The 72089-nt window shown below is 41.4% G+C and overlaps 3 protein-coding genes and 1 long non-coding RNA gene across 5 annotated transcripts; all 4 read left to right on the plus strand.

The window, feature by feature from the left end:
- The first annotated feature begins 426 nt into the window (after window positions 1–426).
- scrn2 (secernin 2) lies at window positions 427–11232 on the plus strand. The gene is made up of 9 exons (XM_062544308.1): window positions 427–520; window positions 1600–1762; window positions 2860–3041; window positions 3671–3870; window positions 6003–6218; window positions 6920–7085; window positions 8676–8856; window positions 9385–9547; window positions 11049–11232. The coding sequence occupies exons 2-8, from the start codon at window positions 1601–1603 to the stop codon at window positions 9535–9537; spliced, it is 1260 nt and encodes a 419-aa protein (XP_062400292.1). The 5' UTR covers window positions 427–520; window position 1600; the 3' UTR covers window positions 9538–9547; window positions 11049–11232.
- Window positions 11233–13201: 1969 nt separating this feature from the next.
- Window positions 13202–25051, plus strand: LOC134090669 (uncharacterized protein DDB_G0284459-like). 2 transcript variants are annotated; one of them, XM_062544271.1, is made up of 4 exons: window positions 13202–14059; window positions 15942–16130; window positions 16602–16790; window positions 21744–25051. In XM_062544271.1, exons 1-4 carry the CDS (start codon window positions 13604–13606, stop codon window positions 23688–23690), a joined length of 2781 nt encoding a protein of 926 aa, XP_062400255.1. In that variant the 5' UTR covers window positions 13202–13603; the 3' UTR covers window positions 23691–25051. The 2 variants fall into 2 exon arrangements, with proteins under 2 accessions (XP_062400255.1, XP_062400257.1); XM_062544273.1 differs by lacking the exon at window positions 15942–16130.
- A 2292-nt stretch (window positions 25052–27343) lies between these two features.
- Window positions 27344–34789, plus strand: LOC134078895 (sialoadhesin-like). Its single transcript, XM_062535065.1, has 14 exons — window positions 27344–27470; window positions 28787–28843; window positions 29092–29388; window positions 29485–29715; window positions 29979–30281; window positions 30373–30597; window positions 30857–31162; window positions 31244–31468; window positions 31682–32026; window positions 32106–32360; window positions 32463–32553; window positions 32881–32959; window positions 33669–33749; window positions 33889–34789. Exons 2-14 carry the CDS (start codon window positions 28798–28800, stop codon window positions 34018–34020), a joined length of 2616 nt encoding a protein of 871 aa, XP_062391049.1. The 5' UTR covers window positions 27344–27470; window positions 28787–28797; the 3' UTR covers window positions 34021–34789.
- A 9094-nt stretch (window positions 34790–43883) lies between these two features.
- On the plus strand, window positions 43884–45063 carry LOC134092135 (uncharacterized). Its single transcript, XR_009940168.1, has 3 exons — window positions 43884–44015; window positions 44357–44379; window positions 45001–45063. It is a non-coding gene; the product is annotated as an uncharacterized LOC134092135 (long non-coding RNA).
- Window positions 45064–72089: the final 27026 nt, after the last annotated feature.

Below are 72089 nucleotides of genomic sequence, written 5' to 3' on the forward strand. Positions count from 1 at the left end.
TGGCAATAGTTTTACATCAACAGGTTGTGCCATAACTGATGATAGAGAAAGAGGAAAAGAAATAGAATAGCCTACATTTAGCTACATTTAATCAGTTTACAGGGGGAAATCACTGCTGTAGGCTATAGCCTACATCTGTAGCCTATGTTGTTGTTGTTGTTGTCGTTGCTACATCAGAAGATTTTTTAAAATAAGAAACTCTTCATCAGAAACATTTTTTTAATAAATTGTTTGAACTATCGAAGTTTATTTCCATTCCTATCGCATGTTATGGCAGTAGCCTATGGCGACTGAGTTTTTCCTTTCCTGCTCTAACCTAGCAACCCAGGCTATATTGAACTGCCACCTTGTTGCCCAGCCTAGGCTACTTGACAGGACGTTACACCTTTTACATTACACGAGATAGCTAAATCAGGGAAGACCAATAGAACACTGGGTTGTCTTTGGGTGCAGTCACGTGACGTCGCCGCTGCAACCTGCTTCCGTACAGGATTGCGGTCCGGTTCTGAGCGAAAGAAAGGTAACAATTTTGCAAAATTAAAATGTTACATACGTATTTGATTGCGCGCGCGTACTACACCATGAAGTGCTGACAGTCAAACTTTACGCATTATCAACACAACATCTTTAATGACTCAATCCGCCTGTCATCTTCCCAAAGAACACATGATAGCAAAAGAGACCGTTATCGTAGGCCGTGTCTTGGCAAGATATGTCAATAAATGCAGAATTAATCCGAAATGCGTGGATAATGTCACAGCCTTTTGAGGGAGATGGTATATTGTACTTAATTCAAGTGAGAATACGTGCTGTCACTGATTATAAGACACGCGAAGTGCTCGTCTTGTGTCATTCGGATTGCAAGAGATTAGGCTACGTCCAACCGATAAGCCTCGTAGTAGTAGAGCATTGTGCAACTGGGGTTAATTCCTATTTTAACACCCATCTTGAAAGTAGCCGCGGAGTTAGCTTGTACAAGTCGTCTTGCGCCGATTCATTTTGCTCAGTTTACCAGGGCTTATTTATCTGCTGAACTACTGAGAGTCTCGGCGGTGTCAAACAGAAACTCTCTTGTGTTGGTAATATACTAGGGAGGGACTAGCAGGTTGCAGTGCACGCAACTTCGTGTCTGCGAAGCTGGGCGTGTAGGCGAGCTGTGCTCGCGCAGAATGCAATTCAGTGTCTCTTTTATTCTTCACCTCATCAATAAAAAGGCTAGGCAGAATACATGATGTAAACAAAACAAACTGGATTGTTTGTGATCAAACTAATTTAGAACATTTAGAAGAAGATTTGAAAATACCTCATGTTTGGAATAATTTCAGGTATAGGCTCTCATTTGTCAGAGAGGATTGCTGTAGCCATTTGGTTATTCCATTTGACTTTTAATTGAAAATGTAAAAGCATACACTGAAACTCTGAGTAAATGGTTGTCTAAGTATCCAAAGTGGTGGCTATTATATGTCACTCTCACCTCAAGTCTGTTATCTTATTTGCAGGTTGCCATGTACAGTAGATCAGTTAGACTGACATTAATGGAAGTTGAGGTTACTATAACACAGATAATATGTTAAATATGTTACTCATTTTGTCTCTCAGGATGGCTGAGCCGCCTCGGTCATGCGACTGTTTCGTATCACTGCCCCCCGGCTCCCAAGATGACCATGTGATATTCGGCAAGAACTCGGACCGTCCCCGGGACGAGGTCCAGGAGGTCGTTTACTATCCTGCTGCCTCCCACCCTCCTGGTGCCTCGGTGGAGGTAACACTCGCTCCCGTGTTCTCCTCAGGACTGTTTCCATTTAGCTGTTGCTCAGTCAGCTTGACTTTTGAAAAGTATAGGCCCCTTTTTTACAGCCACAGCTTTAGATCCAGTTTGCCTTATTGCCAAAATTGCCTTATGTTTTGACATGTCCAGAATCCAGAATAAATGCTCTCTAATCCAAAAAATGCAATGAATATCCACATCTGCACACTAGTTCCCATTTTACTTGTTTATTTAGAGTATCACCAGAAGTAACGTTTCGAGTCTCACACATTATTTTTTCTACTGATCGAACCAGCAACCCTTTGGTTACAAGCCCCAAGCCCTAACCACTAGGCCAGGGCTTACTGAATGCCCTATAGTGTATCAACTATGTTATAATGAATAAATGCACTGATCAATTTAGATTGGTCTGTTGGTTGCTGAGAACTTGAACAGGCCTGCTGGTTCCTTGGAAGAGCAAAGAAATGTTTATTAGCAACAAGTACTGTAGGTAATAAAATATTTCGTCATTGACACATTAATGTGTCTCCGTCTCAGTACACGGGAGTGTGTGCTTTGATGTGACTCTTCAGGTTGCCCACATTCCCACGTATTTGTTTTCCCTGTCCCAGTCTTTCCACTCATCAGTCCAGGTGGCCTCCGCTTGGAATTCCGCCACTGTTAACAGGATGCCCTAAATCCCTCTCTCTCTCCCTTTCTCTCTCTCTCTCTCTCTCTTTGTCTCTCTCTCTCTGACTGTCTATCTATCTCTCTCTCTTTATCTGGCTGTGTCTTTGTCTTTTCCTTTCTCTCTCACTCTCTTACTTGACCTCTATCAATGTCTCTCTCTCCTCTTGTTTGTCTCTCTCTCTGCATGTCAATCTGTCTTTCTCTCTCTCTCTCTCTTTCTGCCTGTGTCTTTTCCCCTCTCTCTCACTCTCTTACTTGACATATATCAATGTCTCTCTTTCCTCTTGTTTTTCTCTCATTCTCTCTGCCTGTCTCTCTGTCTTTCTTTCTCTCTCTCTCATTCTGCCACTCTCCTTTTCTTCTCTCTCTCTCTCTCCCTCTGTTTCACTCTCTCTCTCTCTCTCTCTTCCCCTTCTCTGCAGTGCACATATATCTCCATCCCCCAGGCGGAACACACCCATGCCGTGGTCCTGAGTCGGCCCGCCTGGCTGTGGGGTGCGGAGATGGGGGCCAACGAGCACGGCGTTTGCGTCGGTAACGAGGCCGTGTGGACGAAAGAGCCGGTGGGAGACGGAGAGGCCCTCCTTGGCATGGATCTGGTCCGGTGAGTGGGCTGGGCTGGGGAGGGCCCCTGGGCTGGACACTCGTCTGCGCTTTCATTGGTCGGGGAACTCAAACTCGTCCATGGTGTTAACTAAATATTTAAAAACTGCTGTATTATGCATACTATTTACTATTTTGATATTTACATCCGGGGCTGGACACTCGTCTGTGGTTTCTTGGTCTGCTGTTTGCTAAAAGGGAAGGAAATGGATGATGTTGCCATCCATGAACACGTGCTGTTGGTCTGGCAACTGGATTAGGTTCTGTGTGAAAAGATAACAATCTAAATACGTAGATAATTAACTTTAAACATGTTTTTGGTATTACTAAGCCAAAACAGGTGTATGTCAACATAGTAAATATTATGCATAATACAGCAGTTTTTTAATATGTTGTTACATGAGCAACAAGTTACCATCAAATAATGCATTTTTGACCAAAACTTGGATGTGGACCTCCGATACACCTGCCGTTACAATTCCGTGTCTTGCTGGATAAAAGTGTAAAGTGTCTACTAAATACCAGTCATTAGAATCAACACGGTTATTAAGCACTTCATCTGTGTCCATTCCGGTTATTGACTCTGTGCCCCCTCCCTTTCCCCATCCCTGTCCCCCGGCCCGTGGGCAGACTGGGCCTGGAGCGCGGGTCCAGTGCGAGGGCAGCGCTGGACGTGATCACGGGGCTGCTGGAGCAGCATGGCCAGGGCGGGCCCTGCCGGGAGGAGGCCGTGCCCTTCAGCTACCACAACACCTTCCTGCTGGTGGACCGCTCCGAGGCCTGGGTGCTGGAGACCGCCGGCAAGCTCTGGGCAGCACAGCAGGTCACGGGTGAGCACGGCTGCTCAGATCAACACAGACGCTGTGTGTGTGTGTGTGTGTGGGGGGGGGGGGGGTGTCGGGGAGGGGTGTGTCTGTGGGTGTGTGTTTGTGTGTGTGTGTGTGTGTGTCGGTGTGTGTGTGTGTGTGTTTGTGTGCTTGGGGGGTGGTGTGTGTGTGTGTGTGTGTGTGTGTGTGTGTGTGTCTGTGTGGTGTTGGTGTGGGTGTTTACTTCAGCAACACCGAGGTTATGCTTTCCACATTTGTGTGGTTTGAAAGAATACCTCTATTTTGATACAGCTAAGGACCGCTAAGTAGCTATTTCTATCCCTATAGTTGGGTCCAGTCATTTCAATTTTCCATGACTCCCAGCCAGGGAAACTCCAAAGTCGTATAACAAATCACAAGTGAAAATTGGACGTTTTGTGACGTTTCAATATGGTTGCACGTGTATGCTGATATGACATTCTGGTTTCGATTTAGTCACAAACAAGGTTGTTTTCCTGGGATAAGCCACAGTAATTCCGAAGATACAGTACGGTATACTGGAGGTGTTATGTTGTGCCTGGGAGCACACTCTGGTTGTTTTCCCTTAGGGTAGTTGAGGTAATGGCTGTTGTTGGAAATGAGGTGAAACAGGATCACTTCCTTGCATGTTTTTCACCAGGTTTGTTCGGAAGATGTCCGTGAAATGCAAATAATTGAATAATAAGCGCGCGTAAATGGGGCTCCTCAGACATACTTCTCATTCCTTGGAGTGTTAAGATGGAGACATTGTTTTTTTTTTTTAATTCCTTCCTATATGTTGAGTCAGTGTAAACAAAACTATTAAATATAAAATATACAGTGCATATATATATTTGTTTTTTGCAGTCTGCATTATTATTTTTGCAAAACAAACAAAAAACAATATCCAGCCATTAGGCAAATATTTACATTAATACTAACATTTCCAAACCCACCCCGTTATAGCAGTTGTGAGGGAGGACTGTGATAAGAGAAGAATAAAACAGCATACTACATACAGTATACTGTACTATACTAAAGACTTCAGAGCCTACATTTTTCATATGTCGTATATATAGTATAAATATTCATGTCATATGTATTAACGATTTCCAAAAAACCTTGTCCTGATTTCAAACTGCAAAATGATGTGTAACAGGATGTAGTCGTTAATTTGTGCAGTCTGTGTGTGAATGTTTGTCTGAGTCTAAAAAGATTACTTTGAATGATTCATATCCTTTTGGCAAGTGACATTAGGTGTTTTCCATGTTGTGTTCTCTGGTGTGTATTTTCATTTATTTCTTTATTTATTTTAAGAAATGTACTCCTGTTTTTAGAAAACATACACGAACAACCACAAAAAACAATCCTGCAAACCTCAGAGAGACTGAAAGTATTTGTCTCTAGTGCTTTGAACAAAAAGCAATTTTAGTACAGTGGCTTTTGGATTTCAGCACTTGTGTGCAGACTAACAGATCCAGATACTTCACACAAAGCGCAGTCTTAACCCAGATCAAAGACTCCCGGAGCATGTGTTGCTGCATGTAGTCACACGCCCTGTTTGATGTTTGCTCCTCGCTCCTGTGTTGTAGTCTTCTCCCAAAGGCTCTGCCTTCGTTGTCCATGTGTGGATACTAATGTCTGAAGCACCAAAGTAGCCCATTGGGAGTGCATTGCACATAAAAAAATGCTAATTTAAATTAAAAAAAAAAAAAAAAAAAGGCACACACAACTGGACTTCATCTGTTTGCCATCATGTGCTGGCAGATTGACATTTCTTTCATGTGAAAGCTCAAGGTACTAAAAGACTAAGTTATGGAAAGTGTGTTCACTATGAGTCTGTCCACAAGAGAGACATTAAATGCATTCACTTGCCACTTTGGGCAGTTAGAAAGATAGAAATCCAAAGTGAAATCCAGTTATCCATGTTTGTAGGCTGAGAGTATGGGTACCGTACAGTGACCAATGACCATGGTTTACCAACTCCTCTTTTGTGTTGTGTGTGGAGGTTTGTGTGTGTGTGAATATATTTCTATTTCTGAATGTATGTATTAATGTATGCATTGTGTTTGTGTATGTGAATATATGTGTTAATATATGAATATGTGTGTGTGTGTTGCCTGTATGTCCGAGAGCAGCCGGGGTGAAGAACATCTCCAACCAGCTGACGATAGACACGGACATCTCGCTGGAGCACCCGGACCTGCGCTCGGTGGCCCAGGCCCAGGGCTGGTGGGACGGCCAGGAGCCCTTCAGCTTCAACGTCACCTTCAGCCCCGACAACCCGCCCGCGCGCATGGAGCTGGCCAAGCAGCGCTACCGCGGCGGCACCGAGCTCCTGCGCCAGCACGACGGTGAGCTCCGACTCCGAGGGGACAGGAAAGGTCAAAAGGTCAAAGGCGAGGGAGGATAATGTCAATGAACGGATGTTTTCGATTTCTGTTTCTATTTCTGTTTCTATATGCTATTTCTGTTTCTGTAGACGTTGAATGATGTTTCTGGACTTTGTGTGAGAGTTGGGTAACAGCAAGCATACACAGAATGTGTGAGTCTCTAGCGACAGATAGGTGGTCTTTTGACCAGTCATTCAGAATAGAAAGCCTTTCTGGGTTGTTACTGTATGTAGCCTATGTAAGAACAAGATGGTAAGCGGGCCTCACACAGTGGTCAGGGAATGAAAATCATACACACGTGTTTGTAGGTTGTGTTCAATGGTGTGACTGTGAACTGTGAAAAGTGAAAAGTCTAAAGGGTATTCACACCAAGAACGATAACGATAACTATAACCATAGCAATTAAAGTGTGCATACTGATTGGCTGTTAGCTTTTTATTGTTCTCAAAATCGGTCTGAAAGTGATTCCCAACGATAAAATTCTCCATGTCGTTAATCGTTTTAGTTGTAGTATGTGTGAACGTTGACATTCATATTAACAAGAACGATATTTGTTTTATAGTTATCGTTATAGTTATCGTTCTTGGTGTGAACTCTTTAGGACTTATTTTATCTTCCTCTTCCCCCCTCCTCCTCCTCCTCTTCCTCCATGTGTCGTCCAGGCTCGGTCACGGCGGAGGTGATGATGACCATCCTGAGGGACAAGCCCAGCGGCATCTGCATGGACTCCGGTGGCTTCTGCACCACCGGCAGCATGGTGTCCATTCTGCCCCGCGACCCGGCCTGCCCCTGCGTGCACTTCTTCACTGCCACTCCGGACCCCTCCAGGTAGGCAGGGGGGGTCTTACCACCTTTAACATGCACCTCACGTGTACTCTTAACGTTACTTGATCATTTCCTAGCCACAGAGGCTAATTGGGGCCGGTGTTTACGCCCAGTTGCTGTGGTGCTTTGGTTGAAAAGCGTCAGCCAAATGTAATGTAATGCAATATAATGTGCTAATTGGATGAGAGTTGTAGACTCCCTCTGGATGGGACACCAGTCAATGGCAGGTATCCCCCAACCGAAGCTTGTCCTCATTTTACAGCTGGGTGGACTCAGACAATGCAGATGAATTGTCTTGTCCACGGGCACAACGCACAACATCACGTGACCTTCTGGGGTTCAACGTGTTCGATCCGTTTCCGATGGCCAGCCTAATTATTAGCCCCTCTGACCGCTGAGCTACAGTACACACTTCAATTGGCTAGTGCACGTTAGCAGCAGCCGCACGGGTCCCAGTGCGAGGCATCAGCGCACGAACGCTGCGTTTGCGTCCTCCAAACGTGGCCTCGGGAGCTGATAGGCATCCACGGAGCCTGGGACACGTTAGCTCGGCCATTCAGCTTTATTACCTCCGCTGCTCCTTCATGTGTATTACAACTTTATTGCCCTCCCTATCCACAGGTCTGGTCTGCCCCTCAGGGGAACAGAGGCTTAGCATAATGGCTGGTTATGGGGCAGATTGTTTTTTTTTTGGGTGTTTTGTTTTGTTTTTTTATTGCCCCTCCAGAAATGACAATCTGATAGGCTTTGTAGGCTTCAGAGGGCCATCACCTGGTTGTCTAGGCTGTAATTAGCGACTGGCGGACACTCAAAGGTCGGACTACCGGTCTCTGGTGAGAGGTGAGAGTCAGGTGGCCCCTACAGGAGCTGTGTGTTGCTGCTGCTGCAGCGTAACCCTGGGCTGGGTGTAAAGAAATGGATGAACAAACATGTTTCAAGTTTTCACTGAAAAATGCCTTTTGTCTGTCATTCCAGCTAAACAGTCACGTCATTAAAGTTGTTTGGGGTTTACTCAACAATTTACACAATAAAAATAAATAAGGTTGTGGCAGATAAGTGATTGAAGTTAACTTAAAGAATACTCCGATATTAATCTGGAAATATGGCAGACATGGCAAACTATGTTCTATATGAAAACAGCAAGTCCGTAGGCTTACAGTAGGTCAGCTAGAGAGATGGTGGTCGAGATCACTGAAGAACATTAGGGCCCTGTTTGGGCTCTCCTTGGGGATCAATAAAGTATCTATCTATCTATCTATCTATCTATCTATCTATCTATCTCCAGTATCTATCCATCTATCTATCTATCTATCTATCTATCTACAGTATTTATCTATTTATCTATCTATCTATTTATCTATCTATCTACAGTATCTATCTATCTATCTATCTATCTACAGTATCTATCTATCTACAGTATCTATCTATCTATCTATCTCCAGTATCTATCTATCTATCTATCTACAGTATCTATCTATCTATATCACAAAATCTCACCATTCCACATGTCCTTTGTACTTTATATTTTCGTCATTTTCCCCATAACTCCTGACAGTCCTGACGAGTGCCTCTTCCGACTCCGCCCGCCCACAGGTCCGTGTTTAAGCCTTTCATCTTCTCGGAGCTGATGATCCCGGTCACCAGGGTCGTCTCGCCCCAGTACGGCCCCGACGACCCGGCCAAGAAACAGCCGCGGTTCCAGAGCCGCGTCGACCGGCAGCACGACCTCTACAGAGCTCACCAGGAGGCCCAGGGCACCGTCGAGAAGAACCCGGTGCGTGAGAGCGTCCACGGTGGACGTGGAGAAGCCACACACTGACATCTTTAAATGCCCATTTTTTTAAAATCATAACCTGTAAGATTGCGCCCGACCACTTGAAAGGAACATTCAGAGCGTTAAGTGTTTCAGATGGTTATCTTTGAGACTTAAGAGGTGGTGTTTGAAATCTTGCCAAAGGTAAGTTGGAGGTTGAAGCCATAAAAATGAACCTGGTTTCTTAGTCAGTGTTACTTCTAGTTTGAGTTCATCAGTGTTCCTGCTTTGGCATGCAACATTTCACTGGCAACATGCTCTTGTGCCACCCGTGTGTCAGACTGGCTTTTCAGAACATTCAGTGTTAATGTTTCAAGTGGTCATCTTGGAGACTTAAAAGTGGTGTTTGAAGTCTTGCCAAAGGTTAGGTGGTTGAAGAAGCCATAAAAATGAACCTGGTTTCTTCAATGTTCCTTCTAGTTGGAGTTCATCAGTGTTCACTTGAACCACCTGTGTGTCAGACTCTGGTCTTCCCCTCTGTTTTCGCAGCAAGCTGGAGAAGTCCTCATGGAGACGCTCCGCTACCTGGAGTCTCAGTGTCTGATTGACATCGCCGCCATGCTCCGAGGAGAGATCCCCGGCGAGGAGCTGGGCGATCTCTTCTTCGACTGTGTGGACACAGAGCTGAAGTTTTACCAGTGAGACAGGACAGGTAAGAAGACTCCTTATGTGAGACAGGACAGGTGAAAAGACTCCTTATGTGAGACAGGACAGGTAAGAAGACTCCTTATGTGAGACAGGACAGGTAAAAAAGACATCTTATATGTGGCAGGACAGGTGAAAAGAAACCTCCTTACGTGTGACAGGACAGGTAAAACACACTTCTGTATATGAAGGACAGGACGGGTAGAAAGACACGTCTGTATATGAGAGACAGGACCGGTGAAATCTATACGTCCTTGTGTTATGACATGAGAAGTAAGGCGCTCCTTATGTAACGCCGACAATATAGCTCCTTTTGTGACAGGTAAGAGGCACTTCTTTACATGCTGAAGGAGCAGGTAGAGAAGACACGTGTCTTTGAGTGACAGGAGGCAAGACACACAATCCAGAAGTTGACATTTACATCAGTACAATTTTCTGTAGGTTTGAATGACAGTTGCTTGTGAATTGCTTTGGTGCAGTTCTTGAACAAAAGAAAGAGCATTTCTCAAAACAGTTTGAACAAACTGCACCACACGGTGGATTGCTTGCCAAAGTGCGTACGTCTCAAAAGCAATAGTATTCACTTTATACCCATCATTATATCATAGCCATCAAAATGGCAGCTCCTTGTGCCTTTGTTTAAGGACAACATTCAAAATATTTATTGATATGTCAGTTTACTTGTGATGTTTCCCTACAAAGAAACACCGGACTGTATGTCGGGGATTTTAGGAAGTCAGACAGGATTATTTGTATAGTTCATTGTATACGTTTACTGTAGTCTTACCTACAAACTGTTCAGCAGTTTGTTGCCAGGTCATGCCATTCATTGTCAGATAGAAAAAAAAGATCTGATGGTGTACAGTTGTTCTTTCTAAGAGGGTGTGCCTATAATATACATATATAATAGAGGGCAAACTTATACTTGACAGAACACCTATGGCAACTGGTTCAACATGTTTGGATGTAATGAGGCAAACAATGAACTAATGCTTACAGGTTTTAGGAGGAAGGGTAGGGTATGGAAGGATTCAACAGAGAATCTGTATAGTGCATTGTAACAATAATGTAAAATCCAACAATTGCGCACAATTAATGCATGGATGAGCCCGACAGATAGATGGATACTTTTTTCTGAGGAAATAAAGCCTAAATACTTTTTAAAATTTGGTTGGAAATGTAGGCATTTAGTAGCTTATGACACGTACGGCCTACATGCATACACACATATGCACACATACGCACATAGCCTACTGTACATCCATCCATCCATCCATCCATACATACATACATACATACACACATACATGCATACATACACACATCCATCCATCCATCCATCCATACTGTACATCCATACATACATCCATACATACACAAATACATGCATACATACTGTACATACATACACACACACATACATGATGATAATGGCCATTTAACCAGAATTGGTGAAAAGTTTCAACTGCTCTCTGATGATGCTCTTCTGACCTTTTGACCTGTTCCAGCTCCATGACGAGGACATGAGAACCTGCTGATCCATGAGCCCTGAGGTCCGTGACCCCCTGAACGAGCATTCCTGTCTCCTTCCGTTTCCCCTAGCTCTTAATAGTGTCACGATGCCATGCATTCATTATCGCTGACTGTCCGTAGTCATTTCGATGGGAGCACCTTGTCCATCATGCAAAGGGGTTGGGGGGGGTTGGGGGGTTGGAAGGTTGGGGGGGGGGGGGGGGGGGGAGGAGGGGATGCCAGTTCATCAGTGCACTACATTAGTGAGAGTGTGTTTTGTCATAGTCTGCCAGAGGCGTGTGGATGTAGACCTGTGTGATGCTATTTGTAAAGTCACGCTGCTTGTTGTTGCTGCAAGTGAGGATCGGCTCAGAAGAAAACAAGTACCTTTTGTGAGTCCTGTTGATATGGATAATAAAGTTTAAGGTCTGGCTACCAAAAAAAGGGTTTGTGTGGCCAACATTGTGTGTTTCTTTGTCAGTGAGATGTGAAGACAGATTTCACTTGTGATTACAATTTAGGTCACTGTATTATCATAAATATGCAAAGATCTATTAGTCTGACGGCCTGTCACCAACTAACAATCAAATTAGTGGGGCAGTTTAGCACAAATAAAAGCATTGGTCATAAAAGCATTACCATTTGGTATTAAAATTACAAAAGGGATCTGATCACATTTAGAATGGTAGGCGCCTCAGATTTGGCCCCTGAGGCCCATGGCAGCCATTTTTAAAAACAAATGTGAATGTAAATACAGTATAATTGTAAATCAGGCTTCTGGGCTAAGAATACTTGCATATACAAGGAATTTGGTCTCTGCATTTATCCCATCCATGAATTAGTGAACACACACAGTGAACGCACAGGAAGGTGAAGCACATAGCACACACTAACCCAGAGCAGTGGGCTGCCTTGATACAGCGGCACGGGAGGAGCAGTGTGGGGTTAGGTCGCTCAAGTGCACTTGGTATGGGAGAGCAGTGCTCAACCAGTTCCCAAACCGACATTTTTCCAACTGGTCGGGGATTGAGCTGGCAACTCTTCAGTTACAAGCCTGAAGCCCTAATCAGGCCACAGAAGGGATTGAAAGCAGGAAGTATATCTTGAAGTTCCAGTAAGTGAGAAATGTTCGTGCCTAAATATTAAACCTCAAGCATGCCACTAATAAGGAAATATTATTGTTAATTAGATTAGGTGAACTTCTCACCACGGTGGCATGTAGAAAGGTGTGCTACAAGGAAGGGAGTTCAAACACACAGTATCTGCTGATGTCATTTGTGGTTTATTGATATATCTGACAGGACCTAGAATAGTTGCCTTTCTCGTGCCCTTCGCTCTGTGAGTTTGCACCGTATAGGCCTATGGGCTTCATGACTCTAATGTGATAAGTCAGTGTAGTGACAAGAAGCAAGTGGGAAAGAGAGATGGAATGGGGTGGAATTGGGAAATTACCCAAACCTGGGTCCCTGTTGACTTAAACGTGGAATGGACGCTACAACCAGATGTGCCATAGCGACATCCATAAAAAAACAATTCAACATCAAAGTCAAAAGAACCTGCTTCTTATGACTTTTAAAAAGTTAATTTGATTGATTTATGGTAAAATATGTAAAACAGTTGGTGTCTGTTTTCTATTCACCTAATCATTGTAAAAATAATATTCATGGGTCAAATCAGAGGTGACTATGATTCTAAATCTGATAATCTCACTGATCTCTCGTTCAAATGTGATGCTTTCTTTTTTTTTTTATCTTAAAATGATCAATTGTTATACATTTTAGCTAAACACGTCCACAATCCTGTTGTCTCCCTGGTTGATTGACCTAGGCCTACTGATATCTAGGCGATTTGGCAGCGTCTGTCACAACGTGTTTCTGTAACAATATGAATAAGTTCACATAATAACATCCTAAGACATGGTAGGTCTACTGTTAACATGTACTTATTCGAAACCGCCCACACAGGTGTTCTGGTTCCGGACATGAGGAACGCCCTTTACAGAAGCATACTGCGGCAGGCCTACAGCAAAGCCATCGATATGCCTACTACAGTGCCCGCTAGCTCTTTTGAGACCATATCTTCTTCCACCCACTAGAGGGCAGCGACAACTTCTTCACTATCTGTGCAACTCCATCGCCACCATAGAGACAGGACCACAACAAAACTGGGACAAAATGTCTACATCGAAATGCGTTAAAAGGAAGCATTTGGAATAATGAATTGAATGAATTATCAACTTAGTGGAAAACGGTAGGCTAACGTAAGCATGTGTTACATCTGTAATCGGAATATCAAACTTGACTTGTCAAATTTTCGAGCTGGATAGTCTTCCAGCAGACAGGCCTGTTGATGTGAAGGAGAGAAATGGACCAAAACCAGGTAGACCTACGAATCTGGCGAATGTTTAATATCTACATGTCCTTAATTTCACAATGAGAGCTACCCTAGAGATGGAGAGTTATTGTATGTAAAGACGTAGGCTACTCAGTCCCTTCCCTTTCCAATTTCAAGCGTCACACCGTTACAAGTGCATCCTCTCGGGTCACTAGACATGTCAGGTTGGTCCATGGAGTCTATGGAATATGACTGGACTACTGCACGAGGGCAGACTTGCAAGGATAAAGATGCACTTTCTCGCATCCAACCACACATTTCACCGCCCGCGGCCATGGCTTGGGACAGTAGGGCTACTTACAGTTGCGATGCAGAAGACTTGGAGCTTTCGAGAAAGAGGAGAGAGTTGCACTTAATTGAAGAGCAGATTGCTCGCAAAAAGGCCTCAATCGCGTTTAAAAAGAACGAACTGCAACGAACGACGTTGCACAGGGAAAATGACAATGAAGTAGACGAGGAGGGAGAATGGAACAGACCAATGGAGACGGACACGCAACATGGAAAACCTTCAATACTCACCAGCAATAACTGGACTCAGAGGCCACCCCAGCTCACAGAAAGACAACTTAGCATTCTGAGTGAGCTGACACAGCCACATGTGTCCGCCTTTGAAGTGAGTAGGGCTAAGCCTGTTCTGCCATCACATATAATCCACACAACCCTCATGAAATATTAAGGCCTTTTCAATTTAACCCCCTTTCAATACGAGATTAGATCCAGAGGAGCTCAATGAATTCAAGCGTGGTACAGTCCTAGGATGCACAAAGTCCTGGCTGGGTGTGGATTGTGTTTACTTTTCTGATCCCAGGGCTCCCTCAAAAAGAGATGTAAGATCTCAGTGAGACTCACCTGGTAAAGTAAAGAATAGGCTACACATAGGCCTATAAAAGAATGGTCCTGACCTCAACCCCATCAAACATCTTTGGGATTAATTAACGGAGATTGTGGGGCAGGCCCCATCATCCTTCAGTCAGTGCCTGACTTCACAATCACAATCACAAACTCTGGTTGAATGAGCAAAATGTCCCAGACACTCCCAAATCTGGAATCTTAAATACCCCTAGTGTAATCCATGTCTCATTTGAGTGAAAGAAAGATACAAAAATAAATCATTGCGTTACTCTAAAGATACATGAATAGAAACACAAACAAAGGGAAGAAAATGGTGTGTACGATACTTCATTGCATCCTAAGTGTGATGAGATTGGAAACACTGTTTCAGAATAATTTGATTGAAACATTGTAAATATTTATATTAATGCTTTATAAATGCATCCAGGCATCAGAGAAACCTAGTGCTTCATTTTTAATAGCCTTCCTTCATGACTATGCTTGGCATGGTTATTCAATAGCTTATGTTGCTTATCACCAGCATCCTAATGTATTTCAGATACTCATAGATCTAAAGTTTTATAATATACACTATATCCATTTGTATTATAATGTACCTTTTTTAAAGTTAGATTAGATTAGATTAGATTGTAATTAGATTAGAAGTACAAAGACGACAAAATGCAATTTGCGTCTAACCAGAAGTAAAGTGCAAAAAGCAGGAAAGAGCAATGTGATGCACAAGGAATAGACAGGTGGTGCATAGACAGGACAATACATGCTGTGTAGACAGTAGTGCACAGTTGGTTTACAGAAGTTTAACATTAAATATAAATATGTGCAGTGTATTAGCAGTTACCCAAATAAGAGCAGAATAAATATGGCTATGTAATATGAACAAAGTATGAACAACATGTACAGATAGGTGCAATTTAGTTGCAGTAACATTACAATAGTAGTAAAAATAATATAGATATTCTTATAATATATTCTATTAATACATGGCATAACAGAATTAGTTTGGATATTCAGTATGAACCATATTGACAGATACACTATATTGCCACAAGTGTTAACTCATCTACCTTGACTCACATATGAGCTTCGGTCACACATCCCATTCTTAATCCATAGCATAGGGTTTAATATGACGTCGGTCCACCCTTTGCCGCTATAACAGCCTCAACTCTTCTGGGAAGGCTTTCCACAACGTTTAGGAGTGTGTTTATGGGGATTTTTTGACCATTCTTTCAGAAGCTCATTTGTGAGGTCACACTGATGTTGGAAAAGGCGACTGGCTCTCAATCTCTGCTCTAATTCATCCCAAAGGTGTTCTATTGGGTTGAGGTCAGGACTCTATGCAGGCCAGTCAAGTTCATCCACAATAAACTCTGTCATCCACGTATTTATTGACCTTGCTTTGTGCACTGGTTCACAGTCATATTGGAACAGAAAGGGGCCATGCCCGAACTGGGCTTGGAACTCTGAATATTGCAGCATTAGCCGAGAGAATTCCATGCACCCAACTTTGTATTTAGGGATGGCCCATTCCTGCACAGTAGCCTATAAAATAAAAAAGAGTTTTGATGTATTCACTCATTCCTCACACCTAAACTTAATGTAAGGTTGAAACCATTACATGTTTTAAAAGCTTCTGTCTTTAGCCCTCAGATCCATCTCCATTTATGAAAAGTTTTTTGGAGAAGAGAAATGCCGACATCTTACAGAGAGATTCGAAAGATATACGGACACCTCAATTAGACTCCAATGCAACCCTCACTTCAAAACACAAAGTTGAAGATTTGAGACCTCACCATCTCTCAGAGTACACGCTGCCATCATCGAATTACAAGGTTGGTCTTGGAGATTGAATGTGAATATTAATTAGCTGTGGTTATTGATTGGTCACTGTGGGAAGTCTCCAACTAATAGCGCAAGGAAGAAAACATTTTTTTTTTTCTATCATAATAGCCTTCCTTTATGACTAGTTTACTGTATATATGCTTAAAGTCGTATATTCTAGTTTCAAAAAAGTTATATGATGCTGTGGTTTATTTTAATGACCCACCTTAATGACTATGCTAGACATGATTGTTCAATAGCTAATGGTGCTTAGACCATGAGTCCATTTCTTAAGGCAGTTAAAGGGAAACTATCCAGAGGGGGTGAATGTTTTTCACACCTGTTTTAAGTAAAACAGCCTACTGTATACAATGAAAATGAGTTTTGATGCAGTCACTTCATACCTTGTGCAAAGTGACTGATAAAACTATGGTAATGTAGAAAATATTAAAAACCTGCATGTTTCATTTTTGTGTCTATAGCCCTCAGATCCAGCTCCATTTATGAAAAGTTTTTTGGAGAAGAGAAATGCTGAAATCTTACAGAGAGATTTGAAAGAAAAACGGACACCTCAATTAGACTTCAATGCAACCCTCACCTCAGAACACAAAGTTGAAGATTTGAGACCTCATCATCGCTCACAGCACACACTGCCATCACCGGGTTACAAGGTTGGTCTTGAACACTGAATATGAATATTAATTAGGCGTGGTTATTGATTGGTCACTGTGGGAAGTCTCCAACCAATAGCGCAAGGATGAAAATGTCTTTCCTGTTAAAACTGAAGAGGAAACAGTATAGACCAGCGGTTTTCAAATGGTGAGGTGGGTCTCCCCTGGGGGCCACCAAAGAGCTTCAATGTAGGTGTGACACAGGGGAAAAAATAACAGTTTGCTTGCACTGCTCACCTGTGTGTTATCGTGCATGTTTTTCTTGTGTGTTTAAAAATAGGGGTGCAACGGATCATCATTGATCCGTGATCCGTTCGGATCAGTATCTTCGGTTCGGCACACACATGATCCGCGGATTGATTTATAATAATTATTAATAATAATGTCCGTGTGTTCTTTTGAAGTAACGTGCGTGTCCACAAGGCATGCTTCTAGTCCCTCCCTGCTCTGCTCTATGGAAGCATATGAGTTCCATAATTCAAATGAGAATGCATTCTGCAATATGCAATTCTAAAAGACATTACATTAGGCAATTGCTAATTCATTATGCAATTTAATATTACAATTTGCAATACTTTCTTTCAAACTGCATTTTAATATACAAAGTGACAATGCAATCATCAAATCAATTTGATTTATTTTGGTTAAAAATTTGAATAAACATGGATTGAATTGCATTCCATTTTGCCATGGTACTTTAGTCTCAAAATTCAAATGGCAATTCATTTTGCATTTCAATTTTCAATATTCAGTTTCATCTTTTAATTGTCAATTACTTTTGCAATGTAATGTTCAAAATGCAATGTAGAATTGAATTATTTTTTATTTTTTTAATTTATTTGATTTTTTTTTAAAAATGTTTTTTAAAAAAATATTGAAAACATTTTGAATATTTTTTGGCAAAAAGTTTTGCCCGGTTTGCAGAAATAGCGCCCCCGTTATTGCATAGCACTTTGTCACGCTCTTTGTGTCTCAAAATTCAAATGGCAATGGCAAACGCGATTCCAAAACACTTTGCAATCTGTCAGTCTCCCATCACCCATGGCGGGAACTACGTCACGTCCGTGTTTATCTCGCATTGGTCAGTCTTCTCTTTAAGGCGGGTCTTGGGCAGGGCGGCTGACGGCCTCCAGGTAGAGAAGATAACGTAAAAGAGAAATTGTCGCTGACACAGTAGCCTACTGTTGGAGGTGATGGGCAAGAACAGTCGCTCAGCTACTGAGGGAGGCAGGCGTGTGTGTGTGCGCGTGCGGAGACCTTGATCCGACCGTACGCCACCCCCTCCAGGAGCGTGTATCAGGGTGAAGCGTGAAAAATAGCACACAGGTAGCCAGGGGAGCTGATCGAGGGAGCTGGCAGCCCAGGGCCCTGGAGCTCATATCTGGGTGCAGCGTTTGCTCCTCTCAGCCCGGAGGACTGCTCCAGATTAACGACCATAGACAGTAAGATAGGCTACTGACAGGGCTAACACAGGGCTACTAACAGGGCAGGGCTGTTAATGACAGGGCAACATCGTTTCATTCACACTCAGGCACTCCTGGTCTGACCACGACCGTCCAGCTGCAGCCTGCACTGTCAGAAAGGAAGCGTAGCCACGTCCTGAGATATCGATGGCTTTGCCCCAAACGAGGAACGAACATCGTTCTTTTCACAAATACACCATATTTGTAAGCAAATAAAGTGGTTTACTTAAGATTACTCAGCGTTTTATCAACGTTTGGTCCGCGAAAATATTCTCGCTGCACCGGTAGGGAACCCGCCGTCATGTCATCCGGCACAAGCTTCCTTGGTACACTGCTGTCATAAGCATTACGGTTCCCCATTGACTCCCATTGATTCTGACAGTCAGAATCAATGGGAGTCAATGGGGAACCGTAATGCTTATGACAGCAGTGTACCAAGGAAGCTTGTGCCGGATGACATGACGGCGGTGGTAGAGAATCGGTTGCGAGACTCGGTGAGACGTGATCATCCCACTGGATTGTTGTTTGTACAAACATTCAACATCCAAAACTATAACTGAAAAACGTCAACATTGACGAATGTAATACATTTGTGCTACGTTATAAAAATAAAACGTAGACACCTATTAAAAGATGCACTTGCTAATTTGTGCTACATTCTTATCAACGATCAGTGAAAAACTACTTCCTCGTTTGGGGCAAAGCCATCGATATCTCAGCAAGTGACTACGCTTGCTTTCCGGTTCTGACCAAACGTTGATAAAACGCTGAGTAATCTTAAGTAAACCACTTTATTTGCTTACAAATATGGTGTATTTGTGAAAAGAACGATGTACGTTCCTCGTTTGGGGCAAAGCCATCGATATCTCAGGACGTGGCTACGCTTCCTTTCTGACAGTGCAGGCTGCAGCTGGACGGTCGTGGTCAGACCAGGAGTGCCTGAGTGTGAATGAAACGATGTTGCCCTGTCATTAACAGCCCTGCCCTGTTAGTAGCCCTGTGTTAGCCCTGTCAGTAGCCTATCTTACTGTCTATGGTCGTTAATCTGGAGCAGTCCTCCGGGCTGAGAGGAGCAAACGCTGCACCCAGATATGAGCTCCAGGGCCCTGGGCTGCCAGCTCCCTCGATCAGCTCCCCTGGCTACCTGTGTGCTATTTTTCACGCTTCACCCTGATACACGCTCCTGGAGGGGGTGGCGTACGGTCGGATCAAGGTCTCCGCACGCGCACACACACACGCCTGCCTCCCTCAGTAGCTGAGCGACTGTTCTTGCCCATCACCTCCAACAGTAGGCTACTGTGTCAGCGACAATTTCTCTTTTACGTTATCTTCTCTACCTGGAGGCCGTCAGCCGCCCTGCCCAAGACCCGCCTTAAAGAGAAGACTGACCAATGCGAGATAAACACGGACGTGACGTAGTTCCCGCCATGGGTGATGGGAGACTGACAGATTGCAAAGTGTTTTGGAATCGCGTTTGCCATTGCCATTTGAATTTTGAGACACAAAGAGCGTGACAAAGTGCTATGCAATAACGGGGGCGCTATTTCTGCAAACCGGGCAAAACTTTTTGCCAAAAAATATTCAAAATGTTTTCAATATTTTTTTAAAAAACATTTTTAAAAAAAAATCAAATAAATTAAAAAATTAAAAAATAATTCAATTCTACATTGCATTTTGAACATTACATTGCAAAAGTAATTGACAATTAAAAGATGAAACTGAATATTGAAAATTGAAATGCAAAATGAATTGCCATTTGAATTTTGAGACTAAAGTACCATGGCAAAATGGAATGCAATTCAATCCATGTTTATTCAAATTTTTAACCAAAATAAATCAAATTGATTTGATGATTGCATTGTCACTTTGTATATTAAAATGCAGTTTGAAAGAAAGTATTGCAAATTGTAATATTAAATTGCATAATGAATTAGCAATTGCCTAATGTAATGTCTTTTAGAATTGCATATTGCAGAATGCATTCTCATTTGAATTATGGAACTCATATGCTTCCATACTGCTCCCCTAGCCTGCCTGCGCGTCTTTTCTGCTCTCTCACACGTTATTAGCGGTCATGCCATAACCAGCAATACATGGCTGCTAGTTTAAGTGCTGATGTGGCTGCATAGCAGCAACACAATAATAGCCTAATATCAAGTTTGTTTGTGCACACTTACATCTCAAGTTTTTGCGCACCTACCTATGCTATGATATTTAGGTAATTTAGCCTTAGCCTACTGTTGGGTTCAATGTCAGCAATAAGCTACGCAACATTGGCTAACTTGCACATCTGGAGATAGCTTGTGCTCACTAAAATCATAAAGGAGCATTGCAAGACACTCATCTCTTTTATGATCCCAGAAAAATTTTCTTCGACTTGTTAGTTTTATTAACATGTATTTTATCTAATGAAATATCCTTGTCATCATGCACTATATCCAACTTATTTTCTCAAGAATAAAACCGTGAGACTGAAGCCTAATTACCCTCACGTATTTCTTAAAGCGACAGGGACTCAATTACACACACCTCCTATGCGCACTCCTCCACACCACATTAAAGATAGCTAAATCAGTAGGCCTACACAAATGACTAAACATTTGTAGCCACTAGTAATTATGCAGATTGTGTGTGGAGGGTCAAGCAGAATCTTGGATGGCCACTGGTATGAATGATCACACAATATTCAATATAAGGTGATTAAACACCAAATCAACTAAAATTGTAAAAAAGCATCGAAAAAGTCATTCTTGACTTAGTATCGGTATCGAAACAATAATTTTGGTATCGTGACAACACTAGCCTACTTTAAACACATGCTGAAAGTGCTTGAGCCACGTTACAACGCCAAAGACAAAACTATGTTTATTTGTCTTGTCTTGTCTTTTTTTTTTTTTTGCTGATCCGAAAAATGATCCGATCCGTGACTCTTGATCCGAGGAACGATCCGAACCGTGACTTTTTCGATCCGTTGCACCCCTATTTAAAAAGCATACGCATGTATCACCATTAAAGTTCAGATTTTTTGTGGGCTGGGCCCGATGATGCTGCACAGCCAGCCACAGTGTATTATTTGGAAAGAGGTGCTAGCTGTTGATAGCTGTAAGCTTAGGCCTCACATTGACACCAAGCACACGTGTTTGACAGAAAGTTGAACGGAATTGCTACCACAGAAGAAAGTAACTGAACGTTTTGACATTGTTAATGGTAAGGCAACTGAAACATTGGGTTACCCCATCGCATTGGGTTACCCCACAACATCAGTGAAATCTTTTGCATGGAACATACAGCAGCAGTAATGATAGTAGCCTAATGTTAATTAGTGGTGTGGTCTTGGTCCTGGTGGTGGTGGGGTACAGCTGTCCTTATGGTCTCTCATTCTCGCATTCTCAATTTGAAAACCCCTGGTATAGACTCAACAAGAATGCCAATTTTAAAGAGTGCTTTCACATACACCAAGTGTAATGTCTTCATGTTTCTTACTTACTAGATTCCAACTACACCGCCAGATCCCTTCCGCGTCGATCACTCTCCAGGAACAAGCAACAGCGCTCAATCCTCAAAGGGCTTCAGTCGCTTCCTCAGCATCCTTAATCAAGGGGTAGATTTAGGAAGGCTCTCTGACATCGTAAATGCGGATCAGGCTGGAGCTGTGGATAACAAACCAACAGCTTCGGTTCGTGGTGAAACGCGAAGGAGTTTGGATTTGGACCACAATGACTCGAGAGACAAGCACAGAGAATCCCGAGCCGAGGAGCGAGGCCCAGGATGCAACAGAGGGGACTCCGGCGTTGATGATAGTCACTTGAAAGACAAGGACAAACAGTCTAGACGCAACCTGGGAGACTCTGAAGAGAAGGATGGGAGATCAACAGGCAGGAGAAGTGACTCGAGAGACAGCCACAGGCACTCAGGTGACAGAAAAATCCCAACGGATTGGAGAGAAACAGACAGGGTCTGGGACTCAAGAGACAGAGACAGGAGTTGGGATTCCAGAGAGGAAGACAGGGGCTGGGACTCAAGAGAGAGAGACAGGAGTTGGGATTCCAGAGAGAAAGACAGGGATGCTAGGCACAGGAGGTTGGACTCGAGAGATGGTTACTGGGATCCACAGGACAGAGACAACAAACCTAAGAAAGGGGATTGGGACAGGGAATGGGGAGGCAGGGATCGGGAGTCCAGAGACCACAGACGGGATTCCCAGAGTCCGAGCAGAAGATATTCAAGAGACGGCAGCAGGAGGAGCAAGAGCAGATCGCCCAGCCCCATCCCGTCCTCATCGGAATACAAGACGAGGACCGAGAAGAGGGAACAGTTCTCCAGGATCCAGAGCCTCCTTCAGACCGTGGGGCTGGAGTTGGGAATCGACGACGTGGACCGACTGAGCAGTAGGACCCAGGAGCGGCTCTATGGGGTGAAGCACCCGAGAAATGGGGCGCAGGTGGAGCACAGGCAGCAGCGGCAGAAGAACAGGGACGATTCCCCAGATTCTCCCCGCAGGCGACTTGACTCCCAGGAGAACAAAGTGACGCCTGGTGACGCCGAACGCCCTCGGAGAGTTTCCGGATCCGGCCGTACTCATTCAACAGAGGGCTCCGCAGAAGGCAACCCTGCCGGGCCTGCTGGCCAGAGTATACCTGTGTCCACATTGTCACAGCCTCCACCGGCACACTATTCAAGCTATACAGTGATGCATCATAACTCTTGTGAAGGCCAATACCTCAGTGCCTCTGTCCAGAGCTGGACCCCTGTTGGATGGAGTGGAGTGCCTCCTTCTTATGTTCCTCCACCACAACTACCACAAACTCCCATTCATGTTCCTCCACCACCACTACCACAACCCCAAGTTTATTTACCTCCACCACCACCACCACAACCCCAAATGTATTTATCTCCACCACCTACGCTACCGCAACCCCAAATTCATGTGCCTCCACCAACACTTGCACAACCTCCCACTCATTTACCTCACCTCCAATCACTCCCAAACCTTCCCCAGCTCCCTTCATCTTACTCCCACCCTCCACCATTCCCGCCGCCCACGCAGGGGATGACTACATCACAGGCAGAAAGGAACCGGAAGACGGAGAATGAGAAGCAGCGTTGCCTCACGACCTTGACGCAAACAAAGCGCTATCATAACAGGCAACATAACCGAAGGGAAGCGAGGAGAAGGGCCAAAAAAAGAAAAGCATTAGCAGCAGCAACAGCAGCTGCTGCCGCCGAACGGGCCAAGACGGTGCCTAAGTTCGTCGTGACACCTCCAGCGGCCGAGACGCCGGAGACCCCCGTGGCTCCAATGCCTGCCGTGACGATGGCTAAACCGGCCAAACCAGTGATCGTGCTTCGGCTGAAGAGCGGAGACGTGGTGGGAGCCAGCAAATGTGCAGCGAGTACCAAGACAGGACCCACAAACCCCACCGACCCGATTGAATGATGATGATAGTAAACATACACACGATAGAAAATATTTACCTTGACAAACTGAACGAGAAACTGTAAGAGCAGCCTCGATCTGGACTTATTAGAGAACCCCCTTGCCATCATCTGGTTTATGTTGTATCTTTGATCTGTTTTCAGAAATAACTTTTGATTATACTGTACATGTTCGTTCATAGCAGTAGTTTATCCATTAATATTAGTTTGGATGGTCCTAATGCTTTGAAGAGACAAAGCTAAAAGTGATCTGTAAAACAACAACAGTTTTTCTTTCTCTTACTTTACTATTAAACCATTTACATTTGCCTAATGCTGATTATCAGTTTTATACACTGTCTCCGTAGCAGCAGGGTACAGGTTTTGTTTACTTTTGCTTAGCAACATGTGATTTTTTTTTTTTTTTTTTTTTCAGTGTCAGTCCTAGTGTAGCGTCCTCACTTGTGCACCCTTGAGCATGTACTTCACACCAGGCTATCACCTCAACACATGGCCTTGATTTGAATGTTGGACAAAGTGGTTTAGTCTAATGAAAACTAATTTAATTACTGGACATACATAATTTAGCTAAGTTAGCACCCTGGTAAGACCTTAACATTGAGGAGTCTAAATTAACACCCTGGTAAGACCTTAACATTGAAGAGTCTAAATTAACACCCTGGTAAGACCTTAACACTGAGGAGTCTAAGAGTCTAAATTAACACCCTGGTAAGACCGTAACGCTGAGGAGTCTAAATGAACACCACGGGTAAGGAGTCCGCTCAATGCTTCCACATGCCACAGAACAGATGTATTTCATGCACAAGAATCTGTGACTGACTTTGCTGTTTGTCTGACTGAAATTAGGACACATTAGGACGCCAATCAAAATTAGTCTGCCGATTGGTCATTTTTAATCAATATTTTGTTTATATGAGTCCCATATACCGGTGCTTCCTGCTTGACCGTCTGAAATATTATTCACTGATATTATGTATGCCCAGACACGAACGGTCTGCTAAATTATACCTCCGAAGCCCTAATTATAAAAAATGATACCTCCAAGTGGCTCCAAGCAGTTTCCACAACTTCACATTGTTATCACAATAATAACTTGGACTGCTGTGTGTGTGTGTGTGTGTGACACATTTCGTAATACAAAATTCTGATGTCAGCTTAAAGGAGATGTTATTGTCAAAGTGTGTGTGGCACAATTGTTGTATAGCACAGAGTATAATTTAGTATAGGAGCGTTTTCAATTTGCAAAGTGTGCTGTATTTTCAGTTTACAAAGAGCCAAAGAAAACCCTTGTGAAGACAAAGAATAAAAAAGAAAAGATGGGTGTGCAGATACTGTATCCCATTTACTTTACCAGACCTACAACCTAATGGGTGATTATTGCAGTATATTGGTTATGCAGAACTTTGTGTATATCTCTCTGTAGTGGAGCTGGAGCAGTTTTCTTTTAGTATTATTTTACTTCTTTTGTCAGAAATGCAACCATCTTATGGTACATATAAATTTCATGTATTATCAACTCATAACTAAAGCATATGTGGGAGTTGGGGGTAAAAATAAAAGGAGTAAAGTTAGATCTGTCACATCAAAACCGCTCAGTGATAAGGTTTTCATGAGACTTTTCATGTTTCATGTTTGTTTGGGAACAGTTTGTTCACATTTGTTTGACTTAAAACTGAGCCGACACAATCATGAAAAAGGATGATAACACTGCACACACACACACACACACGCACACAGAGAAATGAACATCACATGAGGTTTTACTAATATCATAGTTTGTCAAGATAAAGTGATGCTGAGTTGAGGAGAGTGCATCATCTTACATCTTGAAAGATGATCAGGACCTCATGTCCACAAACGTTTGTGTTTAGGTAGCCTAGTGTATTTCATAATGTGTTAAGAATGAATGAATACATTTCAGTAGGACTATGATTATTTGATGTTGATCAATGATAATAGGTTTGAGATAGTAGTGAGATGTTTATTAGAAACGATTGGTCAGTGTTAGACGATTGAATATTCCATTAGGAAGACCTAAGATGAAATCTCTCCTCCTATGGGGCAGCACTGCTATGTCTTTTTTGATCCACTAGGTGGCAGAGAGGGCTTACTGAGCCAAGATCTGCTGCAGAGACAGGACCTGGGAAAGGACTGGACTCCGCCTCCACCAGAGAAAATTGATAAGGGAGCAATTTTACAGCAACAGGGATGGACAGTATTTCTGAATTTATTTATTATTTATTTTTAAATTATGTATTTTAAAATATGTAATTCAAATTCAAAATAGTGTTTTGTAATTTGTATTTTATTGGGTGGAAGAAAATGCCTTCATATTTTGAATCAAAATACTTTATAGGTGTATACATTTCTAGTTTAAAAATATTACCAAATATTGTTGGTAAAATCATAGACTACCCCATTTAGAGCTTACACAGTTATTAAAAAAAAAACATGAATCTACCTAATCAGCAGCTTCACACAATGCAATATCATTATGCATTTAATTTTCTCTGTATGTCAGTGTACCATTTTGAAGTCTATAGAAATGTACTGGGTTGCTTCAAGCCCACATTCTGTGGCTCTCAGGGGCCGACGGTTTGTTTGCACCACTTGGCAAGATGTGACTTTTTGAGTACATCACTGACACAGTAAAGGCTATGAGACGCTACAGACAGGTCAGCACTGATCTGTTGACTGTTTGTATGTTTATGGCATGTCTGCTAAGCTCTCAAACTCTGCTCACTTCATCAACAGTCAGTGTAGTGATGAAGGAATAGATTAAATAGACAGAGGTGGAAGGGTTAGATTTCATGCTCTTTTTACAGAGTATTTTTTAAAAATATATATTTTCGAAATAGCTTCAGATGTTTCCGTTATAAACCCCAAGAACACTTTGTAAGGCTGACTGATGTGGCATCACTGATTGGTGTGCCAAGATGTCAGTCATCTTTTGAGGAGGTGAACCCCAAATCCTGATTGGACTGTTTCCTATAAGAAATAAGAGGACCTTTGACCCCTTTGCCAGGGCAAAGGATGGGGCGCAACAATACTAGTCTCGGATTGGCTAATATGTTCTGCAGAATATCCATTCAGTCTGCTCAGTGTTGCATTGGCTTAGTCAGACTGACTTTTCCTCTTAAAGCATCTTCAAACATTCCGACAGTTTCTCTGAATTAATTTTCTGAAACACCACTGCAGTAATTTACCATAAGTTATTGTTCACAGTTGCTTTGGTTTTATTTTGTTTTATTTTATTTTATTTTATTTCACTGCTAACAAGGTAAACTAAACCAGGAGATCAAAATTCATGTCAGTAGATAAAATCATGAATAATCTTAGAGTTTGTCCTTTTCTTTATTTTCTCTGTTTGGTATAAAACCACCTCTGATGGTCAGGTGTCCTGCCCAGTACCGGTAGTCAGTCTCACCTCATAGATCAAGAGGTCATCCTCCGTGACCTCAAGTGCACCATTCTCTTACCTGATAGATGCTGATGCTGATGATGATGAATTGGAGAAAGTGAGACAAGGCCATTAGGCCATATGAACATACACCAAGTATATACTGTACAGCTACAAGTTTAGAAGACCATGACCTGAGGAGGTAATTTTGAGGCTGAAGAACAGTCGTCAGCAAGGGCCACCTTCACTTTTCCGCCAGTAATCTACAAAAACATTTGTGGAATAAAAGAGAAGCATTTCATCTGCACTTCCTTTTCCACAATCACACACTCTGATCAGTCACTCGACAAACTTGCCCTTGAGTGAGTCTCTTGTGTGACGGTAAGTAAGTCATGCATTTTAGTTCTTTCCTTTTTAACTTACTGTATGTTTTTTTTTCTAAACATCAATTTCTTAAGAATGATTGTGCTAGTATCCACAAACTCGTATAACCAGGAGTGCTGCTTGGGTGTAGAAAATCAAAAAGTATACCTCCGGTGCTCATCAGTTTGGATATCCAAAAATGTATATTCTGGTAGTGAGTCTGAGGCACTCGAAAAGGTTTTTTTTTTTTTTTTTCATAAAAAGCCTTTATTAGATTTGGCTATCCATTAAAAATGCCAAATGTTTCGGCCACAAATGGCCTTCCTCAGGGCAAGTTTTAAACTTGCCCACCTCAAAAAAATACCTTTTTAAGTGCCTCAGACTCACTATCAGATTATATGATTGTGCTAGTATGTTTGTCTCTGTATTCTTTTGTTAAGTTTCAGCTTCCTGTTGCTTTTGTGAGATGTGTCTGCTCGGCCTGTCTGTACATTCAACTTTTAAGGAGTTGCTGATGTCAGATGGTTGCAGAATATGTTTTGAGTGAACGTAAAATCAGAATGCTCCTTGTGGCTGATACAGCAATCTCTCTTTATTCTAGTAAAGAGCAGTCGCAAAATAGAACTGAGTGCAGTCACAAAGTATGCAGAACTGAGTGCTGTATCTTAGATCAAGTCCTATAGACACCTCCTATGCTCAGTAAATGAACTGGGCTTATATAATTCAAACAACATTCTGTTCTGTATTCTTTATGTTTGTCTGAACCGTTGCCTAGCTCTCAATGGGTTTTCCCCATTCCCATAATGCAATTGGTGGTTATTACTCACACCTCAGTTTGCTTCCTGAAGGCATAATATTAGCTTTTAGAAGATTATGGGCTGTGTATTTTGGTGGTTACAACATACTTATTTTTGTAATGCTCTAATCGAGGGCTGAGAACCAAAGGGGGCGTAAGTGACATTTCACCAACTTTACAGGAGAGCCAAAACAAATCTAACTGCTTCTATATGTTCACAGTTAAAGACCTTTGGTTTTTGTTCAATAACTAAATATTTATATATTTAACTTCAATAATTTTGTCAGCTAAGACAGCTCATCAAGAGCTTTCAGGTGATATATAACTCAATTTTGACCAAAATGTCACATACGCCCCTTTGGTTCTGTTGGTATGAATATATATGGTCTCTACTGCTCTCTCCAATGTACATTTATCCGGGTAACTTTTCTCATCTTTAAACGTGATATATTTACTTAAAAACATCAACAAGAAAGTTGTCCACTTGCCATGAACTTTGCATGTCACATTCATTCATCCAAGTGTCTTATTATTGCAGGGAAGGTGATAATGTACACGTGCATGTTGGTGGTATTATTTCTCCTAAGTCTACCAGGTAAAGTGGAAAACAACCCCACTCACTATGCAAGAGATGATGTATTGTCCGCTGATCATTATTGGAGAACAGGTCACAACAGGACGAAGATTTAGTTTGTATTTTTTTCGATAATGACTGGTGGACAACACATTATGGCACTTATTATGGCTTATTACCTCACACAGTTGTATTAACATACTGTAAATACAGCACAGAACACAACCTTGTCACCGAGTAATTATGTACAATGTTTTTGACTGTTTCAGCTGTGCAGGGTGGAGGGACTGTGACGTACTCCACCAATAGAGTCTGCGGTCTTAAAGGAGCAGCAGTGGTCCTGCCCTGCACATATGAATATTCCTGGATTGGTGGATATAGGAGAGGAGAGTGGTATGAAGAGAAGAGTGGGACAGTCATAGTGCATAACCCTCCTAATTATGACTGCAGTCTGAGAATAGATAAACTGTCAAATTATCACTTTGGTGTTTATCAGTTTCGGTGTAAAGGATACCTACACAGCAGCTGGATAACAGGCAGATCTGGTGTTGAACTTTCAATCACAGGTATGAACCACTGAGTAAAAATCACAAGGCAGTTTTGACTCATTAGTTTATTTTGTAAAGGAATAAATCGTAATGACTTCCATCCTGTCCTCTCAGACCTGCAGGTGAAGGAGGAGGCTGTTGTGGGGAATCAGAATCAGATTAAAGTGACCTGCAGCACCTCCTGCAGTTTGGACTCTAAATATAAGTATATCTGGTACAAGAATGAACAGACTCTAAAAGACAAAACCACAGTCTCCATAGTACTGGACTCTACCAGACCCTCTGAAAAGGGAAACTACTCCTGTGCTGTGAGAGGTCATGAGGCTCACAGCTCCCCTGCAGTATGTGAGTATGAACACATTTCTTAAATCAGCAGATCAATTAATTCCTGAAATCATTAGAAGAGTGAACATATTTACATCTGTATTTCTGTTCAAAAACACTTTTTAGGCTACATGACTTTACAACAAATTGTTACGTTCAATGTTAATGTAGAAACTTCAAAACTCAAGAGATGTTTTAATGCACTTATGCACTGCACTACAAGAGCTACGGTGCATTGATGGTGAACTCCAGAGAACTTAAAGCACATTTTCTAAAATTTTTAGGTGCTCCAAGAAAACAGTGTTGGAGTGTGACGTACTCCACCGATAGAGTCTGCGGTCTTAAGAGGGCATCTGTGACCCTGCCCTGCACATATTACTATTCTGGGATTGGTGGATATAGGAGTGGAGAGTGGTATGAAGAGAAGAGTGGGAGAGTCATAGGATATTACCTTACAAATTATAACTGCAGTCTGAAAATAGATAAACTGTCAGATGATCACTCTGGTGTTTATCAGTTTCGGTTTTACACAACCTTGCACCGCAGCTGGATAACAGGCAGACCTGGTGTTGTACTTTCAATCACAGGTAATGTACCACTGAGTAAAAATCATGAGGAGACTCATTAGTTTATTTTGTAAGGGGATACATCTTAATGACCTCCATCCTGTCCTCTCAGACCTGCAGGTGAAGGAGGAGGCTGTTGTAGGGAATCAGAATCAGATTAAAGTGACCTGCAGCACCTCCTGCAGCTTGGGCTCTCAGTATGTCTGGTACAAGAATGGACAGACTCTACGAGGCAAAACCACAGTCTCCATAGTACTGGACTCTACCAGACCCTCTGAAAAGGGAAACTACTCCTGTGCTGTGAGAGGTCATGAGGCTCACAGCTCCCCTGCAGTATGTGAGTATGAACACATTTCTTAAATCAGCAGATCATTTAATTCCTGAAATCATTAGAAGAGTGAACATATTTACATCTGTATTTCTGTTCAAAAACACTTTTTAGGCTACATTTACAACAAATTTTTACGTTCAATGTTAATGTAGAAACTTCAAAACTCAAGCGATGTTTTAATGCATTTATGCACTGCACTACAAGAGCTACGGTGCATTGATGGTGAACTCCAGAGAACTTGAAGCACATTTTCCAACATTTTTAGGTGCTCCAAGAAAACAGTGTTGGAGTGTGAGCTACTCCTCTACACGAGTCTGTGGTGTTAAAGGGGCATCAGTGGTCCTGCCCTGCAGATATGAGTATCCATGGAAAGATGCATATCAGAGAGGAGAGTGGTATGAAGAGCAGAGAGGGAGAGTCAGAGAACACAGCAACTCTAAATATCCTGACTGCAGCCTGAACATAGACAACCTCTCAGATAATCTCACTGGTGTTTACCAGTTTCACTTCAACACAACCCTACACAGCAGCTGGATAACTGGCAATTCTGCTGCTATTCTCTCAGTCACAGGTAGTGATTAACAAATTATTTTTTTATGTCATAAAATAATGATATTCAGAGTTGACTCACTAACAATATCTTACCTCTCAGACCTGCAGGTGATGGAGGAGGCTGTTGTAGGGAATCAGAATCTGATTAAAGTGACCTGCATTACCTCCTGCAGCTTGGGCTCTCAGTATGTCTGGTACAAGAATGGACAGACTCTACGAAGCAAAACCACAGTCTCCATACTACTGGACTCAACCAGACCCTCTGAGGAGGGAAGTTACTCCTGTGCTGTGAAAGGTCATGAGGGTCACCGCTCCGATGCAGTGTGTGAGTGCAGATTCCGGTTAAAAAATTCCAGTTCTTTATTTTAACACACTAAATGTCCTTCACATTCACATCGCTGTAATGTCTTTAATACTAATGTATCTTAAGAACACTCAAAGGCAATTCATGGTGTTTATCTATCGGATCTGAAGAAGCCATTTCGGAATCTACACAACACTTTTATTGCTTACACTTTTCCAACTTGTCTGCATGCAGGTGCTCCAGCACAACAGTGTTGGGGTGTGACCTACTCATCTAACAGCATCTGTGTATTGGAGGGTTCATCTGTCGATATTTCCTGCACTTACAAATACCCCAGAGATCAAGACATCACCACAACATTTTGGTTTAACAATAGAAACACTAGCCATCACCTTGAGGACATACGCTTGGATAAAGACTATCAAAACCACACTGAGTATCTCAGGAATGAAAGGAATAGTTGCACTCTGAGACTGAAAGGTATCAGAGAGAGTCACTCTGGAGAATACGGCTTCAGGTGTTCAACAGAACAGGGAGAGAGTTACTCTGGGTTACCTGGAGTCAACATCACTGTTACAGGTAACTTGTGATTTCATTATTTCGATACTGTAATGTGTCTCCACTCAGAACTGTCTGTATAATACTGTACATCCTCCAGCTCTGCAGGTGTTCATACCTCCTGAAGCAGTGATGGAGGGAGAGAGGGTGACCCTCACCTGTAATACTACCTGTACTCTGACCAACACCACCTTCATCTGGTACCAGAATGGACAGCCTGTGATCTATAAACACACAATCAGAGACAACAAGCTGCATCTAAACCCAGTCAGCAGTGAGGATGCAGGCAATTACTCCTGTGCTGTTAGAGGACACCAGAGTCTCTCCTCAACTGCTGTCTTTCTCAATGTTAGATGTAAGTTACTACAGCTGATCATTAATCATTAATACAGAATGTTGGCTGTTCCTGTTCGGACACAGTTCATTATCCTTCCTATAAGTCTTCCCTCTTCCCCAGACCCAGAACCTGTTACTATGATGCTGCTGGCTAGTCTCACCATATTCATCAGTCTTTTTCTGTTGCTGATACTTGGAATTATGTGCTTGAGGTGATTATGTGAAATATCCTTCCTCTAGTTTTGTGCAAAAACAAAACAAAACAAAACATGACAAAAAACATGTGTGCTCTTGTCTGACTGAAAGGTTTATTATCTTTATAAATCTTCAACTTAAGGCATTGTTTTTCAAGTGAATGCAGTACAGTAATTACTTATGATTTAACTCGTACAATCAACTCACAGTTGATTATTTGTAATACATTTAGCCTATTGTTTTAGTCAAAAGTCTAATTTTACAAAAAAAATGTTGCGTTCATATACTGTAAGTGAAAACCGTCAAAGTTATGATTCCCATGAATAACAATGTTGATGTGACAGGAGAACTGGTCATTTCCATGGCTGTGTCATCAAGAATCATCGTAGCCGTAACCATGGTCCTCATGCTGGTGTGTCTCAGGTGAATGAGTACTATTTGTTTGCGTACCGTTTTGTAGTGGAGGTGAATGTGTATCAGGACATAGAATAAATGTATGTTTTGTACAGTCTTCTTTGTACTGTACATCTTTAGAAGTTAAGTCAACACAAAGTAACTTTAAAGTAACAACTGAAATAACTCATTTTGGCTCTGCACTGACCAAAAATATGGAGAATCGAGTGTCTGGCGTTAGTGAGGTGCGTCCAGAGCGCCTGTAGCGTAACGGTTGTCATGGGTAGAAGCAAGACCCTTTTTGTTGACTGAAGACAAATCGGATTAATCTGCAGCACTAAATTGGTACCCAGTGTGGTGAAAAGGGGAATTCCTTGTGTTGTTTTAATATCAAACGTGTACTTCAGTATGTTGTTGCTCTCGGTTACAGCATGACCCTTTTCATCGGCTTTAGAGGAGTTGGATTCTCCTGTAGCGCTAAACTGGTATACTGAAAACTGGGCTACTTAGTGCCTTGTGCTGCATGAATTCTGTGTGGATTGTTCGTGGTGGCTATAAAGTTAAATAGTTGTTTTGTTGTTTTTCTTATCTCCAGGATGTATACAATGTTTGTAATAGACAAATGAATGACAAATGATATTACTTTACTACATTACTACATTACTACATTACCGTGAATTATCAAAGCTATAGTTGTAGGTACTGTAGTACCAAAACCGCTTCTCATAATACTTTACAGACGGTCCATTCTGATACCCATGATGACACGTACACAGCTCTCAACCCCAGGACCATGTCCTCTGAGTATGACACACTGCAGGTAAACATTAGACATGAAAAGTCTAGTCAAACACAACCAGTGTGTGTGTGTGTGTGTGTGTGTGTGTGTGTGCGCGTGCACACATGTGTGTGTATCTTCCTATAGAATAATTAATACTTCATGTCTTCTGTGTTAACAGAATGTGAGGACTGTGAGTGACACATATGAGTCTCTCCAGAGAAGAGCTCAGGACTCAGGAGTGTATGAGAATCTGCAGAGAAGAGAGACGCCCCCTACAGAGATGGAGTTAGAGGATCTCAGTAAGAAATGACACCAACCATGATTGTCCATCTCTTACTTGCTGGTATTGCCTGACTTTGTCCAGACTAGAGATGTCATTAATATGTCCCTTTTCCCCACCCTCCACTAATGTAACTTGAAGACAACCATAGCTAATTTACAAATGTTCTAATCATCTCCACAGTTGCTGTTTTCCTATGCTGTAACATGGTAGATTTACTACGGTATCAGGATAATGCTATAGTTAGCTTGTGCAATGTATGTCTGTGACTTATGATGAATACTGTAAGTGTGAATGAGATCAGGACTGTTAAGGCATGCTAGCTGCATCAACATCAAAAGGCCATGAGGTAGAACTGAGCTCAACCTACTCTAGTATTCTGGGATCTCTGTAATTGTATTGAAACTGTAGAGGTGTTTTCAGTGAATATCTTCAGGGAATATTTTATTCAGAGTGGCCATGGCTATAGTTGCAGCCTCACTTCCTCTGTAGGTGTGGAAATTGCTCTGTTGGTTTCAAACAACTCATTTAGATGCAGTCCCATGAGGGGTTGTAATGCGGCCGCTCACTCCCTGTCTTATGGTGTTTCTCTTTGTCCTCTACATCATCCTCTACTCGTCATTCTAAAACAAACAATTCCAGTGTCAGAATGGCTGGATTCTGTTTGAAGTCTTTGTAAAACACTCCACATACACATTCATATAAACCGTTACAAAGTTACAACTGAATTGCTGAATTGCTGATTCGGTTTTTTTTTTCGGATTTGAGTTACATTGTGTTAAAATTTGTTTGTATGTTGAAGAATAAAAGCTGTGTGCAGAATTTGTATCAGCAATTTGTCTTTTATTGAGGGTGAAGAGGCATGTAGAGAGTAGACTGAACCTCATCTGTGAGTGTATCTAGTCCTCCTGTAATAATGATTTCCCTATAGTGAGTACTGCCATCTACAGTATGGTGATGGAAGGTACGACATACATGACAGTTGGAACAGCTGGAATTGAGAAAGTAGGATTAATGTTTGAGGCATTTATAGCTCCAACAACATTGCTGAGTTAAATCAACACATGGACACTGATCAGCGGTTCATAATCTGGCCTCAGCAACTCATTTCTTTGTGGACCAGCAACTTGTGTGTGCATGTGGCTACATGCTAAGAGTCTAAGACATGATTTTATCTTTTAAAACAGGAGCTGCAGCCATGTTACTTTATCATGTGAAAGGTTAAACTTATAAACTTAGAGTAGACTTATATTATTGCAATATTACCCACAATATGAATATGGACTCTGCCCTGGGAGGAAGTCTGCCCATTTATTGTCAAGGAGGAAATCTGCAGCTGCCATCTTTCATAATAAATATAAGTTTATGTAGAAAGACGATTGATAATATACATACTTGACAGTCACTCCCTGTCTTACGGTGTTTCTCTTTGCCCTCTACATCCTCTTCTACTTGTCATTCTAAAACTAGTTCCAGTGTCAGATTTGCTGAATTGTGTTCACAGTCTTTCTAAAACACCTCACAATTCACACTGACTGCATTACATCCATGTGCCTATCCTGACCCAATACTTTTGGCAATATAGTGTATGAGCATATACAGTAAGTGCCTCTCCAGAGAACAGCTCAGGACTCAGAGTATGAGAATCTGCAGAGAAGAGAGACGCCCCCTACAGACATAAAGCTCAAGGATCTCAGGATGAAATAACTTGTGAAGGGATGTCATCATCAACATGTCAGCAGTAAATATCTATGGACTACTGAGCAGTAGAAGCCATTGTGCAATAGACACTGAATGTAGGACAAAGTTGTATTCTCTGCAGAGAAGGTTCGTCTGAACAGAAGTGTTTGCGGTCAGAGAAATGTTTGTCTGTCTGTCAGCTCTTTACTTCAACTCTTTCGCTGACTAGAAATAACCGCAGTTGTGACCAGCTTCACGGGTATATTTGGTTAACAAGAAGACTAAGCAAAGGCATATATAGAAAAGTTTCCGTTATAAGCCCCAAGAACACTTTGGAAGGCTGACTGATGTGGCATCACTGATTTACTTTTCTGAAACATGACGGCAGTAATTTACCATAAGTTCTTGTTCACAGTTGCTTTGGTTTTATTTTATTTTATTTTATTTTACTGGTAACAAGGTTAGTTGAGTAAACTAGACCAGGAGACCAAAAATCATGTCAGTAGATAAAATCATGAAGTAGGATAATCTAAGAGTTTACCCTTTTCTTTAATTACTCTGTTCGGTATAAAGCCACCTCTGATGGTCAGGTGTCCTGCCCAGTACCGGTAGTCAGCCTCACCTCACAGGTCAAGAGGTCATCCTCCGTGACCTCAAGTGTGCAATTCTCTTACCTGACAGATGCTGATGCTGATGATGATGAATTGGAGAAAGTGAGATAAGGCCAATTGCCATAAGAACATACACCCCAAGTATATACAGTACTGTACAGCTACAAGTATAGAAGACCATGACCTGAGGAAGTCATTTTGTGGCTGAAGAACAGTCGTCAGCAAGGGCCACCTTCACTTTTCCGCCAATAAACTACAAAAAAATGTGTGGAATAAAAGAGAAGCATTTCATCTGCACTTCCTTTTCCACAATCACACACTGATCAGTCACTCGACAAACTTGCCCTTGAGTGAGTCTCTTGTGTGACGGTAACTTAAGTAAGTCATGCATTTTAGTCCTTTCCTTTTTAACTTACAGTATGTTTTCTTTTCTAAACATCAATTTCTTAAGAATGATTGTGCTAGTATGTTTGTCTCTGTATTCTTTTGTAAAGTTTTAGCTACCTGTTGCTTTTGTGAGATGTGTCTGCTCGGCCTGTCTGTACATTCAACTTTTAAGGAGTCGCTGATGTCAGATGGTTGCAGAATATGTTTTGAGTGGACGTAAAATCAGAATGCTCCTTGTGGCTGATACAGCAATTTCTCTTTATTCTAGTAAAGAGCAGTCGCAAAGTATGTAGAATTGAGTGCAGTCGCAACATAGAACTGAGTGCTGTATCTTAGATCAAGTCCTACTGTATATAGACACCTCCTATGCTCAATAAATGAACTGGGCTTATACAGTAATTCAAACAACATTCTGTTCTGTATTCTTAATGTTTCTCTGAACTCTTGCCTAGCTCTCAATGTTTTTTCCCCATTCCCATAATGCAATTGGTGGTTATAACTCACACCTCAGTTTGCTTCCTGATGGCATAAGATTAGCTTTTAGAAGATTATGGGCTGTGTATTTTGGTGGTTACAACATACTTATCTTTTTAATGTTCTAATCGAGGGCTGAGAACCAAAGGGGCGTAAGTGACATTTCACCAACTTTACAGGAGAGCCAAAACAAATCTAACTGCTTCTATATGTTCACAGTTAAAGACCTTTGGTTTTTGTTCAATAACTATATATTTATATAGGCCTATATTTTACTTCTATAATTTTGTCAGCTAAGAGAGCTCATCAAGAGCTTTCAGGTGATATATATAACTCAATTTTGACTAAAATGTCACTTACGGCCCTTTGGTTCTCAGCCCTCGTAATATTTCTTATGTTGGTATGGATATATTGTACTAACTAATATGGTCTCTACTGCTCTCTCCAATGTACATTTATCCAGGTATCTTTTCTCATCTTTAAAAGTAATATTTACTTAAAAACATCAACAAGAATTCTTCAAGTTGTCTACTTGCCATGAACTTTGCATGTCACATTCATTCACCCGAGTGTCTTATTATTGCAGGGAAGGTCATAATGTACATGTGCATGTTGGTGGTATCATTTCTCCTAAGTCTGCCAGGTAAAGTGAAAAACAACCACTCACTATGCAAGAGATATTGTATTGTCCGCTGATCATTATTGGAGAACAGGTCACAACAGGACGAAGATTTAGTTTGTATTTTTTCGATAATGACTGGTGGACAACACATTATGGCACTTATTATGGCTTATTACCTCACACAGTTGCATAAATACAGCACAGAACACAACCTTGTCACCGAGTAATGTATTTGTTTTTGACTGTTTCAGCTGTGCAGGGTGGAGGGAGTGTGACGTATTCCACTGATAGAGTCTGCGGTCTTAAAGGGACATCTGTGACCCTGCCCTGTAGATATGACTATTCTGTGATTGGTGGATATAATAGAGGAGAGTGGTATGAAGAGAGGAGTGTGAGAGTCATAGTGCATAACCCTCCTAATTATGACTGCAGTCTGAGAATAGATAAACTGTCAGATGATCACTCTGGTGTTTATCAGTTTCGGTTTAACACATTCCTACACCGCAGCTGGATAACAAGAAAACCTGGTGTTGTACTTTCAATCACAGGTAATGTTCAACTGAGCAAAAATCATGAGGAAGATTTGACTCATTAGTTTATTCTGTGAGGGGATACATCATAATGACCTCCATCCTGTCCTCTCAGACCTGCAGGTGAAGGAGGAGGCTGCTGTGGGGAATCAGAATCAGACTAAAGTGACCTGCAGCACCTCCTGTAGTTTGGGCTATCAATCTCAGTATGTCTGGTACAAGAATGGACAGACTCTCCCAGACAAAACCACAGTCTCCATACTACTGGACTCTACCAGACCCTCTGAAAAGGGAAACTACTCCTGTGCTGTGAGAGGTCATGAGGCTCACAGCTCCCCTGCAGTATGTGAGTATGAACACATTTCTTAAATCAGCAGATCAATTCATTCCTGAAATCATTAGAAGAGTGAACATGTTTACATCTGTATTTCTGTTCAAAAACACTTTTTAGGCTACATGACTTTACACCAAATTGTTACGTTTAATGTTAAACTTAAATCAAGAGATGTTTTAATGCACTTATGCACTGCACTACAAGAGTGCATTGATGGTGAACTCCAGAGAACTTGAAGCACTTTTTCCAACATTTTTAGGTGCTCCAAGAAAACAGTGTTGGAGTGTGAGCTACTCCTCTAGACAAGTGTGTGGTGTTAAAGGGGCATCAGTGGTCCTGCCCTGCAGATATGAGTATCCATGGAAAGATGCATATCAGAGAGGAGAGTGGTATGAAGAGCAGAGAGGGAGAGTCGAAGAACACAGCAACTCTAAATATCCTGACTGCAGCCTGAACATAGACAACCTCTCAGATAATCTCACTGGTGTTTACCAGTTTCACTTCAACACAACCCTACACAGCAACTGGATAACTGGCAATTCTGCTGCTATTCTCTCAGTCACAGGTAGTGATTAACAAATTATTTTTTTTATGTCATAAAATAATGATATTCAGAGTTGACTCACTAACAATGTCTAACCTCTCAGACCTGCAGGTGAAGGAGGAGGCTGTTGTAGGGAATCAGAATCAGACTAAAGTGACCTGCAGCACCTCCTGCAGCCTGGGCTCTCAGTATGTCTGGTACAAGAGTGGACAGACTCTAGAAGACAAAACCACAGCCTCCATACTACTGGACTCAACCAGACCCTCTGAGGAGGGAAGCTACTCCTGTGCTGTGAAAGGTCATGAGGGTCACCGCTCCCATGCAGTGTGTAAGTGCAGATTCCGGTTCAAAAATTCCAGTTCTTTATTTTAGCACACTAAATGTCCTTCACATTCACATCGCTGTAATGTGTTAATACTAATGTACCTTAAGAACACTCCAAGGCAATTCATGGTGTTTATCTATCGGATCTGAAGAAGCCATTTAGGAATCAACACAACACTTTTATTGCTTACACTACTTATTTTTTTAAAAGAAATCTACTAGGCTTTCAAATGTCACAGCCATACTGATAAATATGGCATTTGATACTGAGATTTCAAACCTGACTGCAGGTGCTCCAGCTGAACAGTGTTGGGGCGTGACCTACTCATCTAACAGCATCTGTGTATTGGAGGGTTCATCTGTGGATATTTCCTGCACTTACAAATATCCCAGAGATCAAACCATCAACACAACATTCTGGTTTAACAAACAAAAAGACAACCATCACAACAAAGACCTACGTTTGGGTACAGACTATCAAAACCACACAGAGTATCTCGGGGATGAAAGGAATAGTTGCACTCTGAGACTGAAAGACATCAGAGAGAGTCACTCTGGAGAATACGGCTTCAAGTGTTTAACAGAACAGGGAGAGAGTTACTCTGGGTTACCTGGAGTCAACATCACTGTTACAGGTAACTTGGGATTTTATTATTTCCGTACTGAAATGTGTCTGCACTCAGAACTGTCTGTATAATACTGTATACATCCTCCAGCTCTGCAGGTGTCCAAACCTCCTGAAGCAGTGATGGAGGGAGAGAGGGTGACCCTCACCTGTAATACTACCTGTACTCTGACCAACACCACCTTCATCTGGTACAAGAATGGACAGCCTGCGATCTATAAACACACGACCATAGACAACAAGCTGCATCTGAACCCAGTCAGCAGTGAGGATGCAGGCAATTACTCCTGTGCTATTAGAGGACATGAGAGTCTCTCCTCAACTGCTGTCTTTCTCAATGTGAGATGTAAGTTGCTACTGTGGATTATAAATGTGAACAGAACAACATCTACTCATCGTGACTGAAATGTCAGGATGTGTCATATTTGCTCTAGTAAATAGACTTTGCACTTCTGTTTTAACAGACTCACCAATTAAAGTTTTGCTGCTGATCAGCCCTGGTGAAGCAGAAGAGGGCAGTTCAGTGACTCTGACCTGCAGCAGTGATGCCAACCCACCTGTGCACACCTACACCTGGTACATGAAGAGTGGAGCTGAATCTGTTGTTAGGGGCACAGGGGAGAGCATCAGCTTCAATGTGACCTCTGATACCAGTGGACTTTACTACTGTGAGGCACAGAATGAACTTGGCTCTCAGAACTCTGGTGATGCTGCTATTCCTTCTAAAGGTCAGTGAGGTTTAATGGACATACAGACTAACATAATTTGGCAGCTCATGTTCAGTCAGTTTATTATTTTGCATGCTATTAGCCTATTGTAAGTCTTTCATGTTTCCTATCAAAAGGCCCAGGAGCTGTTGCCATGGTGTTGCTGGCTAGTATCACCATACCCATCATTCTTGCTCTGCTGCTGATACTTGGGATTGTGCACTTGAGGTGAATATGTGACATGTTGTGCAAAGCAGACATGCCATCTAATGAGTCGTGCATATTATTTCAAGGAAACACAGAAAAAAATGTAAATGTAAAGCAGCACGTATAGGACAAAAAGTCTGCACTCTGTATTCTGAATGATTGACTTCATTAAATGTGTAATATATATATTATATTGATTATTTATTCAGCTGTTGTCCAAAGTGACATATATCAACTACATTACATAGTCCCCTGATCAATTGGAACAGTGGAAGACAGGAATTGAACCCAAAACCTTCAGGCTAATGCACAGCACGCTAGCCCAGTAACACCTTAACCATTACCCTACCACCACCCTAAGTATTGTACTAAGACCCAACATATAAAACTACAGACATATAGCAAACAATACTGTATATACAGTAAATAATCAACTTGTTAATGAAGAAAAATGGGATCTCTAATGTCATCTAATCTAATCTCAAGTGAATACATTATGCTTCTATATAATTTAACAACTCTGTACCATCAGCTTTAAATGCATATTTTGTCTTATCAATAAAACAGGAAGAAGAATGCTAAAATCACAGCAGATGGAAGGTCCACAGATGCTAATTTGCAGGTGAGGAACTTGGCACTCAAAGTTGTTTAGTCTGCTGTGCATATGAAGCTTAAATGAAACATCTGGCAACGTCCAATCAGCATCCAAGTCTTAAATGTCTCCAGCAGCTCATCCATCCAATCAGCATCCACATCTATGATGAGGCGTACATGTCACCATTGAGTCTTTCTACTGTACCTTCACTTCTGCATCACTCATAATAACATGATGTTTTATCTTTCCTTATCAGAGTGACTCAGGTCTCCTGAATGTTACAGTAAGAGCCACGACCTCTGACCTCACACAAATAGAGACCACACATGATCAAGACGATGTTCAGTATGCCAGCGTTCAGTTCAAAAGTCAGGAGGTGCCTCTATACTCCACGGTCCAGATGCCTCAAACCTCTGCACAGGATGACGTTACCTATGCTTCAGTCCAGTTCCACAGAGGGAGTGCTGCCACCAGGTGGGCATTTCTTCTCATTACAACTCATCTTGTAACCTCTACATCAAGTGATTAAGTACTCAAGCTTAGGAGAACTACACAATTTTATTGTTTATCAGAAGCATTTAACGTTTTCTAACCAGCATCCACAATCTAGAGACATTCTTAGCCATTCTTAGCCATTCCCAACACCAACCTGTATCCAGCATTATCAACCATTTCTGACACAAACCTGTATCCAGCATTCTCAGTCATTCCTAACACCAAACTGTATCCAGCATTCACAGTCTTTCCTAACAACCTGTGTTCAGCATCTGAGCATATTTACTGATACTTTGCACCAGTTGTGCAGCACTGATGCATGGTGTTGACGCAATTAAGTGTTTTTTAATGGTCTTTAAATGCTGAGGGAACAGCTTGGCAGAAATTCAGTCACTGCTCACGTGTCATGTTGAAGATGTGTTGTTGCTTTTAGTCCCATCCCATTTCTTCTGAAAGTGGTTTATGCTGTTGTGTGTTTGCAGAGAGAATGATGACAGTGTGATCTACAGTACAGTCCACAAACAGTGACCGACCAGCAAACCTGAAATACCCTCACGTCATTTCAGCTGTCCACAGGAAACATGAGGGCAAATATTTAGTCCAAGCAAGAAATAATACACAAATATTTACATTTCCGTTGGCTAGTCCAAGCAAGAAATATTTAATCAGTATGTGCGAAAAAGTAAAATATTTCCAAACATTTCCATTTTTTATTGTGTTGTGATGTCTATAATATTGTATTGAACTTGGGGATATTTGTCAATGAATGAGTGAATATGTAATGGTTGGTGTAGTACCTTTGTTGACCATAGATGGCCTCATACACATGTAGCACTCTCTGATACCAACCCGATCTCACAACCAATGCGTATGAAATCGTACGCAACTCGAGACCGAAAATGCGTATGAATTTATACGCAAATCCAGTGAGTCACACATGCGCAGTAGCTTATATATCAGCTAGAGCGAGGGCAACACGGCCGCATGCTGGCCGCACGGCCACCTGTCAAACTCATTTTTTAATTCAGAAATAAGTTTCGTTAAAAATAAATAACTAGTGGTGTAGCCTAATATAGACGAATTAATTAAATTTCTGTTTGATAGCAATTCTTTAAACGTGATAATTGGCTAATCTGTTGGTGATGATGCCGAAGGTTTACGTTTGTAATACATTTTTAGAAATCAGCGTTTTTTTTAAGTTTTGACCCATGTTTTAGTTTCTTTTAAAAATTGAGTGCCACTAATAAAGCCAGCATTTGTGTATTTAGAGGGCGATCAAGATAACGATTTTAAATAGCCTTCATAATTAAATATTCCTTCGTGGCGAATGTCAAGTTAATTAATCTTAGACATTTCGACACGTTGACGTTTCCTGATGTCATTACTTTGCGACACTGTCAGCTTGCTGCTTGCTGGTAGGCCTACTGCCCATGTTGATAAAATAAACCTCTCTCTGCCTGTTGTAAGTAGACGCGAAAATATGTATTTTGTTGTTTGTTTACTTTCATGCTTTTCTAATTACTTGGTTATTTATTCGTCCCTGCTCATTTGCCGTAGCTTGTTGAGTTAGTCTTTTGAACATGAGCTCAATTATCATTATGCTAGCCTTACAGAAGGCACTCGTTAGGGTGATGTTGTGGTCAGCGGCAGCCCTGGTAAATTGGTGCAAAAGCATGTATTTTTGCATGATCAATTAAAATCATGCCCTCTCTCAGCCGCTAATTCCAACTGTTGCAAGTGGAAGAAATCAAGGACATTACGTCTACTACTAGCCTACGTGCAAAGACAACAGCTGGCAGCAGTGTGACCGGGAAAATGCGATGAGCTGTCATGTGACACACGCAAACACAAGAAAGCGGAAACGCATGATGGAGCGAGAGCCACAGTGGGGTAAGTCATTCGTCTTTTTATCTATCCCGACTGCAGCACTTTACACATCCCACATCTCTTCGTGCACAACACTCGACATCTTACACACACACACACACACCTGACTGCCCTCCTTACCCCACCTTAACCTAACTCCCCCACTTCACTGCATCATAGATCATCAAGACCTCCCCAACCCACAACAGTTTATCCTTGTCTCACCTATACAATATATGTCAATGAATAGTTGTGATAAAATGAAAAAGGAAAGAAAAGTGGCCTGATGTGTTGTATAGGGATGGCTCTGCAATGTTTTCTATATTTATTTAGTTTTTTCTTTTCATTTCATCATGTTTTCACAGGTCCTTGGTCCATTTCCCGTGAGGTAAATTCAGTCTCTGCATTTAACCCAATTTAACCGAATTAGTGAACACACACAGCACACAGTGAACACACAGTGAGGTGAATCACACACTAACCCAGAGCAGTGAGCTGCCTGCCCAACCAGCCACGCTCGGGGAGCAGTGAGGGGTTAGGTGCCTTGCTCAAGGGCAAGGGACTGGTCGGGGATCGAACCGGCAACACACACCGGTTCGATCCCCGACCAGTCCCTTTTACATTGCTTTTACTGTGGTTTTGCTATGGTAGATATGGTTGTTGCTGCTCTGCTAAATATAGAAACCAACTGTACAAGCTTGAAGCCCTAACCAGTATGCTACGGCTGCCCCTTTTGTCCTTTTGCCCTCCCGGGCCGTTGGAGAGGAAACGGGCTGGCTGCTGATTGGCCTGCACCAAGGGCCCGGTGTAGGCCAACCTTTTAAATCCATGGAGCTGCAGTTGTTCGCTCTCTCCCCTGATGCCGGCCTAAGTCTATTAGTTGTTGGAATTCGTTGTGTTATTCTTTATCCTTAGTAGATCTATAACGTTTTTGTTATATTTGATTATTGTAAATAAATTATTCATGTTCTATTGTGAACCTCTCGTGTGTCTCCCATCTTTGTCACAGGTGTGTTTTCCTGAAGAGGCTGAAACATGCTGGCCTTGACACCTCAGTCCTTGCTTCCATTAAAGGAATACGCCACCCAAAAATGAAATTAAGCTAGTCTCGGTCACCCCCAGAGTTAGAACAGTGAAAAAAACCCGGTTAAAATCCGTCCGGGCATTCTCCTGCTTTGGGAGCAGCGATGTTAGCTTTAGCTTAGAACAGTTGCTGTAGATGAAGGGTGTCAGTGAGCACGTCCTCCAAAAAAGTGACCGAGACGTCTACATGTTTTTCTAAATATATTTTGGGAGCCGTGTGTTCAAAACGAGTACAAATCATAATGCAAAATCGAACGAGACTATTACCTGGGCAGATCTTTACTTGGAACTATTTTCAGCCTCATCGCCGACGAAGCACCGCTAGCTAGGCGCAAAGTTCTCACGTAGCAGTCTTGTAAACTCCCAACTAGATTCGACTGGAACTTCACAAGTGGTGCTACGTGAGAACTTTGTGCCTAGCTAGCGGTGCTTCGTCGGCGATGAGGCTGAAAATAGTTCCAAGTAAAGATCTGCCCAGGTAATAGTCTCGTTCGATTTTGCATTATGATTTGTACTCGTTTTGAACACACGGCTCCCAAGATATATTTAGAAAAAAATTTAGACGTCTCGGTCACTTTTTTGGAGGACGTGCTCACTGACACCCTTCATCTACAGCAGCGCTTTCTGGAAAGAAATATGCATCCATGTCCATTGTCCTCTGCTTGCTTTTATTCCTTCTGCTTGCAGTAATGTAGTAGGCAATGTGTGGCAAATGTAGTAGGTTTACTTTGGTAATAGAACATAGTAGGCTACCTTATGACGGAAATACCTACAGTACATCATAGTAATTTAGGCCTATACGTTATGGTACAGTATGGCGTTTCCAATATGACCCAGGGTTAGATACTGCCCATGTAGCCTACGGCGGACTACATTATAAGCGAGATACTGTATGTCATGTAGACCGAACGTTTATGGATAGGCTATGTTTTTACTGTATAGCGAATAGTATAAGTAGTTCACCGGTCATTCTTCATTCATTCTGCGCGTCGGGATTCAAGCAATATCGATGTCAGCGACTGTTTACTTTCAAGAATGTCCAGTGACCTTTAGGCCTACCTTTATATATTTTTATATTTTAGCCTGCATTATCCTAATTGTTATTATCCACGTATTGCCATCTGGTCTTGGGCACTGCCATCAGACACAGGCTATGCAATCAGACGCATGCAGATCTAGTAACCCATGCAGATCAAGTACCCACACTATAACTCATTGCAACTCGGCCGCAATTATGAAGATGCAAAACTCTGCTTTTCAGAGGATAGATTATGTCTATTTACCTTTATATATTTCTTTATATAAAGTGGGTAACCCATGAATTCTGTGATCACGGTAATGCGCCTGTGCGTGCGTTTGATAAAGGCAACAATGCCTTTTTACCGTGAGAATGGAATGTTAACACCAAATTCTTGAATTTCCCCTTGGGGATCAATAAAATATCTATCTATCTATCTATCTATCTATCTATAGATTATGTCTATTTGCGATGTAAAGATGCTGAAAAATACCTGTCCATATATAGCCTACATTATAGCCTAATATTATCTTTCTGTTGTGGAGCTTGGAATATCATGAACGCAAGTCATATTTCCCTCTTCTAAACAAGCGTAAATGGACACTTTATGGTTAAACAATGTTAAAAGTTGAAATAGGTGAATACGTCTTTGGAGAGGTTGATAAACTCTATTTTTGAAATGCCTGGGGTGAATAAACTGCGTTTACTTACTTTTAGCCTCCACTTTTAGCCTCCACTACAATATTATAGGATTTTTTCACTTTCCTTTTCCAACCTTTAAAAATTAGTTAAAACTTCAATTTCTATACTTACTACTTACAACTTCTGCTGATATTGATCATGCATATGGTAGAGAACTACATGAGATCGTTGGTCTTCTTGGAATTTTGAGAATTCATCGCATTTGGACCTCAGATTACTTGCAGTACCCTGGCACTACCACAAGGAAATGGTCGTACGTCAGGTTGGAACCTGACGTGGAGATAAGCACTTTTCCACGTCAAAGACGGTCTTTATAAATATGAGCGTTGGCATGGATTTGAGCGTACGCACGGTCTTAGATCAAATCTGTGCGTAAGAAAGTTTTATAAATGAGGCCCCTGGACTATGGGCCATCCACCTCCTCTGCACAGGTCATGCCACTGACCACAGGAAAGATTTAGTGCTACATGTGATGTTTTATATCTAGATGATGTGTCCCTTTTTTTTTTTTTTTTTAACAATTTGTTAATCTGTGATATGTGCAGTGTTATGGTGTAATAATGGTGTTTTTTGTTTGGGGTTGTGCATATAAATGTTGAAGTGAATTGACTTGCCTTGCCTTGATTAAAATGGATGCTGTGTGAAACCTGCATTAACTTATTCTTCCTTAATGGCTGTAAAGGGTTTGGGCCCTTTGTGTAAACTGTCTGATTTCACCCAATATGCCTGGCAGAGAGAAAAGACTGTGTGTGCTGTACATAGACGACCAACACTGCAAAACCTGCTTGTCTAAATCTAACCACCTTTTTAAATCTTATATCAAGATGAAAAAAAAAGTTGGTATTGTTTTCCATACAAAGAGACTTACAGTACCTAGTGCTACATCCACACTAGAGGAGAGAGAACAGTTCACATCCACACTAGGGGAGAGACAGAACAGTTCACATCCACACTAGGGGAGAGAGAACAGTTCACATCCACACTAGGGGAGAGAGAACAGTTCATTGCTACATCCACACTAGAGGAGAGAACAGTTCACTGCTACATCCACACAAGGGGAGAGGGAACAGTTCACTGCTACATCCATACTAGAAGAGAGAACAGTTCATTGCTACATCCACACTAGAGGAGAGAGAACAGTTCACTGCTACATCCACACTAGAGGAGAGAACAGTTCACTGCTACATCCACACTAGGGGAGAGGGAACAGCTCACATCCACACTAGAGGAGAGAGAACAGTTCACTGCTACATCCATACTAGAAGAGAGAACAGTTCACTGCTACATCCACACTAGGGGAGAGGGAACAGTTCACTGCTACATCCACACTAGAGGAGAGGGAACAGTTCACATCTACACTAGAGGAGAGGGAACAGTTCACATCCACACTAGGGGAGAGGGAACAGTTTACTGCTACGTACATCCACACTAAGTTCTGTTTCAGTCCGAAACATTAGTGGCTCATCTACACTACTCTGGTGTATATTCGTCTACCAGTGGTTTCATGATCATTGTTCACTGTACAAAAAAGTTAATGTGGATGGAGATCACATTTAAAACGTAACATTCTACAACAAAAACAGAATAGTGTGAATGGAGGCTTGACCAAGATACTTGTCCATAACACCAGATGTGTTGGACACTTTCTCTCTTCCTTCATTACAATGTGTTTTACCCCAGTGCAGGGGCAGATGGCCATCGGGCATACTGGGCAAACTACAGTAGGTCGTCACACCTTTTGAAGGATAGAATAGGCTATAGGCCTATAAGTCAAAGGGCTGTTCTGTAACTAATTTTTTGCTGTTGCTGATTTCCCACTTCTGTTGTATTTTCTCTGCGTATAGCTCCCCCTACAGCTTTGGGGTGCATATTTCACAACCATCCCTTTGGTCTTTCTTCTGGCTCTGCATTTCTTGTTTCTTGTTTGTCCTCATTCGTTCTTGCTTCTCACAGGACTTCCTGATTCAGACACTGTTGTGATGCTATAATGTAGATCTGGCAAGACTACTAGGATATGGTAGCAATTTGCACCATAACAGGTAATTTAACCATCACAATGATTCTAAACTGTTTTAGTAAGTTGAATATGTTGCATGTTGTTGTTTATGTTGTTTAACTCCTTTGGACTGATCATTGGCCAAGGACAGTCAGTAGGCCACTAGTTAATTTTCCATACTGACAGTGGACTGATTCAATTACAGCTCGTCAGTTTCCACCCCTCCCATTTAGGCTCAAGTCATATTTAAGCCATGAGATCATGTGCTCCATAGCTACCTCTGATCAGTCAGAGTGATAGCCAGTGAGGCCTACATTTGTCCACTTTCAGTGCTCCACGATACTTAGCTGAACAAAGGATAATGCAAGGATTTTGCATTTAATTAGGTGTGCCTGAATGATTTGAGGGCAGCTTTGGCCAAATATGCCAGGGACGATTTTAACCCCAGTCCGTCCTTGCCTCAGGGGTGAGGTTATCCAGTTTACTTGTCAGGAGCCATTTCGATATTGACAAGAAACAAGTCTGCTGCCTCTGTGCTTTAGCACCCTTCATGCACATTGAGTAAACATATTTTTAGCGTGAAGTGTGAAGAAAAAGAAGAAGAGACATAAAAACACATCTTGGTTCAGTAGAAACAGGAACCTGACACCTGACAACGATTAAGACATCAGGAATGATTCGCATGGTTGAACCCAGATTAACCTATCATTTAGGCCTAATGTCTTTTCAGCTATATCATTCTGTATCGTCAATATTGTTATTATACATCCTTTTGTTTATTTTTTATAGTCATGGCCACATGGTTTGTTTGTAGGATAGCTATATTTCCCCCTCTGCTGAAGAAAGTGTGCTATTTCTTATTAACTGTGGAAAAAAGTAACTATAAAGCACATGAATTTGTTTAGGCTACAAGCTAGCGAAACGGTTAGCATACAGTAAGTTCAGCAGAACATGTTTCAGGGTAAGAAACACGATTTGAAATGAGTTTCCTGTTTCTCACTTCTCTGTCCTCTCACCTCTGACGGTAAAGTCCCAATGATACGGTTGGTTTCCGGCCTGGGGTGGGGACACTAGGGGTGAATGGGGAAAGTCACAATTTTCACTGGAACAGATCATTTAATAATCCAAATGATTTCCAAACGGTTTTATTAAGTTGACATATAAGTTCACCTTTAAAGCCACTTCACTCCATTTCAATATCCATTTTTTTCTCTCTTATTCTCTATTGTGTTTTTTTTGTATCATGCGAAAATTGCGAAATAGTTATATTTTGTCTCTCTGATGTTGTGGTTATGTGTCCTGCCGCAAGTCAGCCTCACGTCATAGGTCACCTCAAAGGCCTCTTACCTGACAGACACTGACGCTGATAAACTTGAAAACATGAGACAAGACCATTGGCACATATACACTTCAAACAGTTGCCCTGAGCTGTTTGTAGCAGAATAATGGTCATATGATAGCAACAATCATCTTCACTTGACTGCGCAAAAACCATCCGTGGGAAAAGAGAAGCATTTCATCTGCAGTTCCTTTCACAGTTCCTTTCAACATTCACTCTGATCACTTGTCATTGATGCCCTTGAGTGAGTCTCTGATGGTAGGTGCTTATTTGTTCATCCAGGTTCATGAACATTTTGTATGTAAGTTCATTTGTTTGAACTAACTCTTATGATTGCATGTATGTGTCTGCATATTTGTAAAATCTTCCTGTTTTAAGGAGGACATTTCAGTCGCTGATGTCAGATTGACATTTCTTATGATTATAAGAAGTTGTGAATATCTTTCTCCACTGCAGAAAAAAAGGAATGCTCCATTTGATTGATACAGCAATGTCTGTTTATTTTAGTAAATAGCAGTCACAAAGTATGGAGAACTGAGTGCTGTAGGTCTGGGAAACATCTCATGCTATTTACGATGTTGGTGTAAATGAGTTGGGCTTATAATTCTAAGGTCTGGCCACATTGTTTTCTGTATTCTGTACGATTCTCTGACCCCTTTCCTGAGAGTTCTCAATGGCCTCCCATTCCCATAATGCAATTGGTAGGTAACTGAGCGAGTTTGCTTCTGAGATAGGTATCTGAATGGCAGGGTGTGGATTACAATTTGGAAAATGACAGGGGCCATATGCTTTGGTGGTAACAAAAGTTACTTTATCTTGTTTCTAATGTTTTCAGTAGGGATATTGTATAGCCTTCGTTATAATATAATATATTATGGCACTGTAATGGCTCTATAGTAAGAAAACGTATTTCCTAAGCAATAAATCGTTCAGGGTTCAGGGTTCCATGATTGAATTCAAGTGTGCTTTTATAGTAGACTATGCCTTGCTTTGATTATGTGATCGGCTTCAGGTTCACCATATCAGTAAAAGATTAGATATTGTGTGCTCTTTCTGTGTCCTAATCATGTCCTAATCTCTACACTCTCCAATGTACATTATCAGGGTTTCTTTTCTCATCTTGAGATATGATTTACTTTAAAGCATCAGCAAGAATTCTTCAAGTTGTCTGCTTGCCATGAACTTCGCATGTCACATTAACATTCAAGTGTCTTATTATTGCAGGGAAGGTGATAATGTGCATGTGGATGCTGGTGGTATTATTTCTCCTATGTCTGCCAGGTAAACAACCCCACTGACTAAGCAAGGGCTGATGTGTTGCTTATTGGAAAACAGGTCCCAACAGGGCAATGATTTATTATTTTTGTACGGTATAATGACTGGTGGCCAATACGTTATGCTACTTATTATAGTGCATGAAAATGCACTATACTGTTCTTCCTAGGCTTCTTCTTCTTATTATTATTCCGCTTACCAAATTCATTTTTTCTATTCAGCTTGAACCGTTTAACTTAGAAACTTCATTCAAACGTCGCAACGTAGGTCTTAAATAGGGGCATGCTGCTATGTATTTTTCAACTTTGTAACTTTTATACTTTTTAAACTATAAATTAAAAACTATTAAAAATTTCCCCATAGACTTAACATTGGCCTCTATGACATCACAGTCGGATCGTTAAGCAATTAGAATCTTATGCCAGGTGGCCAGCCCCACCTGCAGCAGCTCTCTCTCTCTCTCTCAGGCTTTAAGCATTCAATCTCTCTGTGAAGACTACGGGTGCGTTCGTAAATTCAATCTGACACTCTGAAAAATAGAATAACGCTCTGAAGTTCGAAAAAGACGAGCATTCTAACTCCCAGTGAATTTACGAACGATTATTTGTGTTTATGTTTACAATATGGACGCCACTACGGCACTTTTGAAACAGGGTTTATGTATTATTCAAAACTCAATTCCACTGATGCAAGAGCTTTCTTGACAGTGATGATGAAGAACAATGTGAGAGCAGTTATTTAAACCGTCTACATAATCTTGATGAGCAACGGTCCGTGTAACGCTTTGCAGTGCTTTGTTCTATTTGCAGATTTCACATGAAAATAATGAAAACATGCTTTAAAATGTCAATTATTAATTTTTCAGACTACTCGGTAAATTGATGACTGTTGCGTGTTTTATTTTTTTGCATTGAGTACACTTGGGATTTTCTCCTCAGAAGTTCGAAAGTCAAACATTGACTCATATTCTAACTTTGTGTTTTTGCGCTTGGGGTTGGACTGAACCATGAACGCTGGGGGTTAACGGAGAGTTGCGTTGTGGCCCAGAGGTTTCACTTCACCCGATGTCTGCTTGGGTTAAGAATGGGATGGTATTAATGGGCTAAGCCTACGACTTGTCAACTTGTTGTTTAACAGCTTCTGTAGGCATGTTGGTGGAGAGGTTTTTGTTCATGGGTAGGGTTGCTCACATTTATTCAAACCGTCAACAACAACCGTGAAGAAATGCTATCGTAGGCGTCACCGACTCCGCACCATAGACCCCCCCCAACACACACACACACACACACACACACACACACACACACACACACACACAGACCATGTGATGCATGTCATGCATGTGACAAGTTACTGTAGGCTATCTGAAGGTCTGTGAAGTCTAACCATCGAGGGCGCAGGTGAGGGAATGAGGAGTTGAGCGGTCCTCGATCGCCTCCAGTCGGTCTGGTAGATAGGCCTACGTCTCGAGCTCACTTGGCATGAATTTGACTTGATAACTCGATCTGTATCACTCATAGCCTATCTCTACAACTGGCCAGAGGCGCCACCCGTAGGCCCGACATCCCTTGGCGCGTTTGGTTCTGTCCGACCACGATGCAGAAATCGAAAATTGGAAAATGGACTAAATTTTAGTTTTGTTTCAAATTCAATATTTACCGTTTCAAAAACCACACTCGGAAGTTAAAAATAGCATCAATTGTCCATTTGCTGAGTAGTCTGACAAATGGATAATGAAAGTTTTGAACCCATTTTTCATTTTTTCATGTGAATTCTGCAAATAGAACAAAGCACTGCAAAGCGTTACACGGACCAGCAACGCTTGTAATGTCAACTTGGAAACGTTCTTCTAGCACTAGCACTAAAATGCTAACCTGTTAACGTTACGTAGGTAACTAGATTCGTTACTAGCTGACTGATGTGACGTCACACTCTGCTACTCTGTCCTTTCAGCTGGAGTGCCCAGAGTACGCTCTGGGCGCTCCGAGAGTGTGACGCTCTGAATAAACGAACGATAATTCCATCCACACTCTGAATTTACGAACGGTTAAAAAAGTTTCAGAGTGTGCTCGGAGCGCTCGGAGTGCAATTTACGAACGCACCCTACATATCCTGTTAACTGTTTCCTCTTTATTTCCACAACTGTTTCAAAATAAAAGTCCTCACTGCAATAATACACTATTAAATCATTTAACCATTGAAACTACTCAACTATTTAAATGTTCAACCATTCCAACTGTCAGTTATCATCAACTATGCCTCCAGTCAACTACATGAGACCTCCATGTACCTAGCAACCAACATAGCAAACATTTAAATTAAGCATTTATGACCGTTTCCATAGCAACCAACATGATTTTACTACAGTAACTTCTTTATTCCCAATAGTGGCAGCCATGGATACCCTATCAACAAATGTTTCAAAATAGAAGTCCTCAGTAGCAAGTTAGCTAGTTAGCATGGTTAGCATTGTTAGCATTTTTAGCATAGCTGCTAGAAATGATTAGCTAAGTTAGCTAATCAACCTAGTTAGCATTGTTAACATAGTTAGCATTGTTATCATAGTTAGCATTGTTAGCATAACTGTTAGAAATGATTAGCTAAGTTAGCTAATCAACCTGGTTTGCATAGTTAGCATTGTTAGCATAGTTAGCATTTTTACCATAACTGTTAGAAATCATTAGCTAAGTAAACCAATCGACCTGGTTATCATTGTTAACATAGTTAGATAACATTTTATCATACCTTTTAGAAATCATTAGTTAAGTTACAACTGGAATGTTTAAGCTTTAAACTGTCTACCTTCACACATCAACTGTCTTTAAACTATGCAACCACCATGTTTACCCTAGCTACACCTTAGTAACCATATCTACATTATCTATCTATATATTTTTGCATTCTCATGCACTGGTAATTAGAGATGCACCGATATGGAATTTTAGGGCCGATAACGATAACCGATATTTATCGGCTTGTTGTGGCCGATACCGATACGATAACCGATATTACTGTTGGAGAAAAAATATGCAAAAATAAATTCAAAATTCAAAAATAAAATAAATTCAAAATTCAAAAACGAAAATGAACATTTAATGCATAATTCAATTGCAGTAATTGTATACCACCAATGACTGACATAACTGATAATAGTCCTCAGTGGTAGGCTACAGCAGTCAACAGCAGCAATAGCCTGGGCCTATGCGTGTCTCCTTTAAGTGAACATGACGTCATTGAGGTGCGAGTGAGTGAGTGGCAAGGGACAGTGCATGAATCGCTCTCATATGGAGTAAACACTCAACGCAGATATATGGCTAGAAGCTGTGAAAAATCTAGCGACCAAATCAGAGTTTCGTGGGAAACTTATGTATAGTTTTAGCAGCGGTTAATTAAATAAAGCTGCAACTCCCGGACTGTATCTTGTTGTAGGCTAATTGATTCCCAATGTGCCACCTCCAGCCGAACCGCAAAAAAAGACGGCCAAATTAGCGGAGTGCTGTCCAGTGAAAGTACCTTCTGTTGCGCACAACATGCAGTGCTGCAGCGGTAATATTACAAAAACCAACCGAACGAACTGCAAATATAACACTTAGAACTATATCTACGGATTTGTTCCACCAAAAACTTTGTTTGTCTTCTCCCCGACTAGCGCGGCAGTAGGCTACGTGCAGACATAACACACCAGCAAAACAATTCACTTCTGAGTAGGCTGAGCTTCGCTCTCTGCTTAGGTTAAAATGAAGATCGTTCAGGAGAGGATTTTGGGCTGCATCTAAACGCAGATCTTGTTAGAATGGTGAAATACATCCACACAGCAGGCATTATTTTCAGGAAGAAGTAGCCAACCAAGCTCAAGTAGCATGCAGCCAGACGGGCCTTATGTAGTTGGGAAATTAGGGCTTTAAAAAATATCGGCGCAAATTATCGGCCGAAATTCTGTTATCGGACCGATAATAATATTTTAAAAATGTCACTTATCGGCCAATAATATATCGGCCGCCGATATATCGTGCATCTCTACTGGTAATTCCTTGGAATTGCATTTCTAGTTACAAGGCTTATTACAAACTATAAGGGTTTTGAAGAGCTCAGAAGACATTTCAAATCTCACACAGTCGTATAACAAAAATACAGCACAAACGCACAACATAGTAGCTCAACACTGAGCAAGAGCAACTTCATATCATGAAATCATTTAGTTTTATACCAACCCTATCACAGACTAATGTGTTGGACTGAATGATGTTTTGTGTTGGTTTTGACTGTTTCAGCTGTGCAGGGTGGAGGGAGTGTGACGTACACCACCAATAGAGTCTGTGGTCTTAAAGGGGCATCAGTGGTCCTGCCCTGCAAATAGGCTATTCCTGGATTGGGCACTATCTTGGAGGAGAGTGGTATGAAGAGAGGAGTGGGAGAGTCAAAAAATGTAACCCTGCTGATAATGACTGCAGTCTGAAAATAGACAAACTGTCAGATAGTGACTCTGGTGTTTATCAGTTTCGATATTACACTACCCTACACTGGAGCTGGATAACAGGCAGTCCTGGTGTTGAACTTTCAATCACAGGTAATATACAACCGAGTAAAAATTATCAGGAAGATTTGACACAGTTTATTTTGTAAGTGAATAAATCTTAATGACCTCCATCCTGTCCTCTCAGACCTGCAGGTGAAGGAAGATGCTGTTGTAGGGAATCAGAATCAGACTAAAGTGACCTGCAGTACCTCCTGCAGTTTGGGCTCTAAATATAAGTATATCTGGTACAAGAATGGACAGACTCTAAACGAAACCACAGCCTCCATACTACTGGACCCAACCAGACCCTCTGAAAAGGGAAACTACTCCTGTGCTGTGAAAGATCATGAGGCTCACCGCTCCCCTACAGTATGTGAGTACGAATACATTTAGTCAGCCTAAATCAGCAGATAAATTAATTTCTTAACTAATTAGCAGAATAAACATCTTTACATTTGTATTTCAGTTCATCGACACAACTCAAACAATTCTGAAGCTCAACATTGCCATAAATCTGTTCTATTTTATGTGATCTGATAATTATCTTAGTATATCTATATTTGGCCTATGGAACTACTTTCGATGTTGTTCTGTAAACATGAATCTGCATATTATTTCAGCCTTGCATTATAATGTAGCAAGATTTACACCGATAACCATTTACACAGATAACTCTGTGCATATATTAAGTATTTTTCATATTTTTTGGGGGGAATGATATCTCTCAGACCTGCAGGTGAAGGAGGGGGCAGTTGTGGGGAATCAGAATCAGCCGAAAGTGACCAGCAGCACATTGTCTTTTAATGAGGGACCAAACCAAACGGACCAGAGAGGTATACACCCCTAACTTCAGCAGAAACTGTATATATACTGTATATACTGTATACAGTATATATCCTACAACAGTTGAGAACCCTTTTGCAATTATGTAAGCACATTTAAGCACAATGATTTAAGTTAAGTTACCTCTGACGAGTGGACTTAACTACTGTGAGGTACTGAATGAGCTCCAGTGAAGTTGCTGTTCCCTCTAAATGAATAGACATACAAACCAACTGTTTCAATCTGAAAGTAACACCATTTGGCCGTTCCTGTTCAGACACAGTTCATTATTCTCTGTGATGTCGTTAAGTCTTCCCTTTCCCCCAGGCCCAGTTGTTGCTATGGTGCTGCTGGCTAGTATCACCACATTCATCAGTCTTTCTCTGTTGCTGATACTTGGAGTTGTGCGCTTGAGGTGATTGTGAAATGTCCTTCCTCTGGTTTTGTGCAAGAACAGAAAAGCAGAAAAACATTAAAAAAAAACAAACATGTGTGGTCTTCTCTGAGCGGAGGGTTTTACCATCTTTATAAATCTAACATTTTTATAATCAACTTGAAAAGGCATTATTTGTTAAGTGAATGCATTGGTTATTTACTTATTACTATAAGTGAACAGACGCTATTAGGACACTCATACTGTAAGTGTAAACTGTCCTAAATACCACAAAAACAAAAGAACTCATAATTGACTTCCGAAAACATAGTTACTTTCATACTGTCAAGAGCCAAGAACATCATCAAGGATGATACTCATCCTGGCCACCACTTGTTTCAACTGGTAGGCGTTATAGGTCCATACAATCCAGTACCACAAGATTTAAAAATAGCTTCTTCCCAAATGCAATAGTCTCCCTAAACAAACTAAACCCAGCCACCTACTGTAGTGTCACTTCTTGCACTTTAATACTCTTTCATTGTGTTTTATATGTCTTAGTGTGTTTTATATGTCTTGTATTGATTATTTATTGTATGTGTGCACCCAGTGGAGTAGCGCTCCTAATCTCGTTGTATTCCAAAGTACAATGACAATAAAGGCATTCAATTCAATTCAATTCAATTAAACACAGTTGATTATTTGTAATGCATGTATTGTTTTAGTCAAACGTTTTACAAATGTGGCTCAAAACTTGCATGCATATCTTGTGTATTTTTGCCTATTGACCTGTATGTGGAAATTGACATAAAAATGATTTAGACAATATTATTCACTTGCCAGGAGAACTGGCCGTGGCTGTGTAATGAGGAATCATCATGGCCGTGATTGTAGCTCTCATGCTGATGCATCTCAGGTGAATGAGTAACATTTGTTGAATTTTAAGGCATACAGTAATTTACCGCATATAAGCCGCATTGTGTATAAGCCGCAGCACAGTGTTTTATGCCAGTTAAAAGAAACAAAACCATATTAATACTATATTAACTGCCCCCCTGTATTAACCTCTTAGTGGAAGAAATTTTGCAAAATCAATGTATAAGCCGTGGCTATTACCGTGGAAATTATGGTACAGTTTTACAGTGGTGGAGGTGAATGTGTATCAAGACAAACAATACCTTTATGTGTTACAGTCTTCTTTGTACTGCACATCTATGATTTAAGGCAGCTCAACGTTAGAGTCCATTAAGGGCTTCCAGCTCATTTTGGTGCTACACTGACTTATAATACGGAGAGTGTCTGACATTAGTGAGGCGTGTCCAGAACGCCTGACATCTTAGAATGTTGTCATGGGAGCTGGACCCCACGACTCCATCGCCACTCAATCAGTATTATCGTTTAGCAGACTTGTTTCTGATACTGTTTTTAACTTTTTGTTTAATTAAAAACCTCTGGATTATACTCATTGTCCTCAGTCTGTTAATCATTTACAGGTGGTCCATTCTGATGTCCATGATGACACATACACGACTCTAAATCCAAGGACCACACCCCTTGAGTATGACACACTGCAGGTAAACATTCGACATTCAAAGATCATACAATCACAAGTAAACTGTGCGTGTATGTGTGTGTGTGTGTGTGCGCGCGCGCAAGGATTACGGCTTCATGTCTTCTGTTTTAACAGAATGTGAAGAGTGTGAGTGACACGTACATACCTCTCCAGAGAAGAGCTCAGGACTCAGGAGTGTATGAGACTCTGCAGAGAAGAGAGACGTCCCACACAGAGATGGAGCTCAAGGATCTCAGGATGAACTGACACCAAACGTGACTGTCCATCTCTTACTTGCTGGTTTTACCGGAATGTCCCTTTTCCCCATCCTTCACAAATTTCAATACAATAAATGGTTAAAAATCTTTCCAGCCTGAATGAGTAGTATTATAGGGTAAAATGAATACAAGACAAAGTTGTATTCTCTGCAGAGAAGGTTCATCTGAACACAAGAGGTGTTTTCCATAACTCAGGTTTTTCAGTTTGTTTCGCTGATCAATGACTGCTGTCTGACGTCTGAAAAAAAAAGAGTAGTTACTGGGATTGACCATAAATTCATGGGTACATTTGATTAACAAGAAGACTAATCAAAACAACAGGCCATTAGGTTATATGAGGATAGAAAAGGTTCCATTATAAACCCCAAGAACAATTTGTAAGGCTGACTGATGTCACGTCCAGGGCTGCTGCTATAAAATGAGACGGAAAATAGTCTGGGTCCCTTCAAACTGTTAGATGGTCCGGTAGAAATCGATAAATTCAGACTTCAAATATATAATTTGCTGGTCGTAGCATATTACAATACAGGCTATACACAACTACACTGGTATTCAACAATTTTAAGCATGTGTATTGAGAGTTTGATCTTGTTAAAATGAAGAACTCTGCGCATCAATCCAAAATTGTCTGCTGTTTCAGGTGCTTCTCAGTAGGACTTTCAGGAGAATCAAGTAGGAAGGAGACTGGAGCACACTGATATCACTTGCAGTCTTTTATTGGTGCAAACAAACTGACGTTTCAACACTACTGTGTCTTCTTCAGAGTCAGTTTGATCTTGTCAGTCTTCACATACACAACATCAATAGAGTAAATAATGTAAAGGTGACACCTGCTAAAGTCACCTCAACATAACATTTACTAAGGGAAGACAAATTAAAGCTGAAACCCCTTGACAGGAGTGGACATGAAACTAGCTGTCAGAGCTATGTGACACATGCACTGACTATGTGACGGTATGCGCAATACAACCGTCATAGAACCACAACCTTCCTATTTGTGTGTGTGCCCAAGACACTGTATGTCTCGTCACTATTCCTCTAACTGACTACATGAATACATGCAGAGACTGTGACCACAAATTGAAATGAAAGTAGAAACCACAGCCTTCCTATTTGTGTGAATTAGGCTGGACTGGACTAGTCCACTGAACTCTTCCCACACTGTACAGAGTAGGCCTACTACATATTATCTAATCCTCACCACATTTAGCGGACACTTTTATAGATGACTTGCCAGGGCCATTCAGATCAGAGCAACTCAAACACAAACTCAAGCAACTTAAGAAAACATCAACAAAAAGTGTACCATCATCCTGCAGGCGGACCAAACCATTTTGAGCTTTAGGAAGGGGTGAGTGGCCTAGTCTATTACTTTCTGTAAGTATATTTTTGGGCCTTTTTTATGCCTTTAATGATAGGGACAGTGGAGAATGACAGGAAGTGAATGGGAGAGAGAGAGAGAGAGATAGCAGGGGTGAGATCCGGAAAGGACCACCGGGCCGGGAATCGAACAAGAGGTCATCCTCCATGACCTCAAGTGCACCAGCCTCTTACCTGATAGATGCTGATGCTGATAAATTGGAGAAACTGAGACAAGGCCATCAGAGCATACACCCCATACAGCCACAAGTATAGAAGACCATGACTTGAGGAAGTCACTTTGTGGCAGAGAAACAGTCGTCAGCAAGGGCCACCTTCACTTTTCTGCCAGTAAACCCAGTCTAGAGATTTGTAAGGGTGGCCCTAGTGGGGCACTGGTTAATTCAAGGGTGGCATCTAGATAAACAGAAACAGGCTCAAGTTGTTAAATTAACACACATGCATGAGTAAAACCATGCACCAAACACCATACTCATAAATTGAAGGACAAAGGCCATACTCTCACATCAAATTTCTTTTTAATTGGATAAAATGTCAAATACAGTTTTCAGCTCATTTTCAGCTATGAACAAAACCAGGAATTAGGCCATTTGAGCAAAAGTGGAGGTGTGAAATGCTTTTCTTAACTGTTATGGTTTAGAAATCCATATTTTCACATGTTCATAAAGTTGTGACCAACTATATATTTAGCAGTCAGGCCATCGAATATGGCGACGTAGCCTACATGGTACACGCAAAGTGCCTGGCCTACTTGTTTGGAAAATGCAGATGTTTGGCATTACATTTGTGAAGTCTTTAACTGCTGATGTTACCTTTCAAAGTACTACTCGACAGGTTTGTCTTTGACCGGGGTGCGTTGTTTCCATGTGACATTTTAGTTTGGATGGTTGTATGCTCTGCATGTGCACCCCACACACAGGGGTTTCTGTCTTATTTTGTCCTCAATTTGTGCCAATTTAATCTCAAGGGTGGCCTGTGCCACCCAGAGCCACCCCTCTGGCCCCTTAACCACAAAAAAAAAAAAAAAAAAATAGAAGCATTTCATCTGCACTTCCTTTTCCACAATCACAAATTCTGATCAGTCGCTCGACAAACTTGCCCTGAGTGAGTCTCTTGTGACGGTAAGTAAGTCATATTTTAGACATAGTTCTTTCTTTTTCACTGTATGTTTTTTTTACATTGTTTTCTTGAGAATTCTTATGCTAGCATGCTTGTCTCTGCATTCTTTTGTAAAGGTTCTGTAAAGGCCTTTTTGTACATTCAACTTTTAAGGAGTCGCTGATGTCAGATGGTTGTATATGTTTTGAGTGCGTAAAATTATGCCCGCAGGAAAAAAATCTGAATGCTCCTTGTAACGGACACAGCAATCTCTCTTTATTTTAGTAAATAGCTGTCACAAATATGTAGAACTGAGTGCAGTCAAAAACTGAGTGCAGTAGGTCTGAAATCAAGTCCTATACTAGATACCTCCTATGCTCAGTAAACGAACTGGGCTTATAATTCAAACACCATTCTGTTGTCCTGTATGCTGTTTGTTTCTCTGAACCGTTGCCTAGCTCTCATGCGGTCTTTCTGCATTCCCATAATGCAATTGGTGGCAATCATTCACACCTTAGTTCTCCTCCTGATGGCTATAAGATACATTTTTAGAAGATTATAGGGGCTGTGTGTTTTGCTGATTGCAACATACTTGCCTTGTTTCTAATGTTATAATGTGTCTGTGTTGGCAAGGATCTTTTCCTAATGTGACACTGTAATATCTACTAAGTATACGTATTTCCTAATTGATCAACCTTTTCCTTTTTTCCCTTATTTTCTCCCTCGGTATCACTGTCTAGCCTGTTATGGCTAGGAATCTAAATCTACTCTGCAAAGCATCAGTGTAATGCATCAATATAAATCAAGAACATTCATGTTGGAACAGTGTACCTTCCACGGTACTACCCCCTTCCCCACCTCCCCCCAACATTCAAAATCAATTGTATGCACCTTAGTGCTATGCAGCATACTAATGTTATACACCATTTGAAAGCTTGGACTCTTGGGAATCCATAATCCATACGACATTTATCATGTACAATCTGTATAGTGCTTTGCATTGTCAGATTAATCTTACGATGTCTCAATTATTTTATATAACAATGCCCCCCTCCTCCTCCTCTGCCTTTGGTGCTACCCTGACATCTGGCTGCAGTGTAGCTGCACTACAATAAGTAGATGCAACATGTACAGCAATATTCACAAGAATCCATAGAAATGAAATCTTCATGCTATTTTATCCAACATTAATTAGTGCAGATGTATATTCCATCTTATACAACCATTGAAGCAACAAAGCAAATGCAAAATTAAAGACTTTTGTGAAATTATTCCATATTTTGTGTAGTCATTCTATATCAGAACACCTGACATACAATCCAACAGAGAAACCTCAGAGTGTTACCTTTCATTTGAGACCAAGATTATGCTTCTACACAAAGGGGTTCATGTGCAGTAAGCATTTGATTGTCAGTATGCATTTTGGATAGCTATGTCCTATGGGGAGTTTCCATAGGGGATTTTAAAATGCATGAGCATACCTTGGCAAATAATGGTCTACAGTACTCATATGTTATGCTATATTGGTCTACATTTGCACACAGCTTCACAAGACCTGGTGCTAGGACTCAGTTGTGTTTCTAAGTCCATACCTATACACCTAGAGGGCTGATATGTGGTCAGTTCAGAGATGCTTGTTATCCGGCAGAAAGAAAACACCCAACATTCTAACCTCTATAACGCTGCACCAGTACAACCCACAATTATTCTGATTATTTTCAAAACACCATGGTCTCCGCTTTCCAAAGAGGTCAGACATTTGGTGTATAGGCTAAACTGGGTGGGAGCATTTGTCTCAAGAGTAGGAACAGTGCGATTTTGGGGGGGAAAGCCTAGAGATGGCCTTGACCATAATACGTATGTTATCCTTTGAGGCAAGATGGCACCGCACTATAGTGACTCTGTGCTGTTCTCTGTTTGTATTGCTTGCACACTGTTGTGTAATGTGCAATATGTGTTGTCTATGCTTGTGCATGGATGCTGTTATGTAATGTGCAATATGTGTTGTCTATGCTTGTGCATGGATGCTGTTACGTAATGTGCAATGTGTGTTGTCTATGCTTGTGCATGGATGCTGTAATGTAATGTGCAATATGTGTTGTCTATGCTTGTGCATAGATGTTAATCGTGTTGTGTATGTAAGCACGCCAATACAAATTCCTATCAACTGGGGCACCTGCACCATACGCATGGTGACCCAGGTTTGATTCCCGCCCTGTGGTCCTTTCCGGATCCCACACCCACTCTCTCTCCCATTCGCTTCCTGTCACTCTCCACCATCTCTATCATTAAAGGCATAAAAGCCCAAAAATATATACTGTACTTAAAAAAAAAACTTTGTTGTTGAAATGAGTATAATGAACTTGAATCAGGGTGATTAAATTCAAGTGTGCTTTTATAGGCCATGACTTGCTTTGATTATGTGCTCAGCTGCAGGTTCATCATATTAGTGGAAGGATCAGATATCGTGTGCTCTTTCTGTGTCCTAATCACGTCCTAGCCTCTACACTCTCCAATGTGCATTTATCCGGATATTTTTTCTCATCTTAAAATGTGATATATTTTCTTAAAAGTGTCAACGAGAATTCTTCAAGTTGTCTACTTGCCATGAACTTCGCACATTCACCTGAGTGTCTTATTATTGCAGGGAAGGTGATAATGTTCATGTGGATGTTGGTGGTATTATTTCTCCTGAGTCCGCCAGGTAAAGTGAAAAACAACCCCGCTCACTATGCAAGAGATGATGTATTGTCCGCCGGTCATGATCGGAAAGCAGGTCCCAACAAGGCGAATATTTAGTTTGTATTTTTTTGATAATAACTGGCTGGTGGACAACTATCAATGGTCCTTACAGTACAAGGCTTATTACAAACTGTAAGGATTCTAAAGAGCTGTTTAAGACATTTTAAATCTCACACAGTCTATAACAGAAATACAGCACACAGCACAACATCTCAACACTGAGACCTTATGACAGAGCATATTGGACTGAAGGATGTTTTTGTTGTTTTTGACTGTTTCAGCTGTGCAGGGTGGAGGGAGTGTGACGTACTCCTCTTATAACATCTGTGGTCTTAAAGGGGCATCAGCAGTCCTGCCCTGCACATATGAGTATGCTGGGATTGGGCCCTATATGGGAGGAGAGTGGTATGAAGAGAAGAGTGGGAGAGTCATAAAATATAGCCCTCCTAATTATGACTGCAGTTTGAAAATAGACAAGCTGTCAGATGATCTATCTGGTGTTTATCAGTTTCGGTTTTACACAGCCCTACGCTTGAGCTGGATAACAGGCACACCTGGTGTTAAACTTTCAATCACAGGTAATGTACCACTGAGTAAAAATCATGAGGAAGATTTGACTCATTATATTTATTTTGTGAGGGAATAAATCTTAATGACCTCAAACCTGTCCTTACAGACCTACAGGTGAAGGAGAAGGCTGTTGTAGAGAATCAGAATCTGACAAATTCGACCTGTAGCACCTCCTGCAGTTTGGGCTCTCAGTACGTCTGGTACAAGAATGGACAGATCTTAGAACACGAAACAGCAGCCTCCATTCTACTGGACTCAACCAGATCCTCTGAGGAGGGAAGCTACTCCTGTGCTGTGAGAGGTTATGAGGCTCACCGCTCTTCTGCAGTGTGTGAGTAAATGTCTTTACAACTCTATCATGTAACTAGATGTACTGCATGGCGGTACACAATATGACCGCCGCTCACTAAGAGTGTACAGTATGTATGTGTGTGTTTGGGTGTGTGCGGGTCTGTGCGTATGGATGCATGCGTGTGCGTGCATGTGTGTCTGTGCGTGACTGTGTGCGTGCATATGTGTGTGCGTGTGTCTGTGTGTGTGAGTGTGACAGTATCATTCTAAATCGCCAAGATTTCTGTGAATATCTCGAGAACCATAGGGCCTAGGCGTATCACCTTTTTTTGTTTGTTGGTCTCAAGGGGCCATGTCAACCCATCCCATAACCATTCATCTCATGTATAGCACTAGTTAAAAATGAAAAAGCAAGAATGAGGTGGTGTAATCGCAGGTATCTCTGGCTGAAAACGTCAAAACTGCACAAAATTGGAAGTTTGGGATCATTATGACACCCTCTGAATGCATGCCAAGTTTCTTGGAACTCCGTTCATGGGGGGGCCATACAGGAAATGAATTTATTTATTTGTACATTTATGAGGCATTGAAATCGCAGGTATCTGTGGTTGACAGATTCAAAACGGCATGAAATTTGTGCAATCACACCCTCTGAATGTATGCCATAATAACACATACACAAAAGCAAGCGCTCACATGCACACACTCATTTACACATAAAAGTTGCAGTAGGTGATGGAGTATGAGATGGAAACAAATTTACAAGCATGATTTTTCAGGGAAGGTCGAACATGACCCAAGGAAGAAACGATTACATTTTGGGACTGATCCGTAATTCTGTAGGGATTCCAGAGGTGTTTATGTATTTAGCTTAGTGGTGTATGGCGGTGTATGGCATGGTATGGCCACGTGGTGGCGATCTGAATAGTTTAGGTTCAAATGACAAGGAAGAACAATGCAGGCGGAGGTAGCTGTGCTCTCTGAGTGCTTTTCTAGTTTATTATTGCGGAGAGAATATACAGGACTGAGCGGCGGTCATATTTTGTACCGCTTTTGTGGTACCTCTGTAGTTACTGTTTTGTTATGGCTTTTGCTGAAAACAAATAGTGTGCAAGACACGCTGAACTTGAATTAAACATTCTTTAGAACACATTCTTTAGAACACTTCTGTGGAGTAATATGAAAGACGTTGATCAGAAGCAAAAGAACTGTTGCCATTGATCGAGGTCATTACAGTTTATGTTTCAGCGGTCAGTACGTGCATATTTGACAGTAGATTATTAGGAAATCTTATTCAAGTCAATGGAGGGTTTTACAACCATTGCGAAGAGCCGTGTGTAGTGATAAACTACTTGGCCAGCTTCACAGATTAGAAACCTTTTTACACATTGAATCACTATTTTAATCATTGTTACAGGTGTCCCAACAGGACAGTGTTGGAGTGTGAGCTACTCCTCTAGACGAGTCTGTGGTCTTAAAGGGACATCAGTGGTCCTGCCCTGCACATATGAGTTTCCAAGGAAAGACACGTACAGAGGAGGAGAGTGGTATGAAGAGCAGAGAGGGAGAGTCAGAAAATACAGCAACTCTAAATATCCTGACTGCAGCCTGAACATGGACAACCTCTCTGAAAATCACACTGGTGTTTATAAGTTTCAGTTTAATACAGCTCTTCAGTTGATGTGGATAACAGACACGTTTAGTGTTGCACTCTCAGTCACAGGTAGTGATTAACAAATATTTTGTTTTTCCATTTCATATAAAGGAATTTAAATATATATATATATATATATATGTGGAATGAAATTTTAAATCAGAGTCAATAATCCTTTCTAACCCTATCCTCTCTCAGACCTGCAGGTGAAGCAGGAGGCTGTTACATGGGATAAGAATCTGATTAAAGTGACCTGCTGCACCTCCTGCAGTTTGGGCTCTCAGTATGTCTGGTACAAGAATGGACGGACCCTACAGGGCAAAACCACAGCCTCCATACAACGGAACTCAACCAGACCCTCTGAGCAGGGAAGCTACTCTTGTTCTTTGAAGGGTTATGAAGCTCATCGTTCTTCTGCAGTGTGTGAGTAAATGTCTTTACAACTCTGTGCCATGTAACTAGAAAAGCACTCCGAGAGCGCAGACCTCGAAAAAATAACCGCCTCCTGGATCCAGATCACTCTCCCAAAATCATTTCTTCCTGGTTTATTTCAGACCTTTCCTGAAAATGTCATCAAAATCCATCTATATGACTGTTTGAGTTGTCTTACTAACAAACAGACAAACCCAGGTGAAAACATAACCTCCTTAGCGGAAGTAATAAAGCACACAATGCAAATTTGTAGGTCATTATTACCACAAATCAGCAGATCATTTAATTCAACTCATTACAAGATCTACTGGTGTGTGTGATTTAAGTGAGAAGCCAGAGTGTAGCTGCATCCCCTCACCTTTCTTCTTCTGGCTTTTGCTGAAAACAAATAGCTTGCAAGACATGCTGAACTGAATCAAACATTCTTTAGAACACAGCTGATCAACCGTCTGCTTTTGCGGAGTGATTTGAAAGACACGAATCAGAAGCACAAAACTCGTTGCCATTGACAGCAGTCATTATAAGTTTCAGCGGGCATTACATGGTGCATATTTGACTGTAGAATATTGGGAAATCCCATTCAAGTCAATGGAGTGTTCTACTACCATTGTGAAGAGCCGTAGAACAAGCTGTTGTAGTGTACTTGCTTAAATTGTTAATTAAAATGTCTCTCCTCATTTGTCATGCCATTGCTGTGCCACTAAACTACTTGGCCAGCTTTGTATTACTAATTCAAACCTTGTTATAGGTGTTCCAAGGGGACAGTGTTGGAGTGTGTTCTACTCCTCTACACAAGTGTGTGGTCTTAAAGGGACATCGGTGGTCCTGCCCTGCACATATGAGTATCCAAGGAGAGACACATATCAGAGAGGAGAGTGGTTTGAAGAGCAGAGAGGGAGAGTCAGAGAACACAACAGCTCAAAGTATCGTGTCTGCAGCCTGAACATAGACAACCTTTCAGATGAAGACTCTGGTGTTTACCAGTTTCGCTTTTACACTCTGTGGAAACACAGCAGCAGGATAACTGGCAATTCTGGTGTTGCACTCTCAGTCACAGGTAGTGATTAACAAATATGTTTACCATTTGATATTAGGAGTAAAATAATCATTGATTACGTGAAATAATTATTTCTAACCTTTTATTCTCTCCTCTCAGACCTGCAGGTGCAGGAGGAGGCTGTTGCAGGGAATCAGAATCTGATTGAAGTGACCTGCAGAACCTCCTGCAGTTTGGACTTTTACTTAAAGTATGTCTGGTACAAGAATGGACATATTCTACAAAACGAAACCACAGCCTCCATACTACTGGACTCAACTAGACCCTCTGAGGAGGGAAGTTACTCGTGTGCTGTGAAAGGTCATGAGGGTCACCGCTCCCCTGCAGTGTGTAAGTGCAGATGAAATTCAAATCCATGACACTAGGAATCCATGTCCTTGCATGTAATTCTGCTCTGCATCACTGTGGTGTTGGTATGATGTTACTGTAGAACCTTCCACTTGCTTTTCCCGGCCTTTGTGGGTACCCTAATGCCTCTGTCGAGAAGCATGTCTAATATCTATTCTGGCGGTAGTGGCTCAGGAGGTAGTAGAGGAGTCGTCCAGTAACTGCAAGGTTGCTGGTTCGAGCCCAACCCCTCCTGACCCTGTGGAAGTGTCCTTGATCAAGACACCTAACCCCTGCATGGCATGCAGCCTCCGCTATCGGTGTGTGAATGGGTGAATGCGAGGCATGATATGCAAAGCGCTTTAGGTGTTTGCAGAAGCCGATAAAAGCGCTATGCAAATCATTTGCCATTTATTCCCATGCCCCGCCTTGCTGCTCACCTGAGCACTTACCATGTGTGCCATCCATGGAGGACAAACACAGGGGGTTCTACAGCTGAGCAATCTGTGTGGAAGATGTATGGCAGTCTCAGACAGGTCCTAGACCTGAGATGCCTGGATGCCATATTTGAAATAACTACATTAACTGTACCATATAGGATGATCCTTTTGGGTCCAAACCTCTCCAGTATCTGCTAGCTTGACTCCAAACACGATGCCAAACTGACACACACAAGGCAGGTGGACGTTCAGCCTGGGATGCTTGGTCAGTGTGCACCACGACTAGAGGCTGCTACTGTACAGTAGGTCTTCTCTTGTAGGCTATGGCCTGCAGAAAAATAAATCCCAGAGAAGTGGGATTAGAGATTCCGAGTATGAGAATTACCATCATGTGCAGTGAGCGATTGCACAGGAAGTCGTGTTAATTTATGTTTGTTTATATTTAAACTTATTAGTAGATACTTTTGTCCAAAACAACATACATTATAGTTTAACCTGGGACCAAACCCTGAATTCAATGATTCATGGGTTTCATACTGGTTTCATACTGGTTTCGTTCTTGTTTAGAGTACAGGCTGCCCCTTCAGAGGCTGGACTGCCTACAGACACTGGGCTTGTTTACAGTGTACTCACAGAATGAGCTAGCAGGTCATGAGGAGATGATTGCTGAATGTGTCAAAAATGTTACGGGCTTGAAATCGCCTACAATCGCTAAATGCACCTTTAATGTGTCCTGCTCTCCATCACATACATTTTCATGTTTCTTGCCTTTCAAATCTCACAGCCATAACATAAATATATATTTGTAAAATATTAATTATTGAATATTAATACAATAAATATTGTATATACAGTATATACCATGATGCATGGTGTTCTGATCCTCAAATGCCAAACCTGATTGCAGGTGCTCCAGCTGAACAGTGTTGGGGTGTGACCTACTCATCTAACAGCATCTGTGTATTGGAGGGTTCATCTGTGGATATTTCCTGCACTTACAAATATCCCAGAGATCAAATCATCAACACAACATTCTGGTTTACCAAGCAAAAGAACAACCATCGATACAAAGACCTAAGTTTGGATAAAGACTATCAAAACCACATTGAGTATCTTGGGATTGAAAAGAATAGTTGCACTCTGAGACTGAAAGACATCAGAGAGAGTCACTCTGGAGAATTCGGCTTCAGGTGTTCAACAGAACAGGGAGAAAGTTACTCTGGGTTACCTGGAGTCAACATCACTGTTACAGGTAACTTGTGATTTCACTATTTTGTTACTGAAATGTGTCTACACTTAGAACTGTCTGTATAATACTGTACATCCTCCAGCTCTGCAGGTGTTCATACCTTCTGAAGCAGTGACTGAAGGAGAGACAGTGACCCTCACCTGTAATACTACCTGTAGACTTAGTAATGATCCCACCTTCACATGGTACAAGAATGGACAGACCTCTAAACACACCAAAAGAGACAACAAGCTGCATCTAAACCCAGTCAGCAGTGAGGATGCAGGCAGTTACTCCTGTGCTGTTAAAGGACATGAGAGTCTCTCCTCAACTGCTGTGTTTCTCAATGTGAGATGTAAGTGACTGCAGCTGAGATAAATGTGTACAACACTATGTGTTGTAGTGGTAGTGTAGTGGTTAAGGAGCTGGGCTGGAGTGCAGTTTGAAAGTTTGAAAGGCACCGGGGACAATGTAATCCCTTGTAATATAGTTGACATGTAAGTCACTTTGGACAAAAAGTGTCTGCTAAGTGTAATGTAATAGTTCAAATATATACAGTATGTTCTGTAACTTTTCTGCACAATCCTACACATTCTACACAGAAATGTCATTATTTTTTATGTTTGCATATATTTTCAAAAGGAAACTAACATATGTGTTTTAACAGACTCACCAAGGGTCACCAACCATCTCATTATAGATCATTCCTGGTGTAGTTATATATATATATATATAAAAAACCTTGCACCTCTGTTTCAACAGACTCACCGAGGAAAACCTCATGGGCAATCAGTCCTGGTGGAACAGAGGAGGGCAGTTCAGTGACACTGACCTGCAGCAGTGATGCCAACCCACCAGTGCACACCTACACCTGGTATATGAGGAATGAAACTGAATCTGTTGTTAGGGGCACAGGGGAGAGCATCAGCTTCAATCTGACCTCTGATACCAGTGGACTTTACTACTGTGAGGCACAGAATGAACTTGGCTCTCAGAACTCTACTGATTCTGCAGTTCCCTCTACAGGTTAGTGTGGCTTAATGCACAAACAAAAGTAAAAGTAACACCATTTGGCTGTTCCTGTTTTGGACACAGTTCATTATTTCCCATGTCATTATTGTTTCATTGAAAAGTCTTCCCTTTCCCCCAGACCCAGAGCCTGTTATAATGCTGCTGGCTATTTTCACCAGTCTTTCTCTGTTGCTGATACTTGGAATTGTGTGCTTAAGGTGATTATGTGACATTTGTGCAAAAACAGAAACCGGTATTCAGTTAATCTTTATAACTCTGAAATTCTGATAATCAACTTAACAAGGAATTGTTTTTCAAGTGAATGCATTCCTTATTTATGATTTAACTCGTACCATCAACTAAATGCATATGAGTGTCCTAGTAGCATAAGTTCTTGTTATTACTACAGTGCATGCACATGCACTGTTCTGTTATCCGAAGGCTTCTTCTTCTTTTTCTTCTTCCTCTTCTTATTCTCCTAACCAATATTTCTGCGTCTAATTCAGCTTCAACCGTTTAACGTAGAAACTTGGTTCAAACTTTGTTACGTACGTAGGTCTTGGAAATGACACTATGTATATTTCAGTTCTGTAAACTTTATACTTTTTGAGATATTAGCAAAAATCAAACTTATTTTTCTCCATTGACTTTGTATTGAACTGTGACATCTCAAAGGATTTCAACTAGGCCCTATCAAGTTTAATTGACAGCCAGTTAAATTGATTTGCGCCTGCATTACTGCTCTCTGCTCAGCTCTCTTTGTCTCTCCATTCTACAAAGATATAAGGCACATTCCTTCCAACTTTCTATCCATTCCTCTTCTTCAAACCATTCACTCATCCACACACACACACACACACACACACACACACACACACACACACACACACACACACACACACACACACACACAC

Source organism: Sardina pilchardus, chromosome 1 (genome assembly GCF_963854185.1).
Source record: "Sardina pilchardus chromosome 1, fSarPil1.1, whole genome shotgun sequence".
Lineage (NCBI taxonomy): Eukaryota > Metazoa > Chordata > Actinopteri > Clupeiformes > Clupeidae > Sardina > Sardina pilchardus.

Bases quoted from the DNA above. Each gene is read 5' to 3' on its own strand.
- LOC134090669 (XM_062544271.1), top strand. From the start codon at position 13,604: ATGTCAGGTTGGTCCATGGAGTCTATGGAATATGACTGGACTACTGCA. The intron at 14,060-15,941 runs GTGAGTAGGGCT...TTCTGTCTTTAG, and splicing joins CACATGTGTCCGCCTTTGAA to CCCTCAGATCCATCTCCATT. The intron at 16,791-21,743 runs GTTGGTCTTGAA...CTTACTTACTAG, and splicing joins TGCCATCACCGGGTTACAAG to ATTCCAACTACACCGCCAGA.
- scrn2 (XM_062544308.1), top strand. From the start codon at position 1,601: ATGGCTGAGCCGCCTCGGTCATGCGACTGTTTCGTATCACTGCCCCCC. The intron at 6,219-6,919 runs GTGAGCTCCGAC...TGTGTCGTCCAG, and splicing joins GCTCCTGCGCCAGCACGACG to GCTCGGTCACGGCGGAGGTG. The intron at 7,086-8,675 runs GTAGGCAGGGGG...GCCCGCCCACAG, and splicing joins GCCACTCCGGACCCCTCCAG to GTCCGTGTTTAAGCCTTTCA.
- LOC134078895 (XM_062535065.1), top strand. From the start codon at position 28,798: ATGTACACGTGCATGTTGGTGGTATTATTTCTCCTAAGTCTACCAG. The intron at 30,282-30,372 runs GTAATGTACCAC...CTGTCCTCTCAG, and splicing joins TGTTGTACTTTCAATCACAG to ACCTGCAGGTGAAGGAGGAG. The intron at 32,027-32,105 runs GTAACTTGTGAT...TACATCCTCCAG, and splicing joins AGTCAACATCACTGTTACAG to CTCTGCAGGTGTTCATACCT.